This window comes from Melozone crissalis, unplaced genomic scaffold (assembly GCF_028551555.1).
Source record: "Melozone crissalis strain CALT ecotype California unplaced genomic scaffold, PUWL_Pcris_2 ptg000005l_1, whole genome shotgun sequence".
Lineage (NCBI taxonomy): Eukaryota > Metazoa > Chordata > Aves > Passeriformes > Passerellidae > Melozone > Melozone crissalis.
Genome location: NW_026535783.1, coordinates 31,920,720 through 31,992,808, shown reverse-complemented (window position 1 = coordinate 31,992,808; position 72,089 = coordinate 31,920,720). Strand labels below are relative to the sequence as shown.

The 72,089-nt window shown below is 37.5% G+C and overlaps 1 protein-coding gene across 1 annotated transcript; it reads right to left on the bottom strand.

Moving 5' to 3' along the window:
• Positions 1-25,188: 25,188 nt before the first annotated feature.
• ROR2 (receptor tyrosine kinase like orphan receptor 2) lies at positions 25,189-69,297 on the bottom strand. Its single transcript, XM_054289426.1, has 9 exons — positions 69,285-69,297; positions 67,940-68,017; positions 58,054-58,341; positions 56,955-56,985; positions 37,140-37,267; positions 33,254-33,568; positions 31,334-31,579; positions 29,558-29,760; positions 25,189-27,935 (listed from the first exon to the last, which is right to left on the bottom strand). The coding sequence occupies exons 1-9, from the start codon at positions 69,295-69,297 to the stop codon at positions 26,493-26,495; spliced, it is 2,745 nt and encodes a 914-aa protein (XP_054145401.1). The 3' UTR covers positions 25,189-26,492.
• Positions 69,298-72,089: the final 2,792 nt, after the last annotated feature.

Sequence of the window (72,089 nt, the reverse complement as noted above, 5' to 3'; positions counted from 1 at the left end):
CAGAACATATTTAATTCTTTAAATATGGCTTCACATAGCCCTTTCACACTAATCCTGTCCAAATTAGTCATCATGAAAGGATGCCAAGTAGGTTATATATTTTCTTGGTAAAGGGGAAATGCAAAAGGCCAGTCTTCTATTTGCTCTAAAAAAGAGGCCTCCTGGTTATCTTGTTACCTACTTAATAGGAAATATTCTGTTTGTATTTTCAAGAAATTTCCCATGCTATTCCTATGTTGCAAAAATGAGACAAAATTTCTGAATTAAATGGACTTAGGTTGTCCTTGACTTGAATCATGCTTGCTAACTGTGCATCTATGAATACAAAGAATATCCCATGCACATAGTTTGTTTGCACAAAGTAAACTGTCTTTGGGCAAATAAATGTAGAGTAATACAGTGCACTTCACAGGAAGAAACCGGAAGTGTTTTTCAAATTTTTTTTGAAAAATGCCATTTCATATTGATAATAACTATGCAAATGACCTCCAGCATAAGAAATACCAAATACCAAAGGGATTTTGAACCTTTTTAAATGAATGCAACATTTAATTGTTTTATCTGGAGAAAAAAATAACTTTTCTAATTTCAATTACCTTTTTAAAAAGTTATTCTCAAAAAGAATATTTCAGTTTAATAAGAATCAATGTTATTACCTTGTCAAGATATAAAATTGAGTCAATAATGATCTGTAGAATTTGGCTTATAGGCAAAGTTGAAAGGAGCCATTTGCATACAACTACATAGAACCGATTTCATCACAACCTGAATATTACCAAGATAAGCTTCTAAGGGCACATCTACACTAAAATACTCACAATTTACTTTTGTAAAAGCCTAAATCTTATCTAATGTTCATTGATTTACTTAAAAGTGAATGGTATGCGTAGAGAATGTACTTATACTTGTCAAAAAATGTATGCAACTTCATTATTTTCTCAGGTCTCTCTAATTTAAGTGATTTATAAGTGCATGAAACCCAGAGCATATGAAATAGTTTTAAACTTTACTTAATACAGATTACTCTCAATTTTACATCAGATAAAATAATTCATTTCTTGCATGCCCATATTCAGAAAGGTAGCTTTTACGTATTGCAAAATTAAAATTATATAAGAGAATATCAGAATTGTGTGGAGATCCTATAAAGACTTGCAAATTAAAACACAAAACCTTTAAGCTCACTAAATTTCCTTTCTCGAGTAAGAAACAAGATCTGTTTTCCACCAAGGTTTTAAAAACCAAATGCAGAGCCAGGCAGTTCCCCTAGTAATATTGGGATGGTGAGAAATTTTTCTTCCAATAAAGAGAGAACATCTTACTCAGTTTATCCAACTAATTCAGACCAATGCACAATACTACTGATACTCTGAACAAGACACTAAGAAAAAAAGCAACACCACAATCTAGAACTTTTTCAGTTTAAACAAAAACAGTCTATTGAACCTTAGATCTTCTAGTAGGAGGCCTTGGTGATGAGAACAATTCTTTCATTTTCATTTTCATTTCTGTACATACCACTTAATTGCTTGACTAGATACATTAATTTAGTGACTAAATAATAATTAAACTTTAGAAAATGCTTTACATAACCAATACATTTATGATAGTGTTATTACTTAATAGAAATACTTTTTTAAACACCATTTGTGTTCAAGTGAATTCCTATTCAGAAGGAATTTGGCATCAGCCATAAAAAAGAATAATCACGGAGTAACTTAGAAATGCATAATTGATTATTTTTAACAAAATTATCTACAAACTGTTTAATAAATATGCACAGGTGCATAATTAGGTTTTTGTTAGCCTTATATATAAATCTCAAAACTAAATTCATTAATTTGATAATCAAAATGTTTAGGTTCTTACCAAACAATAACAATTTAATATTCTTGAAGAAATCAATATTACTATTTAAAAAAAAACAAACAAAAGCAAAAAAACCCCAAACCCACAAAACAAAAAACACCCCAAAACCCACAAAAAAAACCTACCAAAAACAAAAACACTAAAAGCACTTTCATCAAGTGTGCTTGCTTATTGATCTAAATTAATCTATCTGCAAAAGAAAATGGTTCGTACTGCTTTAATGTCTTGTGAGCTGATCCGTTTCTTTCTGCAAAGGAAGATATTAATTTTCAGAGAAGCCACAACCATGCAGATTTGTTGTTCTGTAGGTATAACAAAATGGTGTTGACTCTCCTGTGTTTTAAAATGGGACTATTATTTCGAATGCTTTCTGATGACTGAATCTTTACAGATCATCATAACATGTTGTTGGAATTGAAAATTACATCAACGATTCTGTACCATGCATTGTACATGACCTGCATACTGAGGGAGAAGAGTACAAGCAGGAAGGAATGCTTTTTGCACTTGCTGAAACTCACCTCATCTCACAACATCTACTGTGTTCAGTCTAAGTCACTTTGAAGACAGATGTAAAATCCACATTCTACATGCTGTTCCTGCTTAAGTTCTCAAGAAATGCTGAAGTAATGATGAGATAGGCTGAAATATACTGCTGAAAAACTCCAGAAAAAATACTCTGACACAGATTCAGATTTGTATAAATACTCTCAAGATATTTAAGATTCAAGATAAAGTTTCAGATGTGAAAAAATGCAAGTGAATTACTTAAGCAAAATTGGCATGATTTTCAGAGACACTCAACAGTTTCAGCTGCCATTTAGTTCACCTGTAAAATTACATAAAACAATCTATTTGTGTAATCTACAGCCTTGGAAAAAAGGTCTCCTGTGATCTTTCATAAAAGATTCTTGGCAGATAAATGTAACAGAAGAGACATTGTCTCTTTCCTGAAAGTGAGTGCTGAAAGTCCAATAGCTTTTCCAAACACATTGTTATAAGCATTTTATTCAAAGAGGATGAAACTATAACACTTTTAATGTTCTTTTTTGCCTCAAAGTGTGTTTCTGTTGGTGGCTTTCCTCCAAGTTTTCCAAGTTGTGTTGTAATGAGGAATGCTTGATGGAAATAGGAATAGCAAATACTACACAGAAAAGAGAGCAATGACTCTGAAGTGATTGATAAAGAAGTCAAATTTGTTCCAAAATAGAATTCTGTTTTCTTTCTAGTTAAAAAGAGCAATGTTCTGCTTCAGAATGTTTTGTCTAAAAAGGATGTACTGTATCTTCTGGGTGACCAACTGGCCAGCTTGAAACACACACTATACCAGTGTGTATTTACATGTATACATGTTAACAGATATAAACACACATATGTATCATGTATCAGTGTATATTTAACTGCTTCCCACTGAATGCATGAACAGTTTAGTGCTTCAAAATTTTTTCTTTTCACTCTTACTTCCACATTTTCATTTAAGAAACAGAAGCCGTGGTCTTTGAGCACAGAGTACACTGCAGTCTCTGAAACTCAAGAATATGTTTCCGCTTGCCATCATTAAATGACCTGTCATTAATTAAAGGACTAGGAAATTATGACATTGCCTACTAGCTACGTAGACCCTGGGTATCAGTGCGCTTCCTCACTTTCAAATGCTCTTCCCTTGGAGCATTTCTGTAAAGGGGAACAGCAAATTGGAAATGGAAGTGCACGTACCTCACTGAGGGAAGGCCTCATGGCAGTACAACAGGCAAGCCCTGTTGTACATCCTCCCGGGGCATTGCAACATTTTGCAGGGCTCAGGAGCAGCAAAAGCGCTTGGACAATGCTCAGGGTGCCAAAGTTGTATCATGGGTGCCAAAGATCATGAGCTAATGTGCTTGTAAAATCTCTTCCCACACAAGGCCCAGGGCTATGGGTTTACCTCGGTCTTGTGATGTGACATAGAGATTACAAACAAGCAGTGCTGGAGAGTCACCTGGGCAGTAACCAGGTCAGACCACAGCTTGTCATCACTGCAATTATGGTCCCCTTCTCATAGGATGGGCCAACACTCCCACCAAAGCTGTTACCAAAGATCTAATCTTTGTTCTGCCAGCTGATAAAATTAAAAGTGTAAAGAAACTTGCCTAACAGATCTTAAATGTGTTTTAACACAAAGTGCCCAAGAATATTTAACTATTGATTGGTACCCTTCCTGCAGCATCTGGAGAAAAAAATCACTTCAGAGTAGACTTCAGGTGAGAGCTCCCCACTGGGCTGTGGGAGATGAAGGTCAGTCTATAGATCACAACAAGCAGGGGAGCAAATTGATCCTAGGTGGAGCAGGTCTCGTTATTCCTGTCCTTTATAGTGGAAAGGGAAGGAGCACAAAAGAATTCAGTTTTGTCATAATGCAGAGGGGAAAGGCCAGAGGAGGGCAAACCCTTGCTTCCTTTCATCCTGCTAAGGTCATTCACATCAGTGCATTCCCTAACACACAGCTCTTCCTGCCAGTTCTGCTCTCAGACTTTGGAATGTAACACAACTAACCAATTTCATATTAATCTGTATTGGAGCATAGTAGCATGTTAGTCTCATTTACTTTTTATAAACCTTTAAAAAGGTCATATAGGAAGACTGGAGGAAAGGTTAATGCTCACAACTGCCCTGAGCCAGGATATTCTGTGCCCAACCAGAACAACACCCAGCTTGCATGATCTACACCTTTGAAATACAGATGGAATTAACAAAGCTTGTATGTTCTTATTCATATAGTCACTTCAAAAGAAAATACTTTTAATGGAATGAATCCCAAGTACAAGATAAGATTTCCCCAATGACTACCTTCTATCTTTGTTTACAACATCACCAAAAAACCCCAAAAACATATGACTCAATTATTTATCTACCCATTATTTATTCATTCTCCTAGTAGTATCTCAGTAAACTAGCATGTGGTTTGGCTGCTCAGTTATCCCCTAAGGATTCTGGCCAAACACTCCTGCACAAAGGAAAACCGGAGAGTATTTTCGTTTGAAAACACAAAGAACACAGACATGTCTTTTCTAATCTCTTTCACTAAAGCTTTAACTGGTCGTGGACATATTCCAGACAGTCTGGTTCAATCTTGGGTAAAGTCTTCAAATATTTGGAGACTTCTGAAGTACCCTTGTGCACTATTGTGTCCCTGAAAGCAGGTCCTAGAAAAACCCCTTATCTCTGGAACACACTGAAAAGGTATATTTGGTTACACATTCCAAATACAAAGAAGAAGAAATGAATGTGGGTTTATACACACACACACACACACACGCACACACACACACAGACCCTTGTTCGTGTAAGCCGAACTGGTTAATTTGAGGATATTTTTATTCTCAGAAAGTGTAACTTACCACTCCCATGGGCTTGCTCTGTCTCACTTTGAGTTCCTCTTTTTTGATTTTTGCCTGATAAACATAGCTCCTACCCTAACTATGCAAAACCTGCTGCTTTCACTTCACATCATTTCCTCAAAATTCATTTCTCTCTCTATCTTATTTCTCTTTAGTGAAGAGGAAAAAAAGATCTGTCACAATAAACGAAGTGTCAGGTTTTGTGTCTCATCATTGTCAAAAACTGGCAAAATCTGTGGGGAAGGAAGGATTTGGATAAAATTTGGTCAGGTTCCAGCAAAGAAAAATGTTCCGAGATGTGGTGAAATCCTTCCATAGGCCTGGGCCAGTCTTCACCATTAAAGGATCTCACATCTATAGTCTAAGTACATTCTTTCGTAAACAAACCCCTTATAAGTAGAGTTCAGCATGAATGCACCCAAGCTCAGCTGCCACAGCAACTTCCTATTAGAGTGAACAAAGAGGGGAAAAAACACCCCACCACCACCCCCCCTGCCCCAGACATCTTCAAACTGAAAGGAGTCAGAAGCTGGTGGCTGGAGAAAGCCAGCTTTCAGTGTAATAAAGGTAGTGGGGAAGGTCTGAGGGGCAGTGACATGCCCTCCATACTAAAGAATAGAGTTGGTAAGAGGCAGAAAAATCTAAGCAACCTGAGACAGCATAGCAAAAAGCAATTTGGTGAAAGAATGAGACCTGGGGTGGGCCTGACCTGTAGTCAACTACTTAAGCAGTCTGTATAACTTAAGCAGTCCGTATTTTAAACACAATTGGTATGTTCTGAGAACTATGGTTCACTAAGACCATATTATTTGGGTGTCTAGAGGCTCTGAAGTATTAGAAAATTCTGTCAGTCACTTAAGTATGCAATAAACATTATCTGTTTGATAGGTTATAAAAATCCTGATAAAAAAAAAGTTATAAATTGTACTTAGAAATTAAAATCTTCACAGCACTGGAAGGAAGAGTAACACAGCTAACTGTGAATCTGTAGAGTATGGCTAAAAAAAAAAAGGTATTTTTCAAGTCATCACCTTCACAGGAGGAGACAGCAAATATTATGGGAAGGCACACAGAGATGTTTTCATTTATAGCAAGACAAATCAATCCATCTACATTTATTGTGACTCTTGACACTTCACTTCCCAACCCTAGGTTTAATTGTAAAGTTCTTTGAGATCCCAGGAGATAGGGTAAGGCACCCAAGTCCAAAGAACTACAATAGTACAAAACTGCAGTGAAAATAAATTTCACCGCAATGATAATTTAAAACAAATTTAAGCACTGAATGCCATTCTTGTGGCAAGATGGTTTTGTCTTGGTTTTTTGTCCAGTGCTGATATTTACTTACTGTAAATTTATCACAACAAAAAGACTATGTCTAAAGAACTGAAAGAATTTCAGGATTTGTAATAAAACAAAACTTCTCTAATGACTTTGCAATTAATGTAATGTAATTCAGGAATTCAAAAGATCTAGAGATTTTAATAAACTGAAACACTTCACTGCATTTGCTTTTGTTCAGGTATGTCCTGCATTTACTTTCTCATAAATCCTCTTTAGACTGGCAATTTACCTAAAACTAGCATAATTGAGCATATTTGTAATAATACACATGGTAATGCTTCTCACTAGGAGACTAAAGCCTAAATTTTCTTATTTCAAAACAGGAATAGTAAGTGACTTATTGCACTTCAGAGGATGAAGTTTTATAATTTTACTCATGCACCTCAAAATATGACGCCATAGTGCCAGATATAAGCCATTAAAAACTCAGTTTCTAGAGAGATATGCATTTTTAGTGTGCACTGGAATGGCATGGGCAGCCCATTCAAACTCTGTAAACAGACCAGCAATACCAGCAGGACTGGAAAAGAATAAAATAGCTTGCTATATGATCTATATGATCACAGAACAAAAGGGAGGTAGATTTGTTCCCTTGCCAATATGACTCTTTTTTTTTTTTTTTTTTTTTTTTTTTTGGTTAGAACAGTCACAAAAAAAAAAAAATTTTGTGCTCTAGTGTTTCCTGTAAAAAAAAAAAAAAAAAGTCCTTTCACAACCTGGAATATGCAGAGGTGGAAACCAGCCTGCAAGGCAGCAAATAGCCCAGTGATTATCTGCCTCTGAAGAGAAGGCTCAGACTGTCCACTTCAGAAAGACTGGACAAAACTAGATCACAACTCACTGTGATTTCTCATAGTTGTCATTTAGGCCATGCTTGCAGTTTGTCAGTTTTAAATTGTACTGTTACCATATTCTTTATTATTCCTTCGAACCTTATCTAACAAGGAAAACCAAGAAATTCATCGTAGCCAGCCAAGAAAGTATCTTTCAGTGGAACTTACAAAGAATTTGGATTGAAACCAGTACTACCTATGCCTTAATTTTTTTATTCCCTCATAAATTCATGATGTATAAACTTATTATGCTTAACATTTCAGAGACTCCACTAGGGATTTATTAGAAATTTTAGTGTCTCAGCCACATGAAGAGGGATTGGTTTGAGAGGGTTTTTTTAGATGTCATTTTCTAATTGAGCATTAAGTGCCCATTGTAGCAGTAAGTCCCTCATGGTGTAACAGATGCCTTTGTGTTTTAATTCATGTAAGTTCCATGAATATTTATGTATATTAGTTAAAAACAATTCAGCTACAGCAATACTATTCTGTGTTCCCTCATCAACAAATAAGAAGTGCTCCCCTTACCACATGCTTATCTCTCAGTTATTAATGTACAATAACAAATTCCAAGCTCTCAGCTGGGAACATTATATTGTAATTGCTTGGTAGGCTATTAGGGCGCACCTGTCTGTCAGAATCAAAATACAGGAATTAACTCTCCTAGTATGGGTAGAGAAATTTTGATTTCTTCCGCCATCTTGTGGAAATGTTATTAATTGCAAGACAATCTTAAATATTTCACACAGTTCTGTATACGAAGAAACCTGAGGAATGTGGCTCAAGGCAGTTTTCTTTCCTACACCAAAAAGTCTGCTGCTTATGAAGTAGTAATCTGGTTCGGTAATGTCTTATAGTCAAATATTTTAAATTAGTCGATCTAAACTCAGTGGCTGCTCTTTCTGTATGCTGTGTGGACTGTACATAAAAATCTAGATCTAAAATAGATCTAAAACTATTTTTAGACCTTCCTTCATGCTCACATTTATACACAAAGATACTGTGCTTCTTTTAAAATTCATTGCACAACAGAAGCATTTATTTTCACCTGGATTGCTGGCTGGAATCTGGTTTTTTTCCCCAGTAATTTTTTGAAAATCATTAAATGATTCTTCTGAAAATAAATATTCACTGATTGCTTAATTAAACTTATTAAAATGCAAATTAAAATCCCAAACTAATGGCAATAATTAAAAAAGAACACATTACCACAATGATGAAAGATCAGATTTAACTTTTTCCATTATCCAATACAATGTCAATTAAGTATAATTGGAAAATGAGAAAGCACAAAAGAAATCTGAAAACAGCTTTTGCCACAGAAACTTTACCAGGAATGAGTCACCTCATACATAGCTCACAAGAAGCTGATAGGGTGTTATTCTGCAAGGGGGTTTGGATACTTTTGGGTTCTAAGTCCACTTGCAGTCCATGAGAGTTTGAAACACAGACTGAATCTTCTTTCTGTCCTCTTCCCTCCAGCTATAATATTGTGGCTGTAGGAAACTGAAACAACTTTCTAGATTCCATATCTTTGATCTATAACCACTTGCTAAACTACATTCACAGAAGAATACAGGTGATAAGCTCCAGGAAACCGTAGTGTGTGTGTGTGTGTGTGGTGGAATTACAGTAATACTTGAGCATTTAACCATGCAGCTCTTTTTAGCATTAATGCGAGTCAATAAAGTAAATCCCTATATTCCACTTTGAAAATATGTGTGCAAGGGTTTGAATTATTTCCCTTTTTTTATGGTTATCCTTTGATATCATTCAGCATGTGAATGCTAGCAAACAAGTGGAGGTCAGCACCATTTACTCATTGCAAAAGAAATGAAATAGAATTGCTTGGGGGCAATCTAATCCAGCAATCTAATACATTTTAGTAACTGCTCCATCCCACTCTCAGAAGCAACAGGCAATTTTGCTACATTTCTGATTCTTTCTAGAGTAGATATTGCTCTCTTACACTTCTGCATTATATTTCAATTGGTCAAGAATCCTCTACAGACAATGTCAAGACCAATGAATTGAGTGTTTATCTAAATAAAAGCCACTTGACGTGCAAGCTACTGCTAAGATATTGCTGCACAGACCTCCTTCAAACTGTACTATTTAAATTCCTCTGGCCTCTTAAATGCTGTTTTGGGCTTTGATGCTGCTGCAATACCTGTGCTATAAAGCACAGCGGACTCTTCAGTGGGATTTTGGAAGAGTACTTGTGGAAGAGAGCAGTTTTTCTGATTGTGTTAAGCTCTAATTTAACGTAGGTCAGTCACAATAGGAAAAAACACAGAAGCATCAACAGTTGACCCACTGCTGGGAGTGTCTCAGACAAGAAACAAGGTGGTGTTTCAGCCCCTGTTATCCTGGTCTCAGGCATGTGGTACATTAGGACACTATACAGCCCTAAGCTCCTACCCAAGTGCTCTCACCACCTTTATTGCATGCTGCTGTTTCCAGAGAGTTTGTGACCTCAATCACAAGGTTGCAAACAACAAAGTGTTGAATTACAAACTGTCTGTACAGGCCTAGTCCAAGTCACAATAATTCAAGAGCTGACATGGGGCAGCTTTACTCTGACACAAATAATTTGCTTCTTAACACGGGTCACAGCTTACATACTGTTCTCCATACCATAAGCCTATGGGAATATTTGCTCCAGTACCATCTTTCACGTCATTATCAAAATTGGACCTGTTGTAGGCGGTTATTGTTAACTTCTTTCCTAATAGGAGAAGTGAAGTCTTATTCCAGTCACATAAAAATTAATGACACTATAAAATTAAGTGCTGACAAAGTACAAAAGATTATGCTCTCTTCCTTTCAGAATGTGTCATGTATGTTTCTTTGTAGCAAGGGTTCACACAAGCATGCTTTCCTATTTGTATATTTTGCTGCTACTGTACATCCATTGCAAATAGCATCATTTTCTGGTCAAAATGACTCACCCATTATTCGATTACTACAGTTAAACCTGCTGTCAAAACGTTATTCCTGATATCTCCTAAATAAACTTTTCTGCCCTGTCTCAGATGTGGCCCCAGATCTATCCATGCTGAGGATTCCTACAACACTCAGCATAATTTCCAGACATTGGATCCATTTCTTGATCACATGGACTCAGATGACTTATGGATTGGGTAAGAGAACTGGCTACCTGGAGTTTCTTGTGTTGATAGCCCTAAGCATATAGAATCACTAACCACTGAAAACAAGAGTTGAAAAAATGAAGTTGATTCAGGGGAACTTTCTTGGGTCTGAGCTTGAAAATCCTGTTAAATCTTGTCTTCCAAGCTGTCTTTGAAGGATTAAGTGCCTTTTCTTCAGGTACAGTTTCTTTTCTTCAGGTTTCAGAATTCTGCCAGATATTATGTGTGAGACTTGTTAAAATTGTAGCTCCCACAACCCATTAAAAATTAAATCTAAGTACCCTTAACACAGTGAAATCAATGAAGATTTCTGAGGTCAGCTTGAGTCAAAGGACAATTTGGTAGCTATGATAATGGACCTATATTCAAGGAACTCAAGTACATAATCAGCGGTAATAACAATTCTGCAAGACAAATTAGATGGTTAATGACATGTAAATAGAACCACGGTATTCAGATTACGTCATTAGTAGTGGCTGTGCAACTGCAATGTCGTCAGAGGGAGCACACAAAGACCTAGATGGAAATTGCCAAATTGTTTTGTTGATAGGGAAGAAAGGGAGGAGAGCTGGATTCCACCCTCCCAGCTTACAGTAAAATATTTTAAATTAGTGTGTCAGTTGTATAAGGTTAACAGAGCGGAAAGTACTACAAATTTAATTTTGCCTTGGAAAGCCTGCCAATTTTCCATATTCGCACTTCTTTTATAGACAATGCCTCACTCTTCCTCACTATTCTCTTACTTGCTGTTAGGCATTTCCTTTTCAATTTATTATTGCACTTCTTCTTGACATGCTATGTTTCTTCTATTTAATCTCTTTGTAAATAAAGCTACGGTGGCATGCAAAATGTCATCACTTGCCACAGAGAGGACATGGAGGTGACATATAGCTCCTTTATAGCTCCTTCCACAAGGAGTCACAACTCACTTTGGTGTCTAACCTGTGTGAATAAAGAAGAGGATATGACCACCTATGTTCCCATGGATATGACATTGGCCACAATGCCCTTATCTGTTGCAGTGGAAATGGTGTCAGCTTCAAAGTTAAACATTCTTGTTATTATAAGCCTATGCAATGACAGGACAGTAATGCATATTTACTCAGTGTTTTGGTGATCCTTTCCCAGACAGTTATAAATTATTTCTTAGATGAGAGCTTTTTATACTTGATGAATAGCAGATGATTGTCACTACTTTACTGTTTAATTTTTAAATTAATTTGAAGTATAATTCTCCAACTATAAAGTGCTCTGAGACTACTAAGAAATTAATCACATTAAATGAACTTCATTATAAATCATCATCCTTATATGACTCTCAAAATCAGGCACTGGAAGAAATTAATGCATCAAAGCAGGATTCATTAAAACAGAAAATGCATTTTAGAATTGAGAAAACAATAGGTATGTATTAAAATTGTGGAATTGTGTGGAACTCCTCTATCAAAGTTATGTAAAACCCCAGTTTATACATAGTGAGAGCATACAAGTTTGTAACACCTCTAAAATTTAAACTTATGCATTAAGCTGATATTATAAAAAAAGTTTTTAAAGCATTATAGATCTGAGCAGTGACCTACAGTCTCAGTCTTATACCACTGTAAAACTTCCAGTAATTATGTTTAAGAAGACAAAAAGCCAGTCATGCATGAATAAAAGCAAATATGGTGCACTTTCTATAAAAACCAAGACATCTTCATATTGAAAAGAAAAACACCAAATACACAAAATATAGTTATTAAACTTGTAAAAAACATACAAAATGTTTAAAGAGACCATCAAAGATAAAATATGAAGCACATATCAGAAGTTACAGTTTGTAACTATACTTTGCTTTTCTGATAAAATCTAATTCTTTGAAATGAGAAAGAAAAAGGAATAAACTACTTCTGAATATGAGACTGCTGATTTTTATAACCATATAGACATTTGCAAGTCTTAAGTGCAATGTCAGAAAGCAAAGGCAACGGGCTAAATATCCAAGCTATTCATCTGGGCAGCCATGCAGAATATTCAAACTGAAACAGGAAATTAAAAATTATGAAAACATAACTTTCGTTTTCCAAGTACAGTTTTAAATTACTTTTAAGCGAAGTTCAGAGGATTTGAACTTGAGTAGGAGGCTTCTTGTGTTAGTCTTTCTGCTAAATGCTCAACTACCTAGAGGTACTCTCCAGTGGCCTACACTAAACTCTGGAGACCACTATTATGATTAGTTTAGGAACTTGCCTCTGCTCGATTCATCTATTTTTTCTAGCACCTGCTTCTATCTTACCCCACAGAATATGAAAGGAAAATATAAGCCTGAAAAGCTAAGTTTGTAAAAATTTTGTAAAATTTTGTCAGAACAACAAACAATTGCTGAGAATGAAATGCTACAGTGAAATGTTGGAATACAACGCAAATTAAATTTCAGATACTTCTCAGCTTTTCAGAATTATTTTAAAGAAACTGATATATAGTACACAGATTCAAACCTGCAACCGCAAATTTAAGCTTTTTTTTTTGCATGGAGCTTCGGTGTCTTAATTGTAAAAGATATGCTAAGGCTAACCAAAGGGGATCTATTGAACATATAGAAAACAGAATGCAAAACAAAAATTATCTAGATCCACACGAACTAGATTTAAATTTAATATGCAAGATAATTCTTAGACTTCAATAAGGTTTCAGACTCCATAGAGTTAAAATTTTTATCCAGCTTGTTTTTGAAATTTCAAAGTTTTGGGAAGTTGTGGAATTACTGACAGACCTGCCATGAAAAGCCAAAAAGTTTCCTCAGTCTGAGTGAACTCCCTGAAGTATTCTCATTTTAAAAAGACTTGGGGAGAGTGTAGTTAATTCTTCTGCACCCTTATTTTTCTACACAGGAGCAGACATTTCATGGTCAAGAGCTGAAAGCACAAAATACTAATGCACAGGGTCCAGACAGCATACTCTTAAAAGGTTTGTTTTTCTTAGCTGGTTTATGCCTACTTGATGAGGCAAAGGTCTACAAAATGAGTATTTTACAACCCCAGACCAAAAACCAAAAGGCAACTTTGCTGCCCCTGACCCTACGCACCAGAAAAATAGAAGTAAAAAAGAAAAAAAAAAGTGTGGTAGAGGGGCTGCCTTCATTTTGCTCCAAAATAAACATTTACTTGCTTTTTAAAGGAGGGAGGGAGGAGGGAAGGAAAACATTGACTTAATGGAGCATAAAAGAAAACAAAGTTTGTTAAGTTCTTTTGTCCCTCTCTAGAGAATTACCTCATTTAAATGCAAGACCCATTTATGGATAATGGGAAAAATAAAAGCTTTGTGAATGTAGGCATGAAAAATTCTTATACTTGCAGAAAACATTGATGAGTCAATATCTGTTTATTTGGAAGATTTATTTAGTGTAACAGATAAGTACTTTAATTAAAGCTTCCATCTGTGGAAGCTGACAAACACTGCACCTTTGCTATTTCTGACCGTGATAATGCTGAAGGGGAATGTTTCTGTGCAATAGTGTCACCAAGGTCATTATATGGTATTTAATGACTATGTTGAAAAAACAGAGCATCGCACACTTATCTCTGATGTGAATGTAAATGTGACCTTTTCTAAAACTAAAAAGGACATGAATATAAAGAAGAAGCAACATATTCCACTTATTTCACAGCATTTCAGCAAGAAGGCAGATCTAAACCAAGAGTTACAAGTGAATATGATGCTGCTGCAAGTGTACTTCAATTTATAAAAAATAAAAACCACAGATACCAGCTGTATAGGTATATGGGTATTGATATCTCTATGCGTTCTTTTGGATTACATTTTAGTTATTTAGTTGAGTTTAGTTTAGCAATTTAGTTATATGTGCTATGGGTACTGAAACTGCTTAATAGAATGTTCCTTTGTCACCTGAGAAAGTGCATCATCAAGATGCAGAAACACAAATTCTTTAATTAAACAGAAGCAAATGGTACAAAAATGTTTTATTAGTAAACCTAATTGAGATACAAGGGAAACTGCAGAAGAAACATCAGGTATAATAGATTATACGTAAATTGTACAATGCGTACATAGGATGGTAATGACATTTATAGGACTAGCAATAAAGGTGAACATATACCAAAGTGTTATCTGCAATAACACACCACTGCCACTAGCATGAGAGACAAGGTGCAGAGGTGGAAGACTGGAAGACTGGTGTACAAGAAACTGTATTACCCAAGAAAAGAGCTTCATTATAGAGGAGACAAACTAGGCAGTAAACGATCAACACAATTACCTAGTTTTCCATAAGGTTGTCATACAATTGTCAACACAAGACATTTTGTTACATAACAAAGGATTCCAAATAAACTCATAGTTACAGTGCCATCATGGGTAACACATCTTAATACTCCGCTGTTGGCAATGCTATGCTCATACAACACTTTAACCAAATCAATAAAAATCATTGAGAAAGTGTGAAATGAAACATATGGGCAAATCTGTCTTACTATCACAACTCTGGGATATTCCAAAAAGCATCTGTCTTGTTCAGTGCCCTTCATTTTATTAAATCCTAGAGGTTCCAAGTGTTCTATTTTATAAAGACTGTGAAATCAATTGACAACGTATAAACATTTATTTAATTGTTTTTACCAACAGTGTCTACTTTCAAGATTACTGATAATAGGCTTAAGCCTCTGAGAAAAATGCATGAACTTTGGTCTGTTAGAAAATTTACCAAGAATTTGCTGGTGGATCAAGGCATAATGATGCACAATTATATGAGTGGTTTTATCCCATTATGGAACATGGTATTTTAAGTTCTCAATTATAAGGAAGTACCTGTGCCAACTGAATTTCAAAAGTACAACCATGAAACATCTCACAATGTATCTTGCTTATCGTATCTCACACTTGCAAAAAGAGCTGGTATATTTCTTAGAAGTGTTTCTGTGATTTATGATTTCGAGAATCACATCTTCTTCATTGCTTCTACAGTTACCCAAACAGTCCTTTTGCAACCACACTTGCAAAAGTCTGCCCCTGCAGACATATAACAATGTTCAAAACCTATCTGTATTTCCATGAAAAATAGTTTCAGTGAAACTTTTGTTGCTTGTTGCTACAACTGCATATTCATGTTTCAAAAGAAATTACTTAGAGACACCCATATTCCTACTTCATTTGATAAGAAAAAATGCTTATCCTCTCCAGCCAAAAAAATCACAGGTCAAAGTTGCACTAATGATTGCAATCACATCCTGGAGTGATGCCAGCAGAAAAATAAAATGTTGCTACAAAGGCTGTTACCGTCACTAGCTACACATCTTTTACCCCCTGCTTGTTTATGTGACCAATGGCCCATGCTGCCACCTGTGACACGGTAAACAGGAAAGCCAAGAAAGCACGGCCATTACCTTTAGTGAGATGCAATTTCTGCACTGGCAGCAATATTCAGTAATGCTCAGTAACATTCCAAGGTAATGGAGAAAATTAATTTTTTAAACAGGACGCTTAGGACATTATCCCCTCTCATTTCATCACAGGTCTCAATTTTGAAGACTCTGTTTAGAATTCGTGGCAAGAATTGGTTCCAATATCTAATTTTTTGTCTGATGTTAAACGTATTCTTACAAGTCTTACCAAATGCAGGCTCATATAGAAAAGAATAGCAAAGAGTAAATGTCAAAAAATACAAGGAATCTCCTTCATCCTAATCCATTTTCTTGGAAAATGAGACCTACACATGGTTTTGGTGGAGCACCAAGGTTAAGTCTTTAAAGAGTCTTTTATCACATCTTTTAGTGTTACTTTAGGTCTGATATGCCAATTTATTTTCTGTTTAGCATAAACTGAAAATCTCACTTCTCTTACTTAACAAGACCTTTATAGGACCTGGACATCTGTAGGGTTGATATGTATGATGTCTTAACAACTGCGGGCCTTTACAAAAGATGTATTTTGAAGTACTGCTGAAGCCAAGACAAGGAAGGGCACAAGGTCAGAGTCCAAGACCAAACCAAGTTTTACACTGATTTTCCTTTACTTGATTTTCACTGCCAGCTGGAAATTGAACTGCAATAAAATTAACCACCATAGCTTCTTTCTACTGTTTTCTTATAAAGGAAATTCAGCTGTCAGAATTGGAAGATTTTCAAATGATATCTTATTGACCAGAAATGCCAAACCTCGTGACAATCAGGATTCACTCTAAGGAACTGGTGGTAGAGCATCTCTCCCTGAATTTGACAAAACCAGAACAGTTCCGGCAAAGTTTATCAGCGCAGTTCACTGCTGCTTCTCACGTGCTTTGTCTAACGTGACTGGCATCTCCTTGCAGGGATGAGACCATGGCATAAGCAAAACAATGCAATACAAAAGAAAATAATTCTTGAGGCTGGTTCCTAAATTATTCTGGAAGTTGGTTCCTAAACATGATTTTTTAATCTTCTACTCAATATCAGTGCAGAAAACTACACTGAAAAGAGAGGTTAGGATATATAAAAGCAAAAGGCCAAGTTAAAAGTTTACAATTTCCATAATTCATATGAATTTATAATGGCAGGTGAAATGTCAATATACTCCTTGGAACACAAGAAATTCTTTGCCAATAGCTCACTGGATTTCTTTCTTGAAACTTACAGCTCACTCTTTTCCTTGAAACTTTTCCAGGGACATTGTTTAATTTTTATATAAATTCTAAAAGCATTTGTTTTAGAATCCCTTTTTAAAAGTGCTGAAAGTGCACACTTTACCAAAACAGAATTGTATTGGACTGCATTTTGTGAGAATTACATTCAGTTTTTTAATACCGCTTCTAAAACAGTTAAAAATATTGGCTAGTTTTGCAAGTATGCATTCATTCAATAATTTGCTCAGCCCTGTGAGAGTACACAGTTATATGCATGCATATGTGTAAGGCAGGAATCTAAATAAGTAAGAATTTAATGGGCAATTCTTTTGAAGGTCATGCTTAAAATTATCCTGGCTTTAGCAACACTTTGGTGAAAAAATATTGAAGAGGTTTAGCATTTCCTCAAAGGCTTGCCAGAAGTATAAAATCTTGACTTGCAACTCAGTATTGACAGCAAAACCAATCTAGAAGAAACACTAAGTGAATGTGTGCCCACACGTTGGTTACAGTGTCTTGGAAAACTGTAAGTCAAGGATAATAACCTAGGCAAATGTAAGGTCTACATAAAGCACTAGCCTAAGAACCTTGTGTATTGAACCCACAAAAAGATCATATAAACAGATTTTTATTTAAAAAATCATCAATTCATCCAAACCCTGCACTTGACTTGCACAAAATGTCTTCTGGGAATCCAGAAAGTGTCTCCTCCCCTCACTGTGGCATGTTTCCCTGCTTTCAGGAGCCTTCCAGGAGCAGAAATGCCGGGGCAGCAGGAGTGGGTTTGCAGGGCTGTGCTTCTGTCCTGGAGAGAGGAAGCACCAAAAACCCTGCCTGAAGCTTGCTGGCAGAGCAGATTCCTGACAGGATGAAGACAAATATCTCCTTACTGTGGGTGCACTTTCTGGAGCGGGCCGGGTGAAATGCCAGGAGCCTCTGAGATGGGGCCTGTGTCGCCCTGCCACAGGACACCTTGCTGCAGTGCTGGGCAGCGTCAGCGTCCCCCACCGCCTTCCCTGGAGCCACACAAACACGGTGCCCTCACAGGGCTCAACTCTCAGTGCCAGGGGATCAGGCATCAGGCCCCTAGAAGGAAGGTATAAAGGCTCCAGAGACTGCCCCCTCCAGCAGGAGACACTTGGGTGGGTGGGTGGGATGTGGCCACTGTTTTATCCCTCAGGCTCCCTGGCCCACAGACTCCCCTGTGATGTTGTCTGTTTTCAGTAAATGCTGCCATGGGACAAAGCAAAACCTTACTATCTCCATTGCTTGGGCATAATCTGTCAGAGCTGCAGCTCAGACTGGAGGTGGACTTCCTCCAAAGAGGCAGAATTCCAACTCTCCCTCCCCCTCCTCCAAAAGACCCTCTTATGTTAGCACATTTTAATATGCATGAACAAAGCAGGTATATTAACTCCCACTTATTAAAATCAGATAATTGCAAATATGTGTGTGGGTTTGTGGGTTTCCAAGCAAAGTCAGAAAAAAAAGAGGTTTTCATGAATGTTATTTTGGCAAATATTTTCCCCATGGGCATGGGCTAGTGAACAAAATGATTACAAGAAATTACAGTATGTACCATGAGTACTTTTTGGTATGCACGGAACAATTTAAGGCATTATAATGTGACACTGCCACATGAAAAAAAAACTAAAAAAAAAAACCAAAAAAATCCCCCAAACCCCTGGACTTTTTAATTTATTCAGAAAATTATACTCTCTTTACCACCTGATATAGAAGCTTCAAAAGCAAAATAACATTTTTAAAAGCATGTTTTAAGCACAATGTCAATTACAAGTTGGAGAGTGTTTATTTAAAAAAACAAAGTGAAAATTTCTTATGGCTTTAACCCAAATGCTTTTGAAGCTGCAGAGTTTTTCCCAATCACTTCAACTGGCTTTGGTTCAGGCCTCAAAACCATTTGTCATTATAAGATGCAACCACACATTTCAGACCAGCCCACCCAGAGGAAGTGCTACACCTACACACGATGCACCCACAGCCAGGCAGCCTGCACCAAGCCCAGGGATGCCAGCAGCCTCTTAATCCACTGATCTCCCGGGGAACAGAGGATGCATTTCATAATGCCTTTGTGCCATGTCTTGCATGAAGGCTCACCCACCATCAGGGTGCTGATCTTGCCTGCAGTAAGAATTCCCTTGTATCCCATGTGTTTCCCTTCACAATGCCTGTAGAAGCACCCACAATTTTTCTGTTTACAGGAGAAACAACAGAAACCTAAACAACTTACATGGGGTCCCACGCAGTGCCAAGTGACAGATGTGGACATTCAGTCCAGAATTAACCCCATTCCTCAAACAAAAATGATTAGGAAAAATACTGAGGCCCAGCCCCCTGCCCTCATGCAGCACTGTCTCAGTGTCTCAGCGCCTCCAACACAGTTGGTCAAGATGACTGGCTTGAGGCTGAGGAGAGTAAGGAGTATTCACACCATTCCCTGCTGTGGCTTTTGCTGGATGTCCCAGAGCTGGAGGAGCCCTGATATCAAAGCATTCCATCTGTTTTGGAGATTAATTCCTCATTGGTTTTGTTGGATTTGCCTCTTTTAAACTGGGGAAGCTGTCTGCATAAAAGCAGCAGACACCAACAGCAGCGGACTGCTACAGCAGATACCTGGATAAAAGAACAGGTAAAAAAAAAATCACAAAAATAGTCACTAATTATAAGGAAAGATATGAAAAACCACCAATGAACATCCAGAACTTACATTTCATAGGATGCAAAATTGCAGGCCACAGCAAAGACAGGAGCAAACTTGTGCTGAAAACCACAGATCCACACACCCTTTCAATTGGGAATGTCTACAAGTTAGTGAACAACAAAATTCTTACTCCACTGGCTTTTCAAAATGTCAGGACTGAGTCCATTCATAAGCATATCTATTTATAAATATATAAATTTTGTCTTTTAGTCTGCCTTAAGAAAACAGTATTTCTAAGTAGAGGAGATGTAATAGTGAACAGTGCTGTGGTTATTCTCTGAGAAATATCTAAGAGAGGACAAGGGAGAGGGATATAATAAAGGCATAAGGAACAGAGGGAGCAAAGACATATGTTTCCCTTCATAAAGAAACAAATATCTTCAAACACATACCTTCCCTTCACAGAGAAACAAATTTTTTATTCCTAGTGCTCTCAATGTTAGCAGTAAACAATTTGAAAGGTTTCCTCAGTATTTTGTTGTAAAATTATCAGCTGAGCTGGGAAGAGAAGAATTCACTGAGGAGACATGCATTTGGTGTGGACACAAGATGATGGAACAAAAATGGACCACAGCATCCCTTCCTTGGTAAGAAAAGCACATGGCTGCTAGCAGTTTGCAAGATATTTCTCCCACCACCTCAGGTTAACTCTCATAAAAATATTTAAATCTGATATGAAAGTAATTAAAAGGAAAACCACATCAAGTTATGAAAATGTATCTGTAGGATTAACAACAGAGCAAGGCAATGATCTTTATCATAACTGTAAAGCCTCAGACTACATTTGAGAATAATCAGTCTCAGCTGAAGTAATATTATATCTAAATTAAATTATTGTACCTTAAATGTTTCTGGTTTAAGTTACTTAGATATTCACTTCTTTAGTTTGCTGTTTTCCTATCCACCACCCTGTCTGTTAATTATTTTTTCATTCTGGAATGAATTTCTTTTGTTTCATAGTGCTGGTGGTTATCAAATAGCTACTTCAAAAGCAGACTAAGAATTAAACTTCTTGATGAGATTTTAAAAACTGATTGTTATGAATCAAAACTACAACAGCACCAAGCATCTCCAGTGACTAGTTTATTAGTTTGAAAAGAAATATGCAAGAAGTCTATGTGGAGGGTGGTTCCTACAAAAACATTATTCTTCAGTAACAGATATAAGATATGGAGCAACAAGAACACTTTCTGTAATTCTACATGATGGTGTTTTATTACTTGTTGTATGGAATAAGCATTCAATTAAATTAAGGTAGTAATTTTAATTTAAATTCCCCCCCCTAATTCCACTGCTTTTAAAGTTAACAACCTACTGAACAGATGGATTATTTCAGTTTTAGACAGAGGTTTTAAAAAGGACAGTTAAACCATCAGGTACACTGTAATCGAGATAAAGTAAAGTTCCTCTTTTAGATCAATAGAAATGAGAAGTAGCTACATGGGATTCTGCGTTCCCTCAGCATTTTATTATTTTAAATTCCGACTCTCCTGGAGATTTACAGCCCTCAGAACCCCATACTATTTCCAGCTCCTGCCATAACCTCTGTTACATTACTTCCCCCTGCTTGTGCAATCTTGAGGTATTCAACTAAGATTTAGAACCATTTTCTTTTTTAATTTTAATCAAAAATGGGGCCTGGATAGGACAAGAGGGACACAGTGACAGCGGAAACCCTCTCGGCAGTTCTACACGGAGGCAGTGCTTCATGGGGGCTGCTACAGGATTCCTCACTAGAGTTTGTCCTGCTCTCGCCACAGCCTCAAGGAGTGTGACTGAGTGGAAGCAGGGCCCAGTACACACCAGGAGAAATTGGATTTGGATTCAGAGCTGCACAAGATCTCACACAGCCCTGGGACAACAGCACATCGCATGCAAATATGTTTGTTTATTTCATTTGATGCTGAACACAGAGCTATGACCTTATATTCCAGATACTTTTTCTTGCAAAATCGGGCATGTGTGCATGCACACAAACACATCCAGGGGTTGCCTTTTATTTGAGGTCACAAAACAAACCAGGTGGCCAGTCTTCTGCAGTGGCAACCTAGTGTTAGGAACTCCCACTGTGTGGGGGTTTAAGGAGAAGTTGTTAAAGTCCAGACACTGCAACTTTATAACATCAATCATAGCACAAGCCAGGAACAGTAGGTGAAAAAGGTTTTTACAGCATTTTTCTGGAAAGGAAATCCTGCTGAACCAATTTTTCTGTATTTTATCACAGCGGACACAGTACATTTTGGTCTAGAGAAAGATCTGACTGACCCAGATAATACAATCTTGGTTTATCTTGCCAAGTGAACACTTTTAGTATTTCTTAACAGTCTTAAGATTGTTTAGAATTCATATTGGTGATTGAAGGAGCCCATACTTGTCATATCTGGAAGCTGAGCAAAACGAAGACTATACAAGTCCCTTTTGAAAAACTAGAAACAAAATTCAGTTTTCTGGTAAGGTGGAACTAAAACTCATACACTGAGTCATGCCACTGCTTGTGGCATATGCTACTACTATTTGTATGTTACTATTCAGTTTTCCATTGTTTGAGCAAATCCCCAAAATTTTATTATAGTAATGGATTCCACAAATATTTATAGATTTATTCATAGAAAAGGAACAAATATTGCTGTCCCTTACGATATGAATTTAGTCCCTTTCCTCAAAAAGAAGATGGTTTTAACAGTTGATTTTTTTCTTCATATGTTGGGTAACTGAAATGCTGGTTTGGAGTACAGCTTGCAGCAGCATTTGCCTGACTAGAAACAGAATTACTTTCTATCCATGGTGAAACTACGATTTAGGGTTTATTTAAAGATACTACTCTTCATGCAGCTGGATGTTTCTCTCCTTCCATCTGTTTTGTCAAACATCTCAAGGTCTGACATCTTTTGAGATTGTCCAACTCAGGAAATATTCTTGACCTCTCTTCCAGAAAGTGTCAGACCTTTTCCCTTTACTCCCACATAAGTGAAGTGAAATGATTCCTCTGAACACAAACCCAGTGAGTGACATCTGATGAGCTCCTTAGATAGTAAGTGAGAAAAAAAATCAGATTAATCTCTCTCATAAAAGTTTGAGGTACTGTTGCCATGAAGAAAATTCCCTATGACTCACTGTGATGTTCATAGCCATGAAAAATACAAAAGCAAAGGATTAGTATGTCAGCAGGGAGCTTGTTCCTCTGTATGAGTCTTTAGGGAAATCACTGGATGAAACCAAGAGTCATGACGTTTAGATGAAGGAATGAACCTGCCTATCAAAGTTTGTAGTAATGTCTGTTTGTAGTTAGAATTGTGGGTGAATCCTCAGATTTTGTACAGCTACCTATACTGCACTCTTTATAGCTTTGTCTTCCCTATAGTCTCAACGGGTAAAACAGAAGAAAACCCTGCAATAGTGTAGATCTTGGACAGTATCAGAACAGAAGTCAAACTGGAGCTAGTGACACATCTATAGTCAGTTTCCTCACTCAGACTAGGAACCATTACTCAGTTTTCCTGCCCTGTGATTGCAAATCCATTCTCCATCTGCCCTGTATGTTTTTCCAAACAGGGACCTTCCTGCCTCACCAGTGGACTGCTGTGCACAGTATCAACACCCAATCCACTTTTTCTAATGTCAGAACCAGTCTTCTTATGAAAATCATATAGACAGAGTAGGGTACTAGAAGCAAGAGAAAACTTTTGAACCAACCTCACAGTCTTCTCAAAAACACCTTGCCCTTTACTCATCCTCCAGACATGTATTTGCTGCTAGAAAAACCATTCTGCCCTCAAGAAAAATTCCAGATTTGCTAGACCTGCCAGGAAGTACCTTTGCAAGTCCAAGTGGGCAGTATTGTGCTGGTTTTGCTTGGACCCAGCCCCAACCCTTTCCTCACTTATTGCCACCTTTCCATCTTGTCCCATCCACTTACTTCCTCATCCCTTCCCTGATCTCCCTTGGCCTTGCTTCCAAGTCTTGGGGAGGAGAGGCAGACTCTGGCACTGGCTGGGACTGTGCAGCAGATACCACAGGCAAGACTAGTCTGGGAAGCTGCAAAAAAGAAGTTAGTGCCAATCCATATGACTTAGGAGTAGCCACTAACACGCTGGTGGCGGTGCTTGTGCAGAGGCGCCCACCTGAAGCGCATAGAAGGCGTTTGCGTGCCATCACGGCTCCGATCTTGCTGGCTCAGATGACCCCACCCACATCACCAGAGGGGGAGTATCCCCCTCCAGTACTGTGTATATTGCCAAGGCTGGCCTAGGAAATTATGTATTGCTCCTCGACCATCTCTTTGAGAGCACAACCACATTAAGAGGGATGGGAAAATCAGTATAGAAATCTGACCTTTTTTTCTGTCTGTAGTGAATTTATGAGGCTTAAAGAAGAGAATTAGGAGTTTCCCAAACAATATTAAAATCACACAAAGTCATAATGCTAACTACTAGAAATAGGCTGAACTTCAGACAGTGCTCTACAGAAGCTTCCAGTGGCTGCTACTCATTTGCTTACTTATCTTTTCTCTCACTGACAAATCTGTGGTATAACTGAACCCTTTTCTCTCCATTTACCCTGAAGTAAGTTAGCAAAGGAACAAAGAAAGACAGTGTAGTTGATTAATCAAGTTCATTTATCTGAGATAAGGAAATCTAGAAAAAACCAAAGAACATCATGTAAATAAATGTCACCTTTTTTTCTTTTTTATTTGTCCTTTATTTAGTAAAAGCACCCAAAGCTGCATTATATTAACACAAGTAATAAAGCTTTCATATTTTATTCCTACCAGTGCATTTCCAAGTCCAGGTGAAATGCCGGAAATAAGTAATGCTGCCATACCTTGAACACAGGGTGTAGATCACAATGATACATGACTTACAAGTGAATCCCAATGTCATAAAACAAAAACTTGCAGTTTAAAGTGTGAAGCCTGTAACTTAAGCAATTGAGGCCATTTCTATTTCCACAAAGTACCATAACAAAAACAGTGCCTGTAGGATAACATACTTCATCATACCTTTTGCATCACTTTATTGAATACTCCATGTCAGATGTAGAACTTAGAGCTATAGTGTGTGTTGGCTACAATGCTACAATGAGAATGTGTACCACTTGTATTACAGAAAGGGGTCGTGAAATGAACGGACCTGTCTGCATGTTTAACAAAATGGAACAGCAATACCATAAAACTGCACCACATGTGAATATTGGTGAATGGTTAAGTTATACAGTCATTCATTCAAAAAGTCCAAATATTTCAATGAAAAAAATGTATATAAAATGTAGTAGAACATAAATTACATTTAAAGGTCTGTACATGATTCATCCTGCAAATAGAAGCACAAAAACAGCACCTTGTATATTACTGCTTATTTTGGTCTTCTAAAGTTCAAAGATAATTTTTACTAAAAAGTCGGGAAAAAAACATGGTATCACATGCAATCCAGCAGTAACTGTGGTAAATCAAGTAAGTCTGTAACCCCGCACAAAACCCAACACTTTTACAATGTAGGAACACACATGTGGAGCCCTTTTCTGTACTTGATAACCAATTAAAGTTGGATTTATTAAGTTAGTGCACACCTATAATATCCCCTACAATATCCCCATTTTTGGTTAACAGTGTATTAAGGCTGTTTGCTGTTGAAAATACACAGCAGAGAAGGAATACTTTCATCCACAAATGCAGTCAAGATGATCTCATTTGGAAGCTTCTGTCAGTAATTCACCCAAACTGATGAAAGAAAACCATCCTTTCTCTTCTCATGTTACTCCACAAGCTGTTGTGGATACTCTAGCTCTATGTGAGTTCAAAATCATTTGGATAAATTCACGGTAGAAAATTCCATCAAAGGCTATTTACCAAAAAAAAAAATTCCACTTCTGTCTTGGGAAGGCCCTTAGCCACGAATTGCTGGAGGCTGGGGCAGTACCCTGGGAAATTTCTGCGAGTGAAATTGCCCTTGCAGTCTATCCCTTGGCAGGCATTATTGATGATCTTTCAAGACATGCTACTGGGCTGGACCTGTGGTCTTACTCACCACAGGCAATTTTATGTTCAGTTTCCTCCTTTCCTTCTTATTGTAATACAAACACAGATCATTATTCTCAACTTAGATCTTCAGACTCAAAAAGCAAACAACAATCTTGTGTTCATTATGTTGAAAAGATAAATACTACAAACTAAGCTGTCCATCACATCCAGGGCACTTCTTTATGCTTAGAGCAATTCTGCAACCATAGCTGGATTCCTTTTTGTGTTATTGGCTTAAGCATAATTCACTAACATTACACTCATATATCATGATATACATGACGTGCAATGCTACTCTGCAACATGTTGCACAGCAACAGTACATATTTAAAAAGCAGCTCCTCTTAAGAACTCTAGGACAGTAAAAAAGATTAAACCCAGCAAGTCTATACCACCATATTTGAAAAATCTGCTGGTGGCAATGGTCACTAGACCTGGTATGTCATTACTGCTGCCCTTTTAAATGGATGTTGCTTATTTTTAGTTTTGTTTCTTTGAGTCAGACCAAAATCACTCTACTAAGCCTAAGGATATATTGTCTCCGTGCATGGAAGCGATGTGGAATTCTTAGCAATAGGCCAAATTCCTTAGGCTTCTGATTGAATTTCTGCTTCATCCATCTGAAGTGTGTCATTATCACCCAGCAATTCTGTTTCAGGCACCGAGCCCTCTTCCTCCTCCTCCTCCTGGACAGGGTTCTGGGCAATATCTTCTGTTCCATTGTGTGTGTCATCTGTGCCTTCTGACAGCAGAGCAGCCCTGTCGGCCACCGACGCATTGGAAGGTGCTGTTGTTACATAGCCTGTGCTTGTGGATCCACTCCCGCTGTGGTGGGAGCCTGGCTTGGGAATGATCTGGGGAGGTATCTGCTGAGGAGCCATTTGCATTGGAATTTGGACAGGATAAAAATTTGGCAAGTAAGCACCATAGGCAGGCATTGGCTGGTAACCATTGACTGGAATGTAGAGCTGAGGAGGCGGGACCATTGGTCTCATTTGGCCTTTCATTTGTATGAACTGAGGTTGAGGGAAGGCTGGAGCTTTCTGCTTTGGTCCAATGTATCTAGCATTGCTGACATTGCTAACAGGGCTGGTGCTGAGAGAACTTGTTTGTGTGGTGTTGCTTGCCCCAGAAGTTTGCGCTGAGCTGTTGTAATTAGAAAGGTTCCCCCATGTTCTTAGTCTGTTATGTATATCTTTAAATCTTGGTCTTCTGTTGGGAAATTCATTCCAACACTCCAACATCAAAGTGTATATCCATGTGGGGCAGTCATCGGGACACGGCAAAACTTGTCGGTTCCTGATCATCTCAATGACATCCTGGTTGGAATAACCACAGTAAGGCTGCAGGCCATAGCTGAAAACTTCCCACAACACAACTCCGTATGACCATATATCCGAATCAATAGAAAACTTGCCATACATAATAGCCTCAGGGGACATCCACCGGATAGGAAGAAGGGAATTTCCCATCAGTTTGTAGTAATCAGCAGCATAAACTTCCCTGAAAAGGCCCAAATCAGATATTTTCACATTCAGTTTATCGAACACCAGTATATTTCTAGTCGCCAAGTCCTTGTGGACAACATGGTGGCTAGAAAGATATTCCATTCCTGCAGCTATCTGAGTCACAATGTGAAAAAAGTCTGCCGGTTCCAGAGTGGATTTTACTGTCTTGTCATCATCAGTGCTGCCAACATCTGAGTGGGGAGATCTCATTACCAGGAACTCATGGAGATCACTGTGGGAACAATAACTAAATATCATACTTACAGGTTGTTCCTTTGTCACTATTCCCAGCAAACAAACTATGTTTGGGTGCTGTAATCGTGATCTCATCATTGCCTCATGCTTAAATTCTTCCCGAAGAGCCAGTTCTGCTTTGTCTTTAAGTGTCTTAATGGCAACGGCTTGTGTCTGTTCACCTGGTGCTGTACCAAAGAGATGCCCCTTGTAGACTTTTCCAAATCTCTCCTCTCCTAGTTCCTCCATAAATCTCACAGTGGACAGATTAATTTCTTTAAGCTTAGCCTGAAATGAAGAAAAGATAGTCAGTCAAAAATATCACAACTTTTTCTGAACATCAGGTTCTCTTATTAAAGATCCCCAGGTTAGATCTCCAAATGGAACAAAAACTGGGCCAAAAGAAGTTTTCTGGTTTTTTGTGTTTTCACATCAGTATATTGATTTCACAATTAACCTTGAAATGAGTTACACTGTTATCAGAAGTATAAATTGCATTATACTGCAGGATAATGGATAGAATTCTTTTTATAAAGGAGTGGCCACACTTCCTGAAAGCTAAATGAATATTGGGTTCAGAGTAAATCTGGCAAGCAATGACATCTATTAACTGCAGCTGTACTTTGCCTGCAGACCAGCCCCAAGCTGCCCAGGGGATGTCTGTCAGAAAAGCAAGGAGGCTGAGGAGGTGGCAGTCTCAGAGTGAACTGAAACATCCTTTCCAGCAGAAGAAGGAACAAAATCTCTCTTTCAGTTCTGCAGTACCAGATAATGCCCTTTCTTTGCTTCACTATGGGAACGGCCCCTGCTCATGGGCAGCAGTGTACAGTACCACTGCTGAGGAACCTTGAGCAAGCTTCGATAAAGATGGGGGTGGAATTGGAGAAGAAAGGAGAAGGAATTTCTCTTTGGTACTTGGAATAAAAGGTTGCAAATCCAAGAGTGGGAAATCCCCAGAGCCCTCCCTCTGCAGCTGGAAGGGAAAGCAAGGCAGTTTGTGATGGTGATGTAATGTGTCTGTCCTGATCAGCATGGGATGGAGGAGTCCCTGACCAAATGAGGTGCAGCTGGCACAGCTTCACATACAGGGCACCACAGCATGAGGGAGCAGGGCAGGCTGGGAAGATGTTTTAGCAGGTGATTTGGGGACAACTTCTGATTTTAGTGTCCAACAGCCTATAGACTGGGCTGGAAAATTTCCTTCAAATCTTCAGATTAACTCACAAAATCATAGCAATTAGTTACAATTGGTAATATTCAACTTCCAAAGTAAGCATTGTTTTTTAGAGCTTGCATCTTGTAAATGCTGTGATTAAAAATTCAACATTAGCTCTGAACAGGATTTTAGTTCAGAGGTTAATTAGCTGACCTAGAAAATCCTGTGCAGGAGCTGACATATGTAGACATGAGTTTGAAGCCATTTTCCTTTCACCGTCTTTGTGATTCACAGCCTTGGAAACATGTTGCATGCCCTCTCAGCTCTCAACTCACTTATGGATGAGAACACCAGAGTCTTGTGCTGAAGGATTAGAACAAGAAACCCCATGGTGCATCACGCTTTAAACAGGCAAACAGGCCACGTCATTACCAGGAGCAAAAATGAGCTGCAGGCTGAAGACTGGATCAGAAATGACCACTTTTCCAGTCACTTAGACAACAGGCAGAATGGCAATTGATGGGTAAGGACAAGTGCCATTAAATACTGTGTACTGAAAGTTGTTGTCCAAGATCATGATTTCTAGAGACACCTGCAAAGTGCAAAACCTGGTTCTCCCTGAAGTAGATGGCCTCAACACTATGAAAATTAGGTCCCCAACAACATGGCTCAATTTGAACACAGACAACATGAGATGCTGAAAATCACTGCACTTTGAAAATACCTGGGCCTGAGCAAACTGTGTAAGAAATACCTGTTTATGTTGATTAATGAGTGGCATTTCCATGTCTTGGCTGGGAGATGCCATCAGCTGGCGGCGCTGTGGTGTAGCAGCAGATGCCTTCTGCTTGTTTCTGCACATGCAGACCAGGAAGAAAAGGCAGGCTATCACCAGAGGGATGGCTATGCTGGGAACAAGGATGTAGAGGATTCCCATTTTGCTGTTGTCACGTGGACCTGTCAAGCACAAAAATGGTTACAGTAAGTATTTTTAAGCTATTTGATAGTAACACTAATGATTATTAATACTATATTTTAAATCAAAAGTAAACTATGCCCTGAAAACAGAAGTCACATTACCTTCTCCCCTTTCTTCATAATTTTCTATTATATATTTCAAAAAAGCTTGAATGGACATAGCAATTGGCAGTTTGAAGATAAGCTAGGAGCCCCATATTTAATGTGTGGGCCATAAAGTATGTGATTAATTTTACTTTATTTTTGAGATTTCCAGTTGAGGAAACCATAGAATACAGACCAGGAATCACTGTATTGTCCTGCTCAGGGCATAAAGAACAAGTGAACAATCTCTATCACAATATATAAACCAGTGAGTTCAATATGACCCAGAAAACAACACAGTCTGACCCATTGTCATAGATTCAGTCATTTCATCAACACTTGGCCCATTCTTTACCTCTACTGGTGCTACTTCTGCCCAGAATAAAATAAGTTGCACTTATCATTGGTGGAGATATGATTTGTTCTGTACTTAATAGAATTGCAGAGCTTTTATGTTAGAGTGAGAAAGACATGAAAGAGCCACCAATACATTTAGGTCTGGAACCTTCCTAAAACATTTTTTCACTTAATAGTTTGAGACTTTAGGAAAGCCTAGTGATGTCAAAAATGTTCACTGGAACTGCCTGGGATGTTTTCTGTAACCTGTGGTTTTGCTATTTGTGGCAACTCCTTTCACCACAACCACATCCCAGTGTTATCTTTACCCTATGGTACATGCAATGTAGAAATTTATTATAAATGTCAAATCATGTTACTGCAAAAAAGTGAAGTAACTAAAAAATTTTGTATTAGTTCTGAGCAGTTTTAGAGATCCACGTAATCCACTTTTATGGCTTCCATGACATATCTGTATCTTGCTGCAGGAAGCATGCTTTTCTTCCTAATGAGTTAACGTATTAGCTGTCATATCCGAAGACACTGTCATATCCAAACACAATTACCAATGTGTGAAGTCCACTATGTGTGTACACCAACACTGGGAAAATGAGCAGAACAACCTATGAGAGCAGTACTTTTTATTTTTGCAAACAGTTGTGCTGTACAGAGCCACTAGCAACTAGTGTAGGACTTTCTGATAAGATCATCAGCTTTATGCACTTCAAATGGCATTGTTTCTGCACTTGAAACGATTTCTTTCCAACCAGGCATGGTGCTATATCTCCCTCTATAGGATTTGAAAATCTTTGCTGCCTGCAAGATGTCAGTACAGAGCAAGAGAATGTACCCTTGGAGCAGTGTGAGCAAACCAAGGACATACAGGTGATTTGCATGTGCAATCTGTCATTTGACAAGTCAAAATAAAAACTGCAGCATCAAAGTGAGGCTTAGTTCAGACAAACCTCCAGTGTATAATAAAAAATGGTCAGAATATCTTACAAACTCGTTCTCTGGAAAACATAAAGAAGTATAACCCTCCTAAATGAATTGTACTTATAATAACCAGGAACATTCAAAATTACACAGGATTCAGAACAGTAGTAGGAGAAAAACAAAAGAGAATACATACTACAAGAAGGTATGTCACACAGTTCCATGCGTACGTTTTTATTCTTTGTAAAACACCACGGACCATCCATTTGACCTCCAGGATTTCGACAATACGCATGTCCTCCACCTAGCTCTGGAAACTGTGTGCTTGTCAGATCGTGGTTGTGGGGACTCTGTGAGTCCCAGAGTTGGCAAGTGTGGCCTGACTTGGTAACACTGACGGTCCCTCTGTAGTCAGCTCCAGAGCCATTGTAGCACTGATGATCTAAAATACAGGGTTTGGGAAAATGTTAGAAAAATCAAAACAATCAAGGGACACCATGACAAAAACAGGTGAAGTCTACAGAACATGTATGCAAACAAGTACTTAAATTTAGGTACCTTGAGATTTCATTAAATCTGTTCACTTTGAAATTTCAGTTCTGTATGTATCTGTACTTTTACACCCAGTTATTTCTGGATTATGTCCTGAAATGTCTCAGCTCTGTGGTACACACATGACTACTCTCAATTCTGAATTCAAATGGAGACTAAGAAGCATGTATGGACCTTTAGATACAGAACATGATAAGTTAAAGTAAATCAGAGATATGAGTTTCGCTTCAGTAAAAGTCTCCAGATACCAAAATGAAAACTTTTGCTTCTCATAATCTTCCCATTTTCTTCACACTGATCACCTGCTATAGAAATCAGTTAAAGCCTCATGCCTCTGTTTCCTTATTTTCATCTTTAAAAAGAAAGGATTCAGGATCTTCCTCTTTTTAGAAGCGTCACCTTCCTATTTGTTGGACCCACACCTTTATTCTTTGTTTTGCTGCTATCCTCTCTTCATACTTTTTGAATGCTTGTCTTCTATATGCATCATCTGAGCTGAATCATGCATTTTTGCAATATTACCTCCTCCATTTTTCTGTTCTCCCCTCTCCAACACTCAGGAATCCAGCTCTCTCAAACCCCACAAATACTCAAGAGCAGATGTTCCATCAGTGGTAGCACCACTGGCTCTGAGAATCACAGACAACTTTCACCAGATGTTTTACTGATTTTGTTCTCATGCCTTTTGCTTGATATCTCTTCCCTGTCTGATTTGTCTCTGTCATTGTATTCTCAGTTACTTCTGTTTCTCAACTGCACTACATTATTTATATAAAAGCACAGAACTAGTCTTTTATGTCCACCATTATGCCATGGCTCCTGCTCCTAACTGTGGATACAGACAGAATCCACAGATAGTCAAAATAATCTTAGTATACCTTGTACTTTAAACATCTTTGGTCTGAGTTTTCTTATTGAACAATGTAGGGGGTTGTGATTAATTGCTATGAAATGGAGCAGTCAGGAAGACTGCATACAATTAGTGACAACAGAAAAGCCCTTCTACTTTTGGATGTAAATACAAATTCAAGATCAATGTTTTCACCCATCCCGTTTGGGTAAAGGAAAATAATTGCACCCCATGTTTAATTTACAGGATTAATATTCCTGTGGGTTCCCATACAGAAAGAATGAACACTAGGTGGTTAGTTCCCTGACAGATCTTCCAGTGATGCTTCAACAAACTATATGAAGTTAATCAATAGCTAAACAAAACTCTTAAATAGATCTATGGGGAGGCTCACCCAAAAAGGCAAGGACTGAGCCAGGTGGGAGGCAACACACTGAAAATCTGCATCAAATCAGCCAGGTGAACAGGAAGTTTTATAGCCCTGGCTGGTTGATATAACACATTCTGCTGTACAAGCAGCATCCTTTAGGCTTCCTTGCCATCCTAACTCTGCTTTACAACACTGCAAGATTATGGTCAGTGTTAACAAGATAAAAATGAGTAGTTCAGCACTTTCTTTACAAAAAGAATGGCTGATAAAATATTGTCTCTCAGACACAATGAAAAGAAACACCAAGCTGTACTTTTTCCCGGTGATGAAACACATGGACTTACATCGGCTCAGTCTCTCCACAGGGATCCCAATTCTTATGCAGTTGGCCGCTTCCAAGGTGTCTGGTCGCGGGAGGTCCTCACACTTAGGCAACTGTAGCTGCATCAAAATGAGGGGGTTTGACCTAGCAATGTTGTACTCCTGCCTGCAGAGATCATTCTCCAGAACTTCACATTCATCCCGGCACAGCTCCCGTGGCTTAGGGGTGCGGGAACGCTCATCGCACAGGGGAAACACAAAGTGGCAGAAGGAAGGTATGGCGAACTGCGAGCACTGGTCAGACAAATGCGTTGAAGTGCCAATCATGGTAAACGCAGCTGCAGGGCAACAAAAATACAGACGAGTATTGATTTCTAGCATGAGAAAAAACTTCATTTTCACCTCATTTACCTTGAACATCCTTAATCGTTCCTTAAGGGTCAGAAAGCCTACTGGTAAATGAGGTGATTTCAGCTGTAAAGGAGGGTTGACAAACGCAGGAAGAAAACCCAACGTCCCAGTGTTCCTCTGACATCTGCACAGAGCTTGTAGGCCTCAGCTCCCAGAAATTAACCCACATGATTACTGTTGCTCAGACTACTGGCTAATTTTAACTTATAAAGATCAAAAGCAAAGAAAGGCAAGATACACCCGCCAGAATACTGGTATGTATTTCCAAAGTTCCTAATTACATAAAATCTGAACAAGGATTCTTCCTAACTTCTTCTTCCTGTAGACATTTTGATAAATAAGTAAGTGTTTTTCAAAGCCTGTCAGGCAAAAATAAGTGTATCATTGATATTTGGGAAGACATGGCTTTAAATCGACATGAGAAGCCTAACAGGCAGCAGCTTTGTGGAAAATTAATGTAATCAGTCTCAGCATGCTGATCACATTATGACAAATGTCATAATGAGTTAGGAATGTAATTCTTCCCTTCAGCTCTCAGCACCTACATGCTAACATTTAGCTCAAAATTTTCTTGCACATTGCAAAGGAAAGACAAATGTCTGTGTGCATCATGTATCTGGTGCTGAATCAACCTTTAAATGTAGGAACATTCACTCCCCTAGTAAAGCATCATTCATGAGTGAGAGTTGCTAGACAGCATGTTCCACCAACTCACACTGCAAAAAGAGAGGAAGCGCTATTCAGCAGTCTATTTACAACCTACAAATAAAGTCTTTCTCTCTTGTCCAGCTCTCTCCTTTCAATCATCTATTTCCTGTGGACACATGGTACCACAGAATCTCTTCCTGAACACCAAACATGCAACAAGCAGCTGCAAATCTAGCTTTTTAGACTGTTTACACCTGTGCTTATTTTAATTCAAAAATAGTAATGCAGGAATACAACCACTTATCAGTCATACTGGGAACACTGCATGCAAGCAGAACATCAGGCCTCAAAGGACAGTTGTAACATATGCTTGTCGCAAAGACTAAAATGGAAAAAATAAAACTGAAGGACTGAAGTAGTCACTATCAGTTGTTTGAAACTCCACACTAAGTTTTGTGAAAGCATTGCATTACAGAATTTAGATCATCATGAGACAAAAGTGCACAATTTACAATTATATCTTTATTTTGATGGAAGGTGCAAAAGTCAGCAGTACTGTGTAGTAGCATCCAAGGGGTTTATATTTTATTTATTAAACAGATGTTAAACAGCACAGCTGAGACCGCAGTAGCCAAACACATATACACGGGTCAGGCATCAGTTCTGTGTGCTATTCATTGTTGGCCTTTCAGTCTTTCAAGCCACATCTAAAGATTTTCTCCAGAAATGTAATCATTTTTTTAACCAAAGGTTGCTACTCACCCAATCACATGGCCAGGACCAAAAAGCACAAGGGGCCATGGAGACAAAGAATATATATTTCTCACAAGAGTACAGCAGGGAAATGAAACTCCAGAATGAAAATTCCCCACAGATGTAACCTGGCTAAATGCTCCTTGAGTTGGACAGTAGGTGTCCCCACTTCCCATATACATTGCAACACACCATCAAAAACTGCAGTTAGGAGGTATGAGCAAAACTATCAGCAAAATCTCAGCAGCAACTATTCAGCTTTTTTCAACTATTTCCTTTACCTGACAAGTTACTGCAATTTCAAAAGTACCCTGTCATATGGTATAGAACACCCAGTCTCACAATATCTGCTTGACATATAATATGGCTTACAAGAACCAATAATGCTATGAAATCCTCAGGGTACTTTTGCATAAGATGTCTAGTATGACCTTCAAAAGCATACAGTTTGAAAATGCTATATTATTATTAAATGCTATAATAATAATAGTAATAATAGTAATAGTAATCGTAGTAGTAGTAGTAGTAGTAGTAGTAATAATAATAATAATAGTAATAATAATAATAAATGCTACATTATTAATTATTAAAATGCTATATTACAACATTTTATTATTATTAATAAAATGCTATATTATTAAAGACTGTCATAACTGCCTAGCTAGGCACCGGGCAACTCTATATGGTATTCTCAGCATCTTCCTGAAAGAGAACATCAGGAATTCCATCAGGAATTCTCCTCAACTGCAAAACAGAGAGTTCCAACACCCTAGCTTTGGAAATCTAACATTGGTAATATTAGGAAACCAGCAGCCAGGTCATCAGTGCCCATGTTCCATACCCCAGAAACAAGTACAGCTCAATCAATAACCATTTTCTGGGTAATATCACAGTTTTTTGTTGTTAAGTTTGGTTTTGGTTTTTGAAGAGAACATTATGAACCTAATTCACAGAATTACAGATTTAGTAATTCCAGATAGTTAAACACTTCCATATTGCTGAAAAACATCCAAGCAGGACAGAGATTATGTAGCTGGTGAAAAAAGAAAAAAAAGTATCAATATGTATTAATTAATAGCATAATGTTTAAAGAGGCTGGAGTTGCAATGCAGTACAGGAGAAGGGCAGGAGTAGAATGTGTTGTAATAGCGTAAGTAAAGGTCAGCACCTGGATTTTGCCAGTCCCAGAACCTGGTCACCATTTCAAGAACAGGAAAAAAAGAATACTTGGATTCCTGGATTAACAATGAATCTTCAAGGTAATGTCTTTAGGGAGTTAGAGCTGACAAGTGAAGTTGAACTCTTTTTGGCAACTAGTTATGTTGAAGTTGGAGAGTCCATTAGTGAGCTGTATCTGGCCGGATGCAAATCAGCTCCTGCTGGACTGACCTAATTTGCTATACACTATGACAAACAGTTTGCTCTATTCCATGGGTTCATTTTGCTTGCTCTACTTTGTGTACATCAGAGTCACAGCTGCTAAAATCAGCTAGCTGATATCCAGTGAAGAAAACCCATGTTGACGTACAGCCCATTAAAAATCATTAAGGTTTGGATGCATGTTTGCAACTCTGTACAAAAAGTATGTTCAGAGAAAGATTAAACATAGGCAGAGCACAGGAAGGTCAACTTCGTTTTATATAAATCAATGTGAAATCCAGACTCTGCCAGAATTATGCAAAAAGGAAAGAAGCCCAAGGGAAAGGCCACCATACGTTTTTTCAAGAAAATAAAAGATCAGTATTTTTTCACTCTATCACAAATCCATTTAAAAAAATCAAAATCTTCTTTTTGAATCCATCATGCAAAAAGCTCCAGTATAAACTAGAAGCTGTTAAAAATTCAGTACTCTGACATTTCACTTAAGGACATGGAATAAGCTTTACATATTACCACAGATACTCATCTTCCTTGCTCCAAATTTTACTAGCTGCTCAAGTGGGAAACAGGCTCACCCCTCACCCCCTCAAAACCTTAATATAAAGATGTCTTCATCATTGGCTGACAAAACAAAAAGGATGATAGCACTGTTTTTACCTGAACTGGATACTTTTATGAATGTTACTTTCTCCCTGCTAAAGAGATGTGTAAGCTTACCAGTAATTCGGTTTTCAATTTCCCCTTGCATCTGGAGGGAGTCCACATAAATGGTTCTGTTTCCAATGATCCGTGCACACGCAATTCCCCTATATGGCTGACAGAACCCATCTTCATGGTAATCTTCTCTGCAAAAGACATGTTAGGATTTCATATGCAGATGTCTCTCTGCTGCCAGTGGATTTTTACAAAACATATTCTTATAAAAGTGGAAAAAGCTCAAAATACTGTAAACCTGAAACTGTCCCATTCCTAAGGTGCAGCTTTTTCCTCCAGTTCTCTCTTACCTTGGAAGTCTTAATGAGGGATCCTGTATACAGCTCATTACAGAAAGAAAAAAACAAACCCCAACATTAATTTTAAAACAATAATAATGGAATTTGACAGATGGATCTCTTAAAAAGCCTTTAGAATGAGACAGCAACATAGATCTAGTTACATGTCCCCATGCATTTTTGGCATCCAGCGGTACTCCATAAAATTAGGCAGTTTGTGCTCTTCTCCACTTCTCTCTCCCGCTCTTCATTTCCTGTAGTGGATAGCAGAAGAGTTCTTGCCAAGCTTGAATTAAAACATGAAATAAGAGTAATCAAGGCTATAACCTCTTTTCCTCTTCTCTCTAGTGAAAGTCAGTGCCAAATTTCTCTTTCAACATGTATTTCAATATAGTTTTCAATTCAATGAAGCTTTGGGCCTTTCACTCCCTTACATCAACATAAATATTTTGGCACAAAAGCTCTAGCCTAAAGGCTCAGTGGTTCAACACTTCATCCCCAAAACCCCTGTAAATAATACAGAGCCAATCTGCAGATCATAACTGTCAGAGCACTGAAAGGGGACTTAAGAGAGAGAGTACTCTCTAAAGAATAAATATCCAGTATGTCATGTGTTTCCTCCAGCATGGCATTGCCTCTGTGCTAGGATTCACTAACCCGATCGTTATATACATCATGCCATATACTGCATGATGGACCAGAAATAAATTTTAAAAAAATCTAAAAAAAATGTAGAGTAGGGTATCTAAATACTTAATTAGCTTTTGTAACTAAACGGTTCAAAAGTCTGAGATACCTCTCCAATACCAACATTGAAGTATTACTTCAATGCTCCTCTGCACTTTTTACTTTATTATCTTTGGATATTAACACCTGTTTTGGTCATGTAGGTTCCCCATTCCCTTACAAATACTTCCACCCTTTCTTTGGACATCTCATGAGCAGGAAAAAACTGTCAGTGACTACATGTAAAATTTCATAACTTCAGCTGTGAGAAATCAGCATGAAAACCCTCTCTCTGACAACAGCTAGCCAACATTGCCTATGCCTACTGAGGCCCCTCACACTCATACCTTACTCTATCTTAGGGATCTTCTCATTTTTCCTATGCTGTGTCTCCCTGATAAAGCCAACCACTTCAGGGGAATGGTACCAATATTTCTTACTCTTTGGCCATGGAAAGTTGGGCAGGACTGTCTGTACAGGTAGCCAAAAGGTGGAACTAGCAATCACCACTTGAGCTGCATCTCCTCTTTGCCTCCCAAAAACACAATGATTTAACAGGACTCTTGAGAAGTCATGGATATAAAGCATATCATGCAGTTGTTATCCAGATATGGTCTTTATTTCCTATCACACTATTATTTTTAAATATTCATAAAGCACATTTTTTTCTACAAACCCTGACACAAGTTCTACTTCCTCAAAGATGCGTAAGTTTTTGATTAGGGTGTATGAAGTAAAGGAGGAGTCATAGGATCAACTACTCCCTGCAGTGACATTCCTTCATTCTTACAACAAAACCTGTAATTTTGCAACAATTGCATCATGCCTGAAGGGACAAAAATATCAAAGCATTTTGTCTGTGCCTGTTTTATGATCCTTGACCACCTCAGTAGGAAGTCAGCAATTCCCAAAAGGAGATGAATGAATATGAAACCTCTTTTTGACCTCTTTCTAAAGAGTAAATTCATACCCCTATCCTGCTGAACAAAGTCTGCAAAGTATCTTACTGAAACTGTATCTCACAGTTCAGGTCTCAGTTCAGGGCTCTCTTGCCAATACCAAAAAAGAAAAAAAAAAAAAGCACACTCCAAACAGCATGGGTTTGGGGACAAAAGCAGTGTGACCTCTTACTTAGCTCTGTTTATTTATTTTTGTCAAGAACTTTAAAACACAGCTTAGATATTATAAATACACACATATGCTCCCCTCTCCCATGTTATAGTCAACTGCTGATTGTACTAAACTAGATATGACCATTACCATGGACACAAGCAAAAGTAAACAGTAACCTGATGTCAGTTAACTCTGACAGTAGTGTGGCTGTTATTCTACATGCAACTTTGTCAGGTCAGAAAACTCAGTGAATGCTGTTTGACTAGTAGTGGTACTGAGAGAACAAAATTTGATTAGTCTTCTTAGGAAAAAAACTAATTTCAGCTGCCGAAGTGGCAGCAGTGAGAGTCTCCTGACAGATTATTCTGTCCTTCACCTATATGTACCCTTGGGACATGGCAAAAAATCTGCAACAAAAAGCAACCTGGGGAGAGTCTGACAGAACAACATAGGAGTGGTATAATGTGCAGTTCAAACGGGAGCCCTTGGAACCATGTGTGGCTTTGAATCATGCTCCGAGCAACATGCCAGCAACTTAGTTGCTGATCAGAGCATTAATTAAGAGCTGCTGAAAACAGACAGAAATACTGACTCTTCAATTTCCTGCTGCTTGAACCATAATGTCTGCTCTGACCAAGAACCCTGGTGAAAGAGAAATCTGACTCCACAAAAGGAACCCAGAATAGTTCAATTTGCTCCACTTGCAGAAATCTTACAAGCTATCCACCACAGGTACTTTTTTACCTTTGTTCTTTAGTTTGCACATATTTCAAGGTAGCATTAACTTTTCTCTCCAGTGATTTTCTTCCATTTTTAAAGATTTTTTTTTGTTTTTTCTTACAAAACAGAGTCAGACACATGCTAAGTGTTTGTCTTTTTTGCACCTTTGCTGGAAGGCTGAACCAACTACATTGCACCTGGAAACAACTTTCTCAGCACTTAGAATGGAGGTAAAGTATTCTCTTACTGAGTCAACTCTCCTCCCAATTACGCAACATATGTTTGACCAGAGTTTGGATTTAAAAATAAAATTGTAAAGAATATGACTAAACAGACCTTTATTCATAAAACCCCAATTTCCATACTTCAGATTCAGTGTTATCAGTTTTCCAGACTCAAAAGGTAACCTTCTGCCAGAACAATTCCATTCAGAACTAGGGTTTCTAATCAAAAGCAAAAGTAGAAGAACCTACTACTTCAGTCACTCCAAAATAAAACCAAAATATTGATACTATTTTTATGAACAATATGGAACTTGTACAAGGTCTGAAAACATCTTGACAAACCGAGCACTGATAAGCATTTACAAGTTCCTCATCACACATCCACTGCAACACCTCATAAAATACAGCTTGCCTTCAGGTTGGTGGGTAGAAGTCCATATGAAATGGAGAATTAGCCAAGCAAGAGGTGTAGAAGAAAGATGCGGATTCAATCATACAGTGCTACTCCTCCCATTGTTAGAAATCACAACTTCCAGGAACATCTGGGTCTATAAAGGAAGAACTGGGTGAACCAGGTGCCTCTGAAGAGGAATAAAACCTAGCACGATGAATAGAAAACTCTCTAGATGGAGGTTATGCAACTCTTCCATAAGATTTCTATCTGCTATCTGCTCTAGAAATACATAAAGGGATTTTTAGATGTTCTGGAAAAAAACATAGTGGACATCACTACCCCATCCTCTCATTAAGCATTACTTTAATTTCGCATATGACACAGAAAGCACACCAAACAAAATACTACAGAAGGAAACACACTGGCAACAAAGATGCTTTTCTTCATGGAAAATTTGAAATGTGGAAAGAATATGTCTGGGCACAATACACTATATGCTATCTCTGTAACACCACCTATTTTTTGCCACTGCCACAGCTGAACAGACTAGAGGGCATAAGAAACAAAAAAATCACAGTAAAAAAAAAAAAAAAAAAAGGCAACCATGGAAACTCTGTTCAGTACTAAAATCACCTTCTGAAGTACCTGAATTTGAGGCACGTTTTCAGTATGTATTTAGTGCCCCTGAAAACACAGTAAGTGCAGACTTGTGGTTTTCCTTAGAAATAGAGAAAACACACGAAGCTCTATTTTTAGCAAGGATTCACAAAGTGAATTATGAAAGAGGAACTGAGAGGTTCCAGATAACCAGATATTAATTTGCTAGTGAGACACCTTTATTCTGATTGCATACCACAAGTTTTAGTTACAAAGACAGCAGAAACTTATAAGTTAAAACTATTTTCCTGAAAATAGAAAAGACAAAACACCATGCACCAGCCATAGGAAGAAACTCAGAAGTTCTCAAGAAAATTCAAAAAGAGTAAGTTTTTCAATTTAATGCATTGGAAAAAATCTCATTTAATAACACCCTACCAACCTACCATAGCAGTTATATGGACAGACATATTCTCAACCTACGCTTTACCAAAGTAAAACATAAGCCAGTTCATAGATTATAATAGTATATTCCAAAGGTTAGCTATCAAAAAGTAGAAGAAACTTTGTTATAGAAGCTTCCCACAAGCAAACTAAATGCAATTTAAATTTCCTATAAATTTTCCCACAACAAATAAACCTGAAACTTTGACCCTCTGCCATGCTGTCCAGGGATTAGAGCAGCTTTTAATCAAGAATTGTTAAATACTCAGACCTCCCACTAATGTTTCATTATAAACAGAATGGCAAAGCAAGGACAAATGCACTGAAAACCACAGACTATGACAGATGAAGGAAAAGACAAATTATATATGTCAGCCTATTTGCTATTCTTAGAGAAATACAACATTTGGTATACAGTTGCTCATCTTATCAGGATGTCTCAGGATTTCTGATAGTTACAACCTGATAACTAATGTCAGAACCCGTGTAAAGAGAATTATCATGACAGACAGCAAGATCAGAGGAAAAAGGATAGGCATCGTATTTCAGATTATTAGTTTACTTAGCCTAGTGTGTGGCTACTTCATAAATATATATCACAGAAATTTCTTGACCTGCAACACTAAAAAGAATAAAGGAATAAAGGAATAAAGGGTCTATGTTTAATCAAAGAGAGGCAATTCTCTCTGATGGAGAAGAGCATTATAAAGGGCTGCAGTAAAAAAAAAAAAAAGTTATTTCGGGGTTTTTACATCTATAGATACATATTTATTTATTTATTTATATGTTTGTTTATACTGAATCTCAAAATCAGGACATCTTAAAATGTTGAACTACAGTTTTTGTAATTTGTTACCCCTACTCTTGATGTGTATCATATCACATCATAGTGCTGAGAAGTAAAGCCTATTCACAAGAGGATCACTTTTCAATGGTTAAAATGATTTTACATCCCCAAATATTTCCTCCCCCAATAGGCCACAGATGAGAGTTGAGAGAAAAAAAAACATGCTACCCTTGTCATATGCCATATTGCATCTATAGGATTTGCCTCCTTTCAAAAACAGTGAATATACATTAATGTTATCATAGAAAAATACTAGGTACCTTCTGGCCAGGTTTGTATATTTGCCTTCGAGAAAATATCAAATACAGCACACAATTTCTTGTTTCACCATGAAGAAAAATTTTTCAAGAAATGCTGTCTTTTAAACAACGGGCTTTAAAACTGCTCATTCTCATAGGCCGCGCATTGTCACAGGATATCAACGTAAATTTTACTACTGACTTTCAAGGCAATAGCACTGAGGTGTAAATATTTGAGGGAGAAAAAGAATATAATTTTTTTAGAAAGTATGGTTTGAAATATTATTATCCACTGAAGGGCTAGGCTAATGCCAGGTGCTTCTGACATCAGCCATAACACAGGGCAGAAATTCAGTAACACACACAAATAGGTATTTGCTTTTAGTGTAGTTTTGAAAACCCAGGTGTACAGGAAAACCTCAAAAAAAATCCCAAACCCACAAACCATAAAACACCCAAAACTCCACACATGCCCATTTGTACCCTTCCTGCTGAAGCCAAGAAACTAATGGGTGGGCAGGGACAACTTGACTGCTGTATTGGGCCCTTGCCTGAATGAAGGCCACCCTGCACCCACATCATGGGAGAAGAGCACAGGCTTCCTGCCCTACCTGTATCCATCCTCTGAACAAACAGTTTCATTCTCTGACCAAAGGCTTCTGCAAATAACCCACCTTTCTGGCACTTAAAATAATTGTTTGCACATCTTCGCCTGCGTCTAAAGATCCGCGCCCCTGGGATATTAGGAAATCCATACTGATGTACTTAACTCCTCAAAGAAAGACTTAGAATATGAAATATTTAGAATACAGTAAAACTTTTCCTTTGCACTAAAGGAACCTAAGAAATACTATCAGAAAAGAAGGGGAGCCTAGTGTTAAAAACAAAAACCTAACAGGCAGGGGAATTTGTATAAATAGTCATAGCTCAGTTGAAGTTAATGGGCCTATGACAATTTACACTCACAATGGATATGGCCTGTGACTTCTGTTACCAAATGCTTATTCAGTGTAACAACAAGCCCCAAAAAAAAGATTCCCTTTACATTTAGCAGACAACATGGACAAACATTTTGTGCTTGTTATTTGAAAAGTAGTACATCACAGAATCCCTTAAAGAATTTACTGAAATTTCCAATTACTGAACAGAATAATTGTGTTGCATTTGATTTAGATATTTATCTACTAGTTACTAAAAAATACAGTGTGAACTGAAACTCCATATTCAATGCCTAAAATCAGTAAAAAATAACTGTTGATCTTTATTCTACTGTTTCTATTAGATGATGTATTTGTTCATATTAATCATAGGACCTGAGAGAGCATTTTAAGCCAGCTTATACATAAAGGAACATTGAAATGTCATCAGTAAAAAAACAGCTACAAATGAAACTATTGTTTGAGACAAACTAAAGAGAAGACATTTGTCAAAGACCAACTTGTAAACTTTGAAAACAACCTAATACGTAGGCTACTGAAAATATTGCCAAATTGGATTATGAAATCAGTATTTTTAAATACGAAACTCAGGCTCCAAAGTCTGTCTCTAAAACATAGTCTAAATAATATTTTAAACATATTTTCTAATGTTATTGTGGAAGGAGGAGTCTTTTGCTGCTAAATATTTAAAAATCATTTAAAGACAAGAAAGGGAGAGAACATCAATAGGGTTTAATCATAGGCCTTCACTGACTCATGACCCAAATTGGTCTCCTCAATGGGCATTGCCTTAAGTGGGTGTCAGCACTCTTAGCTGAGTGGGTCCTTGATAAAAGATACTACGATCAATAATTTAAGTGGATTAAACCAAAGGAAAATGGTGTTGCCTTCCTTTCTTTCACACACTCATCCGCTATTTTTTCTATAACATGAAAAACAGCCCTCACAGGCAAACAAATACAAGAGAAAGAAACACATGAAACGGTGGCAGGTTGCTCATTTGGTAACTCTGCATGCTGCTATGGTTTCTTGGTATCATATCTACAGGTATTTATTACTGCTTTGCATCTTTAGAAGAGTTTTCAGTGTACCAAAAAATGTTGTAGTTCCCAAGTACAGCACATACAGAAGTATAGACATAGGTGGCAGGGTTGCTTTTACTACAACAACCTGGGTAAACCAGTCAAGGAAGCAAAACTAAACAAGGACATCAATGTTCTGAACTTCTGTAAGAAATAGAGGATTGTCCCTAGATGTATAACCAGCCACAATCCTCTTGATTAACACATATAACTTCAAACTGACGATCTAATATTCTGCCAACAACATTCTACCTTCTGCCTACAAACTCTCTCTTTCAGTTAACTCAAAGGACATTTTTGTAAATTCTCCCTCTGCTTTCATAGGTGTTAGCACGTTGGGATGAAATCTTGAAATCACACGAGTCAGCTGGCAGTCCAGGGAAGGACTTGTTTTGCTGAATGTCAGGTACTTTTAACAGAAACATTTCTGTTACAACCATGGTTAGTAAAAATTTGAAAAGAAAAACCTTCAGAAAACTAATTTCAACACATGGGAACACGAACCTGGCCATGAAGCATTCCACCTTCTCACTCACCAAAGAAGCCATTATGAGCCTTCTTCCCCACCCCTTTTTTTCAAGGCATGCTATCCCCCTCAATGTGTTATGACTGTCTAATAAATTGTCTTTCTCTGACATCTCCAAGAAAAGTGAGCAGGGCCAACAGACCCTCTCTGAAGAGCCTCTAACAAACAGCTCCCTCTTCCCTCTGCCGACAGAGGAAAGCAAACTTCTTAGCTGTTTTCCATCCTCATCCTGCCATGCCACCCTGAGTGAGTGAGTACACATAGTAAGCTCCAAAAAGGTCTCAGAAAAGTCCACCAGCTGAAAATCTCCAAACTGCTGCTGTATCAGACAGCAAAAAAACCCCATCAGGGCCATCCTGGGCAGCTCAGAGGGGGCTCCAGCAGTGGGGCTGCTCACGCCTTGGGGCCAGCGCAGGGGACCAGGCAGCTCCACCCGGCTGGCCGGGCTTCAGCAAAGGAGGGATGTGGCTAAGGGATCACATCACTAACAGATCACAAACAGGAATTTTTTACTATAGTTCAGTTGATTTAAATCTACTGATAGACTACTATATATATATATATATGCCAGGAAGACAGGAAGGAAGTAGAAAGTCTTGAAAGAAAAGACTGTGCAAGCATGGCTGAAAATTGCAAGTTATAAAAGTCCAAAGAGGAGGGAAGGTTAAAAGGAGGAGAAAGGAATAATTTAAAACATAAAAATGAAATCCTGTGGAAATATCTTAAAGCTTTTCATTTCGGTTGGCTTTTTTTTTTCCCTTTTTTTTTTTTTTTTAAATTATGGGGAATATAAGCTTTCTACAAAGTACTTTCTGCCTTTTTATAAGAGGTTAAAAAGTTAGAACATTTTTGTAAAAAGTTAAAAAGTCAAAATTCATTATTAAATGTTTTAAGTGTCCATGCCATTAAAAATGTGATCATTTCTGGAAGAATATGAGCACATGAAGAAGTGAAAATAACTGTACTGTCGTAATTTTTTTTCTTCTTTCTTCTGTTTTTTTTTTTTTAAACAGAACAAAGATGGATTTTCTATCTCAGTTACCACAGAGATTATACACCTGATAGCAGAGAGCTTTGTAAAATAGCTAGAAATTATCACAGCATCAGCTATAAATTTGCTATATAATTATATGTAGAAGTGTGCATCCTCAAAGTCTTTTGCAGAACACTTTCATTCAAACTACAGAAATATCAATTATTTAAGAACATATAATACTGAAATGTCAGTTTTCCAGTCTTAAGGAAAAATTAGCATATTCTATCTACTTGAAAAATTGACGGCAGGCTTTGCACCCTTTGTGTGTGACACAGGAAAACTGCTTGGCACCCACGGGGATCTCCTAAGGTAAACTGAGGCGCTGCCATGAGGAGTTTGCGTTGGGCCCTGGAGGACAGGGACTGTGGAAGCAGGATGAAGAGTCAGGGCAGGGATGCATGCCATGGCTACCACCAGGTATGCACCATTTGACGTCTCCCTCAAATTGAGAGCAAAACCTAACAATTTTTGTGTCTCGCCATTTCTGTCTGTCGACGGATGACTAGGGATGCGTCTCCACCTCTGGGCTGGTCTGTACTGGAGGCAGCAGTCTGTTATTAGTGTTATCCACTTGTCATCTGTTCCAGCAGCCGAGGTCTGGCTAGCATGGCTAAGGAATCCAGAACTCATCAAATAATTTTCGTGTGTTGTCATAACTTCACATAATAGGTTTGTTGGTTTTTTCCAAATTAGGAAAATTAGCTTTTTCTCCACAGGAAATTCTATGACAGTTTCAAGCAAGGCCTGTAGAGTTCTCAAAAATTAAAAATAAACAGACACACATCTGCTTCAGCCACTAGAAGAGGGTGAAAATGAACAGACTTTGGGTCCGTAGCTTGCCTTTTCTGGTAAGAGTGCCCTGAATCACCCAAAAATGCTGGGAGGCTGGAGTGCTCATCCAGCCTTGACATAATGCCAAGGGTAACTTCCCCCTTACATTTCTTCCTTCGGACTTGAAATTACTTACTGAATCTTTATCAGACTCTATTTTAAAGACCCCTTTCCTCTTTTTTTTTTATTTTTTTTTCTGTGTACAAACAATTAATCCTGACTGTCACATTTTTCCATTTAAATCTTTCTGCACTTAAAACTTTCTGCATTATAATAGTGGATGCTGGCTGCATTGTTCCACAGGCAAAACAGCTCATATTCTGAAGTCAGAATTAACTTATTTTCAGATGCCACACCCATGATGCTATGCAAACATCATTAGCTTGATACTCTGTGAGCAGCAACTGTGCCAAAACCACAGCTCTGTAAATTAATGTAATTGGGTTTAACGTTAATAAACTGTTCCCAAATCAAAACATGTGGCATACTCAATTAGGAGAACAAATGCTTCCCCAAGTTTCGTATTTCAGCATTTAGTTCTTAATGCTTAAAAAGTGAGATCCTGTATATACTGACACACCGGTCAGTCTGAGCCATAGAGTATATAAAGCTACAATGATCACTCACAGTACATTCTTGATCGAGTATCTGAATCTTGAAACTACTGATGTTGTGTTACATTATCACTTTTCTCTCTCTCCCCCAACCCTGTAAAAAAATATGCAGCTAAACTTCTGACACTGAGGTTATCTTTTCTACAATAATTACCAAGTGTGGTGTAAAAATGCTACTTTGCAGCTATCTACAAATGAGTAGAAATCCATGGCAGCTCCAACCTGAAAAGTGACTACAGCTTCAGCTCTGTAACATGGCACATCCACAAGCATGTTTTAGCTACTAAGGCATGCTTGTAGCGCCATGTTACAAATTCCTGCATAATTTAACAGATATTTGAGCTGAGAGTACGCCTTTATGTAATGTAGCATTTTACAGCTGGACTCAATGAACTTTAGGGTCTTTTCCTACTTAAATGACTCTATGGCTGGGAAAGCCATAGAAAAAGGGGTGCAGCAGGACCCCCAGGCCTGCCAAAGGGCTCTGGGGGTGCTGGTGGGCAGCAGCTCAGGGTGAGCCAGCAGTGTGTGCCTGGGCAGCCAGGAGGGCAAACCCCATCCCGGGGGGCAGCAGGCACAGCATCACCAGCTGGGATTGGGATCATCCTGCTGGATTCGGCCCTGGTGCCCTCACCCTGAGTCCTGTGTGCAGGGCTGGGCCCCACGCTCTGAGAAGGGTGGGAAGGAGGTCCTGGAATGGTCCGGAGGAGGACAACAGAGCTGGTGGAAGGGCTGGAAGCTATGTACCTGAAAAGTGGCTAAGGATTTTGGATTTGGCTGCTTTTGGAGAGAAGGAGGCTGGTGGGTGACCTCACTGCTCTCTATGGCTTCCTGAGAAGGGGAGGAGGGGGAAGTGCTGGTCTCTTCTCCCTGGGTTCCAGCTACAGTGCGCATGAGAATGGCTCAAAGCTGCATCAGGGGAGGTTCTGAATGGACAACAGGAAACATTTCCTTACCAAGAGGGTGGCCAAACTTAAACAGGCTCTCTAAAGAGGTAGTCAATGCCCTGTGCCTGCTAGTGCCTTAAAAGGAGGCATTTGAACAATGGTCTTAATAATGGGCTTTAACTTTCATCAATGGAGTGATCAGGAAGCTGGAACAAATGATCATTGTAGGTACCAGCCAACAGGAGCTACTGTATTTTATTGTGCTGTATTGCTCTGAATTATACTTTATTGTATTGTATTTTATTATATTACTTTCTATTCTGTGTGTTTACTCCTCTACTAGTAAAGATTAAGCTTTCTGAGGAGTATGAGAAACTGATGATGACAAATGCTTCTTGCAGCCCTACTTTTAGAGTAGTAATACCTCAAATACTTCAGACTTCAGACTTAACAAAGCAATAACAATTTAAAAGAACAGATTTTTCTTAATGAATTTTCTTTTTCCTTCTCCAAAAATAATTCCCTCCATCACTGTTAATGCTACTTAGTTTTGAGTAGAATTGTTCAAATACTATTGGTTCATACCATCTGTTTGACTTTCTCTCAAGTACACTACATTAGCTGCATCTAGGTTTTTTTGGCTCTTTCAAACTGAAATAGAGAACATAATAATACAAAAGTGGGGAAAAATCTAACCATAAAGCCATAAAAATTGAAAGGATGATTTATGGTGTGGTGTTCCAGCATTATTTCATTTTGTTAAATTACCTACTTTTCATTAGAATAGTGTTCCTTTATCTTTGTGCCTAACTACACATTCACCCTTTCCTTATATGCACTTAAAGGCTATTCAGCATCCTAAGGAACTCTAATTAAACTCAATGTGACATCAAATGCCTACAGGAAGTCTCAGGGACATATAACTGTCCTTTTGTAAGACATACAATAAATACTTTGAAAGCCATTTAAGCTACTGAACAAATGAGAGTAGGAAAGGGATAGAGGGAAAGAAGTAAAATCTAAACACACTAAAGATTGCTGGTTATATCAGGGATGTCCAACAGCTGCAGTAGCTACTTGCCAAAACCCCAAGGGCCATTACTACTTTGAATATCAATTTACATATATCCTTAAAGGGAATAACAAGTGCTTAACTTTGCTTGCAACTTCTTTGGTAGTTTAATATAAACTGTTTTTCTGAGCTGCTAAAACCTAAGCACCTGCTGCTGATCTGGAATTTGCTGGAAGAGGGCGTGTTGGGGTCACACATTTACAAAGAGCTGTAAACTGGCTCTTTGCCATGTATTGCACAGCTTATGAGTCACACCTTACAGCTCACCTGATATGACAGCCTGGGCTTTTTTGGCTATCAAAAACCTAGCCACTATTCTGCAGAGTAGGAAACAGGTTCTCCAAATAAACAGAATTCTCACCCACAGAAAACAGCCACTCCCTTAAATATTCATATAGAAGCTAAAGGCCTACATTTTTGAAAAAGAACACTCAGGAAAGGAAGTGTTTGTGTTGTTTGGTGTAGTGCATGGTTGTAGCCCACATATAATGAATTACATTCATTACTTGAGCCAACCCATTTAAAAGTATTTAAAAGTATCTTGACAGTACTGCTAATAACAAGGGGGCAAGCACTTCTGACATTTAACCCTAAGTTAGCTTAACTGTAAGAAATGTAACTAAATACTACTTCTTCCTAAGGTATTTAGAAACCTTGCCCAAATACAGGTCAAGTCCTGCAGGGTTGCTTTTTTGTCTTTGACACCAGTCTCCCTCAGTAAAGCAGCGCATCTGCATTACAGTTTAATTCGCACAAGGGCATTTGATTTATACAATAGCAAAAAAGAGGGTCAAACCTTCATGAAGATTTCTTTTTAATCACCTGTGCATATGCTTGGCTTCCTTTGTTTTTGGGGAGTTCTGAGCAACATGGGTTAGTGACCATAACAGATTGAAGCAAACTATTATAATTTTTTCTGCCAATATATTTCCTGTAAACATCTTTTTTCAGTTCTTCCCTCCCTCTCACAGAAAGGAAGAAAACCTACCACTTGTAATAGTTTCCCCAGACAAAAACTGGCAGAAACACAGACGCTTGTGTCTACTCTGAGATGGTATGTATATTAGTTTAAATACACATCTGGCTTTTAAAATTCATCAACTTTGTAAGCACACTGAATTTCTACTACTATCCACTAAATAATATAAAATGCATTAGATTGTTCATAATTTATTTACTTGTGATTAGAAAGCATTTAAGTGGAAGATTCAAGCTGAAGAAGCAATGTCATGCGGCAAGAAGTTGTGATTTGGTGTGGTGCAAAACAACCCAAAACAGTATTTCCACTGCTCTTTAACTCTGCCTTGAATTACACGTGTTCTGGGGTTTAAAAAGAGTGGGGGGAAGGGTGGGAAGTAATCTTTGAAATGCATGAGTAACATGAGATTAAAAAATCAGGTTTTATAACAAGATAGACTGTCAGCTTCCTCTGAGCACACCCTACATCTCTGGGCAGAATAGAGTATGAATTTTAGTTACATGTTAATTTGTGATGTCATCAACATCTGAGCCTTTCTAGGCTGCATCCAACATAATTAGAGGAAAAATGGAAAAATTGCACTCTAAAATAGATAAAAGAGAAAAAATTTAGTGTAATCTTGGTTTTAGTTCTGTCCTTCCTCCAAATTTCCTGTCTTGGCCTGAAGGACTGTCAAAGGACATTTAAAATGATGAAGTCAAAAGTAGATCTGAGATTGTGGATCAAAATCCCCTGAAAGGAGCCCCAGACGCACAGGAGGGTGAAATACGGCCTCCCCCTCAGCCTTGAAAGAAAAAAAGGAAACTGACACACAGGGGCTAGGAGGGAATTGCAGCATGTTTCTGCCAGATCCCCAAATTGGATTGTCAGGGAGTCAGGAAACCTGCCAAGACAAACACATGCTGTTTAATGTAGACCAGCCCAAGATAATCTGTGCCTCAGTTCCTCACTCATAAAACAGGATAACATTCCAAACTTTATGGGGAGAAGAACATACCCAAAACACTTTGAAATAATCTGATCCCATAGCAGAAGAAGGCAAAAAATTCCCAAGATCCGCCATCTCCATTTGATGTACAAAACATGGAAAGGCAAAGGTTAAACAACTTGCTGCAATCACACACAGAGACAGGAGTACAGTCAGAAATTAAATCCAGACCTCTGAAATTACAGTCCTGTGTTTTAATCACAAAATTCTTTTTTTTTCCTTGATTAAAACAGGAAATGAAAACACAAGTATGAGCTTATTCTGTAACTTCAACATATTACCACAAGCATCTTAAAAAAACATACATAGTTCAAATATGGTTGTCTCAGCCACATGAATATCTTGATGAAACAAAAGGCAGGCATGTCATTCTGGAGGAAGCACATCATCAAACACCTGGTCCTTATGGGCCTGAGTAAACACTGTAACTTCTGAGTTGAAACAACCTTGTATTGTTTTAAAAAAAACATCTGTTTATGTGAATTTTAAGATAATCTTGTATAATTTCCAAGATTAACAATGTTATCTGCGGCTAAACTATGTTGAGACCAAAGAAATTTGCCACACCACCTAAGGAAAGGAAGAAGATAGAAGTGGTGCTGCTATTTGACTGCAAGAGAAGCATATTTTCTTCTTAGTATGATCTTAGATACCTTTGGTTTGCCAAAGAGCTTTGGGATTCATGAAGATTCATCACATGACGAAAATGAGTTTGTTTCCATCATAAAGATATACGAGTGCCCCTCATATCATGCAGAAATTTCCTTTTGAGGTCACAGAAAAGGTGTGCTTTGGGATATGTAGACCATGGAGAATAAATTGCTCATAAACCCAACCTCCTCACTGGAGTTTTCACAGAGCCACCTTACTGGTTTTATACGTTCTGTTTTTCACTGTTTGAAAGAACTGGTTTTTTCCTAACTACAGTTGCATCATTAATTTTCTTCATTGGCCCGAATCTTAAAAAAAATTACTGTTGTCCCAAACTACTTGAAAATCAGACATAAGAGCAGGCAAATTCATTCTGAATAATTAATATCTCAAAAATTCCTCCACAAAGTAATGATTGCTTCTATTTGGCGGCAGTGTTTCTTCTCACCTATTTTTCCTTAGCATTCAGTATACAGGCACTGAAAGTTGCAAACCCATAACAGATCTTAGTCAGAGTTCAATAAAACAGGGACTTCTCAAAGTTTTTTTAAAACCCAGTTCTTCTGCACAGGGCTCAGCTCCTGGCATCCTAAGCAGATTTCAGAAAGGTCACATAGGGAAAAGTGCAGCAGTGACAACAGAGCTGTTTCCCATGCACTTGGCTGAGCTTAGGGGAATTCCTTTCTGCCTGCATTCTGTGTGCCTTCCTCACTTCACAGAGGCCTCATCAGTTTTCCAGAAGCCCATAAGAGCCAACAAACAGAATATTTGAATATTAGATATCTTCCATCCCAAGCTCCCTTCAGGATGGTACTACCATAGTTTAACTGCTTCAAAACTGGAATTTGCCCAATGGGTAAAATGTAATCTAATCATTCAATTCAAAAGAAAATTATATTAGACTAGAGAACATGCAGTCTTTTAGAATAATGTTATCTTCTAAGAACATCACTTCTAGAAGGAAAGACAATTGTTTCTGCCCTTCTGCTCTTAGACTCCAAGATATTAATGCCCATTGCTTTGTTTTAAATAATGGTCAAAAAACCATTCTCTGGTATTTGTTAAACATTTATTTTATATCCACACACTTGTACCTCTCTGAACAGATAGGATGTCTCTCTTTTGAGAGGCAAAACTAAAAGCACTAATGATGCAAAAAGTAAAAGCATAATGTAGTGAAAGAAAGGATTGCTAAAGGGTTGTACTCTAGTAAAACAACCCTTTAGTCGCACAGTCCTCTGGACAGCAAAGGCTAATCAGAAACTAATTTTTTGACCATGTTTTGAATTTATTTCCTTTGTAAATTAATCTCGATTATCTGTTACTATTTTCGGTAATTTTAATACTTTTGATAAGCAAGATAGATTTTAATTCTCAATTTCTCCAGAAAAATCCCCAGAAATTTTTAGACATGTGGATCTTGACAGAACATAAAGATGTCTCCAAATAATCCACAGCAATTTAAGACTATGTATTTGGTGGAAAGATTTTACATTTAGATTTTTATGAAAACGCCTCAACTTCATTACCTGAAGGTCAAGATGCTTTTTTGCACTGGCAAGTCTGACTGCATTACACACATTTTCTCTCTGTCAATCTTTAATTGCCAATTAATTCTAGGAATCCACAGCATGAACTGCATAAAAATACCTTGCTAGATGGTATCTACATAGATAATGTTTCTTATCCCTTAATATTCAATATGTATAATCTTAAACCAAGTTACAATGGTTTTATGTTTCAAGTTTCCACTGAAGCAGGTCTTTTTCGAAGCATTAATACCAGCAGCAATGGCTCTCGCGTGGCTCAGTGTGAGGCTGCACTGTGCAGACAGTGAATGGAAAGAGTCCTTTGTTCCATGAGACCTCCTTCCAAGCACTTAGGTACTCCTTTGCCTTTTTCCACCCTTCCTCTTTTCTGGCTTACAAACTGACCCGCACAATTTTATGCAAAATATTCGATTTTTTTAAAATCAGGGTCAGTTTCTGAAAACAAAATAATTCTACCACCAAAACATGGCATTTTATTTGAAGGACTGATTTTTTTAAAAATTGAAACAGAAGTAAGCATGCAATGAGGCAAAGATCCCTAATCCCTGAAAGCTCCTGGGCCTCATATGATAAGACTCTCATGACTTCTTACTAGACCTTTGACCTGACCTCGTTTTTCTAAAGTTTCAGGTTTCTGTCCAATCTAGTGGACATTAAAAAGAAAATAATCTACCAGCAGCGCACTCTTCAGTTTACCTTTTAATGGCAGGTCCAGAACAACGATGGCACACTACTGCTTCCAATACCAATGGTACAAGACTCATTGTGAAGTGTCAAAAGCCAAATGAAAGGATTTTTCATTTTTTTCCTAGTTATTTCTTTATTTTAACTTAGTGTTCCAAACCAGCAAAGGTTGCATAGCAAAGCATTAAAAACCTAGGAAAATAGGATAAGAAAGCCTAGGAAAACCCAGGATAAAGGACATCTTGAGAACCCTAATTTACTTCTAGTTGAGGAAATCATGAAGTAATTCTTTTTTTCACTGTATCAGTCAAAATGTTCTATTTATGTTGGTATTTGTGAAATATTAACAAGTTCATTCTCAGTACAGGAGAAGCACTTGGAAGATACTAGGGAAGCCAAAAAAAATAAAATTAATTACTTTTTCTATAACATAAGTGAATCAATGTAAAACTTGTTTCCCAGGATTATTGGTATGACATAGGCCAGAAAAGAAAGGCCAAGGAGAAATGTATCCCATGATAAGCAAGCAGGAAAAACTGGTGGTGACTGATAGGGAGAAAAATGAGTTATTCAATGACTTCTCTGGCAGTCCCCCTTTCCATTAAAGCCCATGATCTCCCGTGTGATATGGGGAAGTCTCTTCCACTAAGTGAAGAGCAGGTTTGGGATCACTTGATGAAGCTGAGTAGTCTCAAGTCTATGGGACCTGATGAACTATGTTCCAGAATCCTGAGGGAACTGGCTGATGTTGTTGCCAAAACAATCTCATCATATTTGAAAAGTCAAGGCAGTCAGGCGAACTCCCTGGTGACTGAAAAAAAAGGAAACATCGTTTTCGTTTCTAAAAAGAGGAGAAAGGAAGATGTGAGCAACCACAGACTGGTGAGCCTCACCTGTGTGCCTGGAAAAATCATGCAGCAGATCCTCCTAGAAGTTATCCCACAGCATATAAAAGACAACAAGCTGACCCAAGGCAGCCAGCACAGCTGGTATATAACACATTATGTTATATACTAACATAAATAAAACATTTTGACTGATACAGTGAAAAAATAATTACTTCATGACTTTCTCAAGTGGAAATAAATTAGGGTTCCCAAGACATCCTTTAATAAGGGCAAATTGCAACTACCTCAAAAGTTCTACAAGATCAAGTGCCAAATGCTGCACCAGGGTTGGGGAAATCCCAGACATGAACAGGGAGATCAAGTCACTGAGAGCAACCCTTTGTAGGGGTTTCCTGTGGATGAAAAGCTGGAAGTAACCCAAAAATGTAGCTCTCAGCCCAGAAGGACACTTGTACCCTGGGCTGCATGCAAAGAAGCGTGTCTACCAGGGTGAGGCAGTGGGTTCTACCACTCCATGTGGCCCTCATGAGAGCCCATCTGGAATCCTAGGTCCAACTTTGTTGTCCTCAGCACAAAAAAGATGTGGGCCTCTTAGAGTGGGTCCAGAGGATGCCATGAAGATGATCAGAGGGCTGGAGCACCTCTCTGTGAAGACAGGCTGAGAGAACTGGGTTTGTTAAGCCTGGAGAAAGAGAAGGCTTTGGAGTGATCTCACTGCAGCCTTAAAAGGTTCTCATATAAAGGATGCAGGGGGATTTTTATACTGGGAGATAGTGCAGGACTAGGGGCAATGGCTTTAAACTGGAAAAGGGCAGGTTTAGATTAGATGTTAAAAAGAAATTCTTTACTCAGAGGGTGGTGAAGAGCTGGAACAGATTGCTCTGAGAAATTGCAGATACTTCAATCCTGGAAGTGTTCAAGGCCAGGCTGGATGGGACTTGGAACAACCTGATAAAGTGGAACGAGCTCCTGCCCATGGCAGAAGAGTTGGAACTGGGTGACTTTAAGGTCTCTTCCAATCCGGACCATTCTATGATTCTCTTTTCATCCTTACAACTGAATCAGCAGGTAAACCCAGGCATCTTGCGGAAATCACCAAACCACCACTCAAGTAAAAAATCACACTAACAAACAGCTACTCAACGACAGGATTTTAGTCTTGTTTTACCTTGCTCTTCAAGTTATAATCATATAACATGGGTAAATTTTAAACCACAGCAAGCTAAGCATTTTACCATTCATTTTTAACCACTCTTCTAGCCTGTACTTGCCCTGTAAACAATTACTGTTCCAACATGACTTTGTGGTAATTTGTTTGTTCAAAACATGAAATAAGCAAGCAGAAGTTGCTCAAGAACAGTCAATCAAATCAAAATCCATTGTAGCCTCTGTCTAAAAAAGTTGCATCCATTCTGAGAGTTTTTGGTCAAATTAGATACTTTTAGCAAGAACACTGTAGTTGCAGGCAGAGTTTACTGAGTTTATGAACTAAATTCTGACAGAACAAAAGTAGTCAGAGCACATTAAGTAATTTTCCAAAGAGTACTTACTGACGATTGTGATTTGGGCTGTTTGTTGGACCTGCAAACATAAAACAAACAAGTATTGCTGACAAGTTAGCTCAAGGACAACATAATAAAAAAAGTCAATAGCAATCTAAAGGAAATTGTATCTTTAAGGGAGGTTTATCTCAAGCTCCAAACAAAACCCTCTGCATTCCTGAACTTAATTATATATAGTTATTTTCAAAGCCACAAATAAAAATCACATGAATCTACTGCCTGTTCAAGCAGCAACCTGAATGGACTTAGTGTTTTTCATAAAAGATTTTCCACCATAAAGACAAAGGTAGTTAGACAAGGTGTTATTTTAACACATCACTTACCTTTTAATAAGCCCCAACTGTGCCTTACTATCCGAATTTAGGATGCAGCAAGGGGATGATCAATTTTTGCAACAGCAGGAGCAAGGGTCAATACTCAGCCCTTCAATACTCAATAACTACAAATTGAACTGTGGAATCTATTATTTACATTACAAAATAAGAAAAAAATTTCAAAAAATGCATCTAGAATTTTTTCTCCCATTGCCCCACAGGCAAGCTAAATAAAAGGTTGGCTTCCAGATTGGCCTATTAAGTCTCCAAAATGCAATATGAGCACTTGTTCAAAGGTGTGGTATACCTTCACGTGTCAGAAGACAGAATCTGAGGCCACGCTCCACATAGCAGTACAGAACTGATATTCACAAGAATAGGCCCAGAACTATGGACATCACGTAGAAAACCGCTTGTCATTCTTCTCAGCAGTTTTTGGTTTTTTTCACAGACTGAGTTCAGCAGTAGAGTGAAAACTCCAGGCAATGAAATGCTACCTTTTTGTACTTTTTACCAGCACTTCTTTAATTTTTTTTCTTCTGTATATTTACAGACCTCTACATCTATATTTACTTTCTTTTATTACCACTAAAGGGGTATCAAGTTCAACTGAGAAGTTTTGTGCTGGGAGAGAGGCCTCAGGCACTGACTTTATTTTCTTTTGTGTTGAGAATTTTTCGTGAAACATTAAATCCATTTCTCATTATGCTATGGTTAAAACTAATTCCTAGTCTATAAAGCAGTCTGAGCAGTCATAAAAGCCAGGAACTCACCAAGCCTGACAAACAAAACTCCTGTTGCAGTTATTGTCTTCATCCCATTTGAAGCCACGCACTGGTAGTATCCTGTGTCTGTGGTATCCAGATCCTGGATTCTTAGGCGTGAACCATAATCTGTTTTTCTGATGATGATCCGTCTTGGCTCCTGAACCACTGGAGCATCATTTTTCAGCCATCTGACATTTGGGGATGGATTTCCTGCTACCTTGCAGTGGAGGATTGCCGTTTGCCCCTGGACTATAGTGATATTGTTTACTGGTTCCAAGAAGGTCAGGAAATAACCTAAGAAGATAAAAGGTCATAAAAGATCAAACTTTACTTGGGTTGAGGTAAAAGCCTGCTCAAAGGTACTTTTCTAAGAGAGAACCCTGGAAACAATTTTAGTTTTCTTTCAAGATTAAAAAAAAATGCAATTCACTGTCCTAAGAACACCACAGCATCACACTCCAATTTATGTTTCCTTGCTGACTTCATGCTTGTCTGCAGGCAGGTATGCAGATTCAAAGGTCAATCATGAATTGATACTATTACACTCCTAATGTCTATTTGAAGCAGCAGTGACTTTTTCTACATCTGACATGCTAAAATACTAACATCCTAACATACATATAGTGCTGTTCTGTTCCAACAGCAAAAAAACCCTTGCTCCATAAATGAATAATCCCAGTTGTTACCATATTGGAATATCATGGTCATTTTACCACATAATCTTCTTACATGATCACAGATTTGTCTCAAAAAGAACTACAATTGGAAAAATTACTTTTAGATATTTATTTGACTTGTTAGTTACTCAACAAAATCTTAAAATTAGGTTTATTTAGACAGGCCTATATTATAATAAATTTTCAAGATTATATGTCTCACATTCAATTTATAGAAATAACGTCTCAATTGCAGAAATAAACTGTGATAGAGAGGGGACCCATAAGCTGATTATAGACTGCCATTTTTACATCAAGTCAAAATATATGGCCAAGGAAACATCTGTATGGATAGTGTGTAATAACATTTTGTAGATATTTTGTAAGTGAAAACTACAAGTCCCAATTAGTGGTTTGTTAAAAGCAAAGGGCTTGTCAAGGCTGTATTTGTGATCTCTAGGGACGACAAAAAAGAAAGAATTTATGAAGAACACTGTCAAAACCTGACAATCAAATCTTTTGTTGGTTTTTATTTATAAATTTAATTTGGTGTTAGGAGTCCTGCAACTGATACACATCACATACTGAAAGCCTGGCAATATGTAATTCCATTGAAACAATAAAGTAGTTATATTACCTTACAAAACAGGTAAGAAAAGTATCTAGGTGTCACGCTCATGTGTTTGTACCAGTGAATTTAGAGCTTCTAGACATAAAGCTTCAGGAATTCAAATTACATTATATTTTTATGGCAGCTGGATACAAACATCAAATAATTTTGATGGATGCTCACATGTAGACTTTTCCTATCACTCAGATTATTTTGCGTCTGTTTAATTAAGTAATAGCATATTATTGTACACAAATCCAACTCTAGTAAAGAAATGGTCTACACTGACAGTCCAATTGCTGAAATACCTTAAGAAAATTGATGTTATGCTTTGATTTATATTTGACAGGACTGTGAAAATCAGCTCCTCTATAACAGTTAAGTGTAACATTGGAGAAGGGAGTAGTAGAAATATCAGAATATAATAAATGTACAAGCCAGATATTGTTGGAAAACTGGGTTTTTCTGTGTGTTACATTGTTCTCTACCACTGGCCTTTCAAAAGAAATCCTGTTATAATGAATAATATGAACATACAATGTAGGGAAGTGCAAATTTAGTTTGTCATTAAATAGAAAATTATTAGAGTAAGTCCAAACAGAAAATTAAATAAATCCAAATATATAAAATCTCCACACAATATTGAAAATTTACAGGACAATTATTTTATTCTTGTTTGTCATGAAATAATAAATTATTGTTTATTTAATTTTATATTAGTTGTCCCTATTTTTAATTTAAAATCTTTAGCAGACTTCAAAATATTCTGACAGAATACAAACAATATTTGTTTTCAAATAACTTATATAAAAGGGAGAAAAAGTACATTAATGCTTTCAGCAATGTCATACCACAACAATGTAATTTATTATGTTTTTAGCTACATTTCATAGCTGAAAAAATAGAAATACTATGTTGACATTCTGGCAGGGAAAACAAAACCAGTAAATTTACTTCCTGATATAGTCAACTGAAGCCATTGATCAAAACTCCCTTTAAGCCAACATCTTACACACATAATCATTTCTAGCAACATGAAAGAAAGCATGATTAGTCCTACCACATGTTAGAAAAGGATTTTCTATGGCTACTTCACTCACAGCTTGTTATTTCACTATTTTTTCATAGTCTGTATGTAGTTTATTCTCATGAGCACCATTGAGATACTGGGCAGCATCCCCAGGGGTGTTACCTAGCAGAGACAGAGATACCACAATCCCAACCTGCTCAGTGCCTGTCAGGCCACGCTTGGAGTCCTATGTCCAGTTCAGATCCCCAGAATTCAAAAACACAGAAAGACAGCAGAGGGATCAAAGTAGGGCTACCAATATCATCAAAGGGCTAGACAACAAGTCCTATGAGGAAAGATTTCAAGTAGTTATGTCTCTTCTCCCTGGAGAAGAGAACAGCCAAGGGAGCATCATCACTGTTTTTCAGTACCTAAAAGGCACTGACAAAAAGAATAGAGACACTCATCACAAGGAGCTATATGGAGAAGACAAAGGGCAACAAGTGAAAGTAGCCAGGAAATGTTTCATTTCAATAGAATAGAGACATTTTTTGCAGTGAGAACAATCATTCCCCTTGAAATGAACTGCCTAGAGATGGGGTAGGGTCCTCATCGCTGGAGGTTTTCAAGATATGATTGGACAGAGTACTACTAGATTGTCTTGTCTAAGCTTTCTTTCCCCAGAATTGTTGGATTGGGTGATCTTTTGAGGTGCCCCCCAGGCTAGAATGTTCTGTAGTTCTGTGGGCCTCTGGTTCAACAATCATGGGGACAGGCCAAATGTGCTCATACAAGGGAGGCAAAATAGTTTAAAGACCTTTTTTGCAAAGAAGCTGGGCCCCTTTGAGCATGAAACAAGCACAGAGTTATGTTCATCTGGCTCAGAGATGCTTCTGATACCCAAGAAATGAAAGAAGAAGAGATCTGTCTAAAAGGTGAGGCCAATTCAAGTCCTGTAAGATGACAGACAGGGATTGTGGTTTGTCTGGCTCTCTGATATATTTTTTGCTCTTCACATGCAAGTACATGAGAGGGCTACATTGTTCTTGTGACACTGATCAGCTTATACCTTGCTCAAACCCCTGTCATTATTTCACTTTTTCTGATTTAAAATGAGCTGGGTGGAGTCCTCTTTTTGGGACAGTCATGGATATTAAATTCAAATGCATTTGCATGAAAACAGATAGTAAATTTACTCATTAGGACTTAATAACTCAGGATTAAATCCATGTTAGAACTTCCTGTTTTACTAATTAAAACAGAACTACTGCAGGAAGTAATTAGATCCATATCTTTAAGCCACTTAAATATTTCATATGAATCTGTGAATCTGATCCTAATAACAGCAAGAACAAAGCTATTACCATGGAAAGCAACGCCAAAGATTTATGGGTTAATTCAGTCCCAGTGCAATTAGATAGACTTTGCCTGAAGTCAGCGACACTGCATCTATTTCCTGCAGGTCAAAATTCAGCTTTAGTTCATCATTACTCCTGCCAATTTTACAGGTATTTTCTGCAGTGTTTTATACTACCTTGTTATTACAAACCAAGTAATAAATATTTTAACCTAATGAACTTCGAAGCATTTGTGTTTTCCAAAGTTCTCCAGAGCAGCCTAAGAGCAGTGGGCCAGCTCAGGGCCTCTTCTCTGCCTCTGTCCACCCTGAACTGCACACTCTCTGTTTGCTGGTTTAATTTCCTCTTTGAGAAGCGATGTTTATGTCCTCACTGGTTCTGAAGTATTTCTATGACAGGCCGGGCAGCCATTTGTTGAGCTGCTCTGTTATTTGGTGTCCACTTTAGATAACCCATAATTGCAATTCTTTCAAACAAAGTGGAAAATTTAACCAACCATGTTCTAAAGAATGTTTTCTTTATTTAATTTCCGTGGTGATAATCAGCAGTTACTTTTTTGGTAATGTACATCACACCACAAACACAGTGTAGATGCCAGTTTGACAGAATGCTTTGGGGAAAAACACAAATTTTCCCAGGATAAATTAGGACCTCAACAATGTGCAAAGCAATTTTTTTCCCAATGTAGTTCCCCTTCTGTCTTAGTAAATCTTAATTTGGACAGGTACAAGGGAAAATGAAATGTGAAAATGCTAGAACTTGTATTTAACTTGTGTCCTGTATTTCGTGTTAAGCAGTAGTCAAGTAGAATTTTTTAAAACTGGAACAGAATTGTTAATCTGTTTTAATACTAACGTAATTTTGAAACAGAGAATAAATACTCTATATAAAATATTTTGTTTCTGTAACATGTTGCCAAATCTGTGAATGTCCTATTGTAACTGTCATATTATAAAGATTTATATTTTACTTGGGAGATGGGTAACAAAGATAATTTCTTTAAATATACAAGTAAAATGTCCAGAAATTTCCTGTGTTGTGACATTAATATTGTTATATAATGGTTTTTATACTCTGGCTTACTTCCAAAGGTCATTGAAATGAAGGAAAATGCTTCCTTTGCCTTCAGTGATCTTTGGCATGATTCAACTATGTCAAAAGGAAAATCTATCCAGTAGATATTTCTGCATTTGCTGTAGGCAAAAATGCTGTAAATTAAATTTCTCTTTCATTATAGTTTCCAACATAGTCTACAACCAATACTAGTATTTATTTTGCTTGAACAGATTAAAAACTGTTCTGTCAAGAAGCTATGAGAGGACAATGCAACTTAATCTATATATTATGTTTTGCTATCATATTCTATGTACTCTATGAATAACATAGCTTAGGGAAATGGTTGACATGAATTCCAGCAGAACTCTTTCAAATTTGGAAAACCTTTGTTAGGTTGCCAGTACTTCATATTTTTTAATTGAATAAATTTGATATAAATATATCAAATAGAATCCCAAAGCAAATCAACATTAAGATGACACGTCTATTATTCATGTTTTGGCAAGAATATAAAAATAAGCTTTTCCAGAGTGTGTCAAATCATTGTCAAGATATGCACAAGAATAGATACTAAACTAAAAACCTAAAGGGTGCAACTATCACTAAGACCTCACACGTGTATTATATTTCTTAGTTTTATTTACATTATTCTGGCACTTACACGTCCAAGTTATTGGCTCAAACCATATGTGTTATTCTTGGCATAAACACAATATAAAATTATTGTTCTGCTTTTGCTATTTTAAGATCTTAGCTGTGATTTTGAAGTTCATTCTAAAAAATATTTTAAGACTCCTTAGTTACTTTAGATTATGTAAATTCTGGATTAATTGTTTTCAATTCAAGCTTTAGTTCTGTTCCTTTTTTATTGCTTTTACTCTTTTTTTTCTATGTGATTTTAAAAATATTTATGCATTCATAATTTTAAAATAAGCTTCAATATGGCAACCATGAATTGTACTTAGTAACAATTTTTTAACCCTTTTTATCTCAGAACTTCCAAATCATTTATGAATATTGAAGTCTCTTGAGATGGGATGATACCATCAGGCTTATTTCCCAGAAGCAGAAAGTTGAGCAACGGGAGTCTTAAGTGATTTGACAATTTACACACAGACTAAGTGTCAGTATCGATGATACTACACCAAGATTCACATCTTTCTGTATTCCTGAGACAATGACTCTCTAAGATAATCATCCACTTTGGCTCTTATCCAGGTGGATTCACCTTTCTTTCTGCACTCCACAAGAAACACGAACACTGAATAGCCAGTTTTTGAGAAAAAGAATGGAAAATTTGATTCATAAATGGCTAGATAACTGAAGATACAACAGTACTTTCAGACCAAGTAGTAATAATTGTATATATGTTTAATCACTTTTTAGAATACTTATTCCTCCACAAGATATAAATATTTATTGAATTGACTTTATGCAATAGTCAAAAAAGCCCATAAAGCCAACTGAACACATCACAGTTTACAAGAGTCTCAGTTTGAGATACTCAGAATGTAAAATCACTTGTTTAAAAAATAAAAAGGGCAAATACCTTTTTTTCTGTATAACTACATAAATTTAGACCATTTTCAGATTCATGGAATAAAACACTTCCAGTGTTCAAAACCCCTATGAAAATATGTATACTATGATTTGTGTAAAAACCAATGTGGGATTTTTTCCCTAAGCTATCTTATTTTTCTTTTTTAACGCCTTCCCAGCTTTTTTCATTTTTGTCTTCAAATAAACTTTTTTTCTTAGGTATAAGATGAGCATGGAAGAATCCTTAGGAAGAAGAGCATGACCTTTCTCACCACAACTCTTTATTATGGCAAATTTCTGCTCTGGCATTTTTAGACTAATATAAACTTATATCCAACACAAAAGAGTTTAGGGGCAATATTCTGAGTAATTAAACTAATGATATTTCCACCATAAGCAAAGTCACATTTTCCCACAATGAAGACATAATTTTTCACCTAGGATACATACTTTGCCTTATGGAACGCTGAGGAAGACACCATTGTTCCAAAATTTACCGGTTTATGGTAAAATTTAGGGTACTAAGCATAAAGTGTTCATGAAATTGACAGGTAATCTATAAAGAATATCCATGAGATACAGAGTTTCCTAGGTTTATAAAAGAACTGAAGACTGTAGTAACAGAAAATGCCTGTGAAAGTTGCTGAAATGCAAATTATGCCTTTCTAAAGGTGTGTATGACAACACTGAGCTTAGGGGACATCAACGGCAGTGTAACATTTGGCAGGTGGTGGGAGTCCAGTAAAGTGACTCCTTCCACGAGTAAATCAGAATTCCAAATAAACTGAGAAATACCATCCTACTAATGAGGGTAGACTAAAGCCTAAGACTCATGATTACTTGCACAGAACATTTTCCTAAATAAAAAACAGTCTCCCCAATTCTTACATTAGAAAATGAAAGGGATGTTGGCAAATCTCCCAAAATACACATGAGTAGCTAAGGAAACTACAATATTATATATGCCACATAATATTTCCAGATTAAATGATACCTTTACAGTCTAATTTAATCCAATTTGCATCTCATCCTTCATCCTATTTTTTTTCTCAATGTAGAAAAATCCATGCAGAAACATGTAGAAAAAAGTTGATTTGGTTCACATTCTCTTGAAATTCCCTTAGGAACAAGGAATGAACAACTGCCAATCCAGGGATGAGGCAGTATTAGCTTTGTGCACATTGTCCTCTCCTCTGAAATCAGTGGGTTTTTAAGACCCAGTGAGAGTATGTTAGAATGTTTGTGAAAAAAGAGAAAGACACCAAGCAAGGCTTACTTGAAAGTAAGATGGGTGAAACTATCAACTTTACAAAGACTGACTGGACTGAGAGGGGACTTGGACTGTGCTCGAATGTTTTACTTTTATTCCAAAGCAGACCTAAGTTCTTCTATAGCAAATACTCACTGCTCTGCACTGGTTTTCAGTGAAACACTGCTCAGACACAGTGCTTTCTAGTCATTCAAGTATTCACTTAAAGGAAACAAGGGAAAATAAATTCTCCTCAAATGCCTAGCCAAGCTATTGTCCCTTCTCATCAACTATTAGAAGGCTAGCTTCACTTGTAGGAAGAGACTTGCAACATTTTTGTAAATGAGCATGATTAATAACACCTTGCTTAAACTGGTTTTGTCATTGGAGACAGAATCATTTCTCAGGACTTCTGGAAGATTCTAGAAAAGAGGATGACTAATACACTTGGTACTTTTAATGTGGTTATTAATTTGGGTATTATTAAAGCTGGTTATCTCCATACCTGTTTTGGGTCTATTCCAAAATAAGAACAATTTTAAAAATAGGAGGTTACAAGCAAATCAAAATAACTGAAGATTTCTGAAGGAAAGAAGAAGATTGATGGGATGGAAGGGCTTAGGAACTGTTTCTAATGATCTCAACAGTATGCCCAAACTTTGAAGTAGAACTGTCCAGTGGTTCTTTGTAACAAAACCCGATCCCTTACTATGACACAGAAACACCTGAGCTAACATTCCAAGTTAGTTTTGCTTCTGTGGAGAATTTTGTGCTGACATTAAAATAAAATAAATAAATGGGAGCAAATGAGGCCATTTCCTAGCTAGGTATGCTGGAAACTAACAATTGATTGTATACCAGTGAATAACTTAAGAACATGGGTCTCTTTTTATTCTTCCTTTTTTTTCTGAAGGAAATATACAGTTCTTACTGTGTAGAAATGTTTGAGGTGTGATTAATTACTTCCTCAGACAGATACTGCCTGTGGCTCTGCAAAGGAAGGAACTGGAACTCCTTTTTCAGCAAGAAATTAACCAAGCACAGTCACATGGGAAAAAAAAAAACCAACCAAAAAAACCCTCTCTCTTTTACATCTGTAGCCTTAAAGGCTCAAACATAACAAAAGAGAGAAGTGGGTCCAACTTGCCAGGCATCAAGTCTATCATATGCAGTTAAAAATTAAACATGGCCCTTTTTCATCAAAAGTAGTGTGTACATCAGTGTGAATAAAACAACTGGTAGTAATACAGTGCTACTGACAGGAATACTACTACAAATTTTTTTTTCCAGAATAAATGTCAATAAATGTCAGAAAGTAGTGAAGAGTTGAGAAATGGAGTGTACCAGGTCTTCTTTCCAAATAGGAGGGACTTAGTCCCATGCTGATAATCAGTAGCAAGGTGGTTACACAAGCAAACAGGAACACACCTTTGTTTTACTGACTTACAGACCAAATTTAAAGGAAGATTCCATAAAAAACCTCCCAATATGCACATTTAGGGTAAGAAATCTAACTAATATTCAGGAAGACAATAACGATTAGATAACCTTGGATATCTATAAGAAGAGAAACTATATTCCAAAGCACCCCCAAAATTCATGTTCCTCTAAGATAAACTGCAAGAAGATCTTGTCAATACCACAGCTCTGCAGATTGCAACGTCCTCATTAATGAAGCTGACATTATCTGACTTTTTTCTTTAGCCTAAGAGTTGACATTACAACAGCAATGTATCCATAAAATATAAAATCAGTAAACAACCGAAAAAAATATTGTTCTTCAGGTAGAATACTGAAAATTTCCTGCTTTAGAAGGAATTGGAAGCACAATTTGCAGTAAATATGTGCATCTTCTGATCCAGGAATAGCATTTGGATCTAGAGTTTTAAGTGGCAAAGTGTCACAAAATTTATGTTAACTAATAAATAACTAGAAATCCTGACACTACAATCAATTTAAAAAAACAAAGCATTAATGCTCAGAGCTACTTTAAAAGTACGTATTCTTGTGTTGTAATGGGCTAGATTTAACTACCTCAGACTAAAGATACCAATTCTTAACATTTACCTGGAGATGCTAAGTGTGACACTGTACAAAATCAAACCAATTTCATGGCAACAATGTGAAATAAAACATGCAAGGAAGGTAATAATAACACACTGTGTTTGGATTAAAACATCTAACCCCCTCCATGTGGGGGAACTCAACATGCTTTGAAATTAATTTTTATAGACTCCTTTAGCCTTGCTACCACTGTCTGGAATCAGAAGTGCTAATTCACAAAAGGAAGGTTGCCTTCCTTACAGTCTTGTATTACTATACAAATATAGGGAACATACTATAAAAGGATTTTGTTGGTCCTTTCTGAAGAATGTTTATACTTAAGTAGGGTGATGAAATTACAATTCATTTTACCTTTAGGTGTTGGAATTGGTCTCTCAAGTCCATCCATATGACCTAAGGGGTCATTTGAATCTGGAATTTCCATTTCACCTACAAAGAAAAGAAGATCTTGTTAAAGTGGAATTGAAGCTAATCTTTCTGTTAAACAGCATTATAACAGTGAGTTCAGCACATTCTCCCAGTCCACATTCTGCCTCCAGAGTTGCACATGGGAAACACAGCACACAGGAAAAACATAATGACAAGGTCAGGATTTATCCATTGCGGATTAGAAAATGCTACAATAACTACTTTGTGGATTACTTGGTGTTTGACAAAATAGAAAGCATTAAAAACTACATTCCAGTTCTTAGTAGAATAAAGTCCACATATTTTTACAAAGAATGCAAACATTTCCTGGAAGCAATGGTGGCTTAGAAAATTAAACAGTACCTGAGCTTTACTGATAGCCTCAGTTACAAAATGACATAAACTTGCTTTTAAACTTACACTATGGTAATTCAGATTCCATCTCCAGAGGCCAGACTCATTGTCACTACTGACTTTCTCATCCTACTCTCAGCCGCATCCCTAAAAGACATCTTTAGAAATGAAACTATAGTAACTGTTTACTAAGGATCTCAAAGTGTGAGGAAATGGATAGACATCTTCTGTATGCACTCCTTTTTTTCTGTCTAATATATCAGTACAAGCTAGCACACTGCAGACAGTACTTTCAAGTTCCTTCGCATTTGCAGGTCTTGCAAAACTCCAACCATTATGTATCACCTGTTTGCTCTCCCTTTAAAAAATTTAGGTAAGGAACAGAACTGAAGTTCTAACTCAGATAACAGTATAGATGTGATTTAAGTAAAACAGCTTCTAAAATGACACCACGTATTTTTTTTATATTTTCTAACTTATATTCAGTCATCCAAATTCCTTACATCCTTAGCATATCACAAAGATATGTAAATCTAAGATCATCAAGATCTGAAGTGAAAGATCTGGGATTCATTGCAGGTCTGTCAGAGGTGTTCATGGTATTGTTTTAGGCAAAATGAAGCTAGAGAAAAGACTCTCCTTCTTCCTTTTGTCCCCATTACCCTTTCTTCAAACTACAATACAACTCTGAATGCAAGTAAAATACAAGTAACCTTATCCCTACCTTACACCACATTATGAACGAAGAAAATAATTCGAGACACTTTTTTGTTTGTTTGTTTGTTTATTCTATCAACCATTATTTGGTAAGAGATTCAGCTAACTTGCCTTTATCAGGTAAAACACAGAAATCAGAGACATTCTCTACAGCAGGCTGGATCTGAAAGTATTTCTTTCATCACAGTACTGTCACTTATCACTACTTCATCCCTACCTTTATCTCCCATTGCTCGAGATCCTTTGCCTGGCAACAGTACAGATTCCAGTTGAATTGTGTGCTCATTCTCAGACACCACAAATAGAGTGATGGTGAAGACGGTGTTATACCCTTGGTAACACACTCCTTCACTTCAGAACAGCCAAGGCTTGGGCAGACATTCTGCATTTTCTGCCACTCCCAGCACTGGCCAGTAGAAATCATAGATAATATCCCCCAGCAGACTGGAGGAAGAAATGGAGATGGGGGGGCAAGCTGGCTATTGCCAACCTTGCCACTGCAAATCCCAACATGGTGCATCTTCATACTCCTGCAGGCATGGTACAGACTTAGCACCAGACTTTTAGATGTAGAGAACCTTTGCTGATCTTTTTGATTCAGGGTGAAGTGGTGAATGCATGACCACTACCAGGTATATTCTGTCAAATTTCAGCAGATACATCACATCTTGTTCTTACCAAGGGACAGCAAGACCAGCTCACCTCTGTCCCTTGCTCTTGCTTGAGCTTCTGTGCCACACAAGGTTTAGAAGGGGCAGCAGCATTTACTGGCCACAAGGAAGACAAATCCAAGATGAGACAGCCAGAGCAGAAAGAAGAGGAGGAAAACTGACCAGTTTTTTAGTCCACAAATACCTCTCATATCTTATTCTGGTGGTCATAATCCACCACCATTCACAGGGTGGAACATTATTACAAAACTGTCCTTAAGGTTATTTGATTGCTTAACACTCAGCTATCCAGACTTGCCTGAGATCTGAGCAGCACTTTTGGTTTAATACCACATCTTCAACTTTAAAATAATTGTTTCCATTTCTTCAGTAATCTCATGGGACTTAGAACAGAGAAAGACATTAGAAGTTCAGATAAATGAGCACAGAAATGTTTTCCTCTCTCATTTCTCCTTTCCAAGCCCATATCTCTTTATCTTTTTAAGTTTTTCAGAACAAAGGTGGAAAGAAACAAAAGCATTTGCTGTTCTGAAAAATTCCAAAAATAGTTGTATGTGATGCACTCTTGTACTTGATATGCTTCTGTCTGGAAAAAACATCAATCTTCATATGTGCTTGACCAGGGAACAATTACAAACTATAGATGCCACTCATCATCAAAATCTCCAGTACTAAGCAAAGTTAAAATTAAAATCCTTTGCATTCTTTGCAAATCATAAATACAAATCAGATCTGTCACTTAAACTTGCTTTTATGAAAGAAACATGTATATTTTCTGTAAACTGCAAAATTCCAGTTCAACCATATTTATTACGAATTCTAAGCTTTAATCCTAAACTTTCTCTACCACAACTTAAAACACAAAAAATTTATTATCAATTTGAAAAATAAAGTTTTTAACACTATAAAGGCAACCAGCAAGTCACTATAACAAAATCTTTTTTTCTCTTGTATTGACAGAATTTAAATATTTTGAAGTCAAGAACTTAGAACTGTGTACCCCTTCTGAATATTATTTTCTTTTTATTATTTTCAGTGCTTTCTGATTTTGCACTAATAACACAGTATGTTTTTCCTGCTCAACTCTCTGCAGTCTTACTCTTGTTTGAAGTTCCCTACACAACTACGCTCCTGTTCACTCCTGATTTTTAACTCCCTTTTCTCGCTTTGTTTAATCAATATTTCCATAAGGGTATCCCATTTTGCTTTTTTCTTCCTGCTTCCAGTATCTTCTCCTAGAAGAATATTTATGTGCTGTTGCACTCCCTGAAGGGAAAAAAAGTCCATGAAGTAATTTAAGATGCCCAATTTTCACTGTCACTTTTCATCAGTAAAAATCTAGTACTAGTAAAAACATAATTGTTCACTAAACCGGTTTTAGATATCACAAAGATACCAGATAGTCACATTGTTTTTTATCTCTATAACAAATGCAGCATTGTCATACAACACTAAGAAAAGACTTGCAAAACACAAAACTGAAAGAACAGCAGCAATCCACTATACAGTTGTTATTTAAAACTGGTAAGAAAATAAATGCTTAATAATTGAACCTTACATGTGGTCTTACCAACTCACTCTGGGAGTAAGTATGCTCTTCTTGTGTGCAATTGAGGCTCTCTTACTTCAAAAGTAAGAGTACAGAAGAGTTGGAAGAGTTTCAGAGAAGTGAGAATATTTATTCATAAACCAGTTTTTGTACTGCTACTAGGATTTGTTGCTCTGAGAAGGAGATGTCTGAGTTCAATTACTGTAAAGCTCTACGGAGTCATGAGAGTCTACAGAGTGGATGGACTCTCTTGCTAAAAATGGCAGCGCTAGAAAAAACAGTAACAATCAACTTTAAAACAAAGATAAACCAAGGCAATGTCTTCTCAGAAGAGATGCAATTGGACTGAGTGCAGAGTTCAGATGACCCACAGATAAGACTGGACAAGTTCAGTGAGACCTCTCTCACAGAAATCCCGTGTGGTCATATTAAAGTCCCTGAGTTAAAAATGGCTGGAGGCTGGGTAAATACCCAGCACAAAGGAGTACTATTTACTTAGATCTCTTCTTACACTTTTACTTCAGCATTACCTTTTTTGCTGCCATCAGAGCCAAGACTCAGCACTGCCCAGATCTCTCATCTGCTCCTGTATAGTGATTCTCAAATTTTTCACTAGCATATTTTCTCTCCACAGACATTAAGTGTATCACAGTTAATCTCTAAATACTCACTTCTTTAATTTATGTTTGCTGTGGGAGTGGGAAGTAGAAGAGATCATGAATGCCCTCTTCTCCTTCCACATTGCATGACCAGACAAGACTTCAACAGAACCAGAACTCAGCCTGAATGCCAATGGCCAGAT

Bases quoted from the DNA above. Each gene is read 5' to 3' on its own strand.
- ROR2 (XM_054289426.1), bottom strand. The intron at 29,761-31,333 runs GTATGTATTCTC...TGTGCTTGACAG, and splicing joins GTGTGACATACCTTCTTGTA to GTCCACGTGACAACAGCAAA. The intron at 27,936-29,557 runs GTATTTCTTACA...TCTTCATTTCAG, and splicing joins TCATTAATCAACATAAACAG to GCTAAGCTTAAAGAAATTAA.